Raw genomic sequence first — 71,529 nt, forward strand, 5'->3', positions numbered from 1 at the left:
CTCTGAGTCCGCGAGTCGACCGATACTCCTCGCGCCGACTCTTCACGAAACTCCTCGTGCAGGCTCGACGGGAGTCCTCGAGTCGAGTTTGAGTCCACGAGTCGACTGATATTCCTCATGCCGACTCTTCACACGTCTCCTCGAGATGAGTCTATTCCTCGAGTCGAGCTCTGAGTCCGCGAGTCGACCGATACTCCTCACGCCGACTCTCCACGAAACTCCTCGTGCAGGATCGACGTGAGTCCTCGAGTCGAGTTCGAGTCCACGAGTCGACTGATACTCCTCGTGCCGACTCTTCACACGTCTCCTCGAGATGAGTCCATTCCTCGAGTCGAGCTCTGAGTCCGCGAGTCGACCGATACTCCTCGCGCCGACTCTTCACGAAACTCCTCGTGCAGGGTCGACGTGAGTCCTCGAGTCGAGTTCGAATCCACGAGTCGACTAATACTCCTCGTGCCGACTCTTCATACGTCTCCTCGAGATGAGTCCATTCCTCGAGTCGAGCTCCGAGTCCGCGAGTCGACCGATACTCCTCGCGCCGACTCTCCACGAAACTCCTCGTGCAGCCTCTGTGTGCGTCCTCGAGTCGAGGTCGAGTCCACGAGTCGACTGATACTCCTCGTGCCGACTCTTCACACGTCTCCTCGAGATGAGTCCATTCCTCGAGTCGAGCTCTGAGTCCGCGAGTCGACCGATACTCCTCGCGCCGACTCTTCACGAAACTCCTCGTGCAGGCTCGACGTGAGTCCTCGAGTCGAGTTCGAGTCCACGAGTCGACTAATACTCCTCGTGCCGACTCTTCACACGTCTCCTCGAGATGAGTCCATTCCTCGAGTCGAGCTCTGAGTCCGCGAGTCGACCGATACTCCTCGCGCCGACTCTTCACGAAACTCCTCGTGCAGGCTCGACGTGAGTCCTCGAGTCGAGTTCGAGTCCACGAGTTGACTGATACTCCTCGTGCCGACTCTTCACACGTCTCCTCGAGATGAGTCCATTCCTCGAGTCGAGCTCTGAGTCCGCGAGTCGACCGATACTCCTCGCGCCGACTCTTCACGAAACTCCTCATGCAGGCTCGACGTTAGTCCTCGAGTCGAGTTCGAGTCCACGAGTCGACTGATACTCCTCGTGCCGACTCTTCACATGTCTCCTCGAGATGAGTTCATTCCTCGAGTCGAGCTCCGAGTCCGCGAGTCGACCGATACTCCTCGCGCCGACTCTTCACGAAACTCCTCGTGCAGGCTCGACTGAGTCCTCGAGTCGAGTTCGAGTCCACGAGTCGACTAATACTCCTCGTGCCAACTCTTCACACGTCTCCTCGAGATGAGTCCATTCCTCGAGTTGAGCTCTGAGTCCGCGAGTCGACCGATAATCCTCGCGCCGAGTCTTCACGAAACTCCTCGTGCAGGCTCGACGTGAGTCCTCGAGTCGAGTTTGAGTCCACGAGTCGACTGATACTCCTCGTGCCGACTCTTCACACGTCTCCTCGAGATGAGTCTATTCCTCGAGTCGAGCTCTGAGTCCGCGAGTCGACCGGTACTCCTCGCGCCGACTCTTCACGAAACTCCTCGTGCAGGCTCGACGTGAGTCCTCGAGTCGAGTTCGAGTCCACGAGTCGACTGATACTCCTCGTGCCGACTCTTCACACATCTCCTCGAGATGAGTCCATTCCTCGAGTCGAGCTCTGAGTCCGCGAGTCGACCGATACTCCTCGCGCCGACTCTTCACGAAACTCCTCGTGCAGGCTCGACGTGAGTCCTCGAGTCGAGTTCGAGTCCACGAGTCGACTGATACTCCTCGTGCCGACTCTTCACACGTCTCCTCGAGATGAGTCCATTCCTCGAGTCGAGCTCTGACTCCGCGAGTCGACCGATACTCCTCGCACCGACTCTTCACGAAACTCCTCGTGCAGGCTCGACGTGAGTCCTCGAGTCGAGTTCGAGTCCACGAGTCGACTGATACTCCTCGTGCCGACTCTTCACACGTCTCCTCGAGATGAGTCCATTCCTCGAGTCGAGCTCTGAATCCGCGAGTCGACCGATACTCCTCGCGCCGACTCTTCACGAAACTCCTAGTGCAGGCTCGACGTTAGTCCTCGAGTCGAGTTCGAGTCCACGAGTCGACTGATACTCCTCGTGCTGACTCTTCACATGTCTCCTCGAGATGAGTTCTTTCCTCGAGTCGAGCTCCGAGTCCGCGAGTCGACCGATACTCCTCGCGCCGACTCTTCACGAAACTGCTCGTGCAGGCTCGACTGAGTCCTCGAGTCGAGTTCGAGTCCACGAGTCGACTAATAATCCTCGTGCCGACTCTTCACATGTCTCCTCGAGATGAGTCCATTCCTCGAGTCGAGCTCTGAGTCCGCGAGTCGACCGATACTCCTCGCGCCGACTCTTCACGAAACTCCTCGTGCAGGCTCGACGGGAGTCCTCGAGTCGAGTTTGAGTCCACGAGTCGACTGATACTCCTCGTGCCGACTCTTCACACGTCTCCTCGAGATGAGTCTATTCCTCGAGTCGAGCTCTGAGTCCGCGAGTCGACCGATACTCCTCGCGCCGACTCTCCACGAAACTCCTCGTGCAGGATCGACGTGAGTCCTCGAGTCGAATTCGAGTCCACGAGTCGACTGATACTCCTCGTGCCGACTCTTCACACGTCTCCTCGAGATGAGTCCATTCCTCGAGTCGAGCTCTGAGTCCGCGAGTCGACCGATACTCCTCGCGCCGACTCTTCACGAAACTCCTCGTGCAGGGTCGACGTGAGTCCTCGAGTCGAGTTCGAGTCCACGAGTCGACTAATACTCCTCGTGCCGACTCTTCACACGTCTCCTCGAGATGAGTCCATTCCTCGAGTCGAGCTCTGAGTCCGCGAGTCGACCGATACTCCTCGCCCCGACTCCTCACGAAACTCCTCGTGCAGGCTCGACATGAGTCCTCGAGTCGAGTTCGAGTCCACGAGTCGACTGATACTCCTCGTGCCGACTCTTCACACGTCTCCTCGAGATGAGTCCATTCCTCGAGTCGAGCTCTGACTCCGCGAGTCGACCGATACTCCTCGCGCCGACTCTTCACGAAACTCCTCGTGCAGGCTCGACGTGAGTCCTCGAGTCGAGTTCGAGTCCACGAGTCGACTGATACTCCTCGTGCCGACTCTTCACACGTCTCCTCGGGATGAGTCCATTCCTCGAGTCGAGCTCTGAATCCGCGAGTCGACCGATACTCCTCGCGCCGACTCTTCACGAAACTCCTAGTGCAGGCTCGACGTTAGTCCTCGAGTCGAGTTCGAGTCCACGAGTCGACTGATACTCCTCGTGCTGACTCTTCACATGTCTCCTCGAGATGAGTTCTTTCCTCGAGTCGAGCTCCGAGTCCGCGAGTCGACCGATACTCCTCGCGCCGACTCTTCACGAAACTCCTCGTGCAGGCTCGACTGAGTCCTCGAGTCGAGTTCGAGTCCACGAGTCGACTAATAATCCTCGTGCCGACTCTTCACATGTCTCCTCGAGATGAGTCCATTCCTCGAGTCGAGCTCTGAGTCCGCGAGTCGACCGATACTCCTCGCGCCGACTCTTCACGAAACTCCTCGTGCAGGCTCGACGGGAGTCCTCGAGTCGAGTTTGAGTCCACGAGTCGACTGATACTCCTCGTGCCGACTCTTCACACGTCTCCTCGAGATGAGTCTATTCCTCGAGTCGAGCTCTGAGTCCGCGAGTCGACCGATACTCCTCGCGCCGACTCTCCACGAAACTCCTCGTGCAGGATCGACGTGAGTCCTCGAGTCGAGTTCGAGTCCACGAGTCGACTGATACTCCTCGTGCCGACTCTTCACACGTCTCCTCGAGATGAGTCCATTCCTCGAGTCGAGCTTTGAGTCCGCGAGTCGACCGATACTCCTCGCGCCGACTCCTCACGAAACTCCTCGTGCAGGGTCGACGTGAGTCCTCGAGTCGAGTTCGAGTCCACGAGTCGACTAATACTCCTCGTGCCGACTCTTCACACGTCTCCTCGAGATGAGTCCATTCCTCGAGTCGAGCTCTGAGTCCGCGAGTCGACCGATACTCCTCGCCCCGACTCCTCACGAAACTCCTCGTGCAGGCTCGACATGAGTCCTCGAGTCGAGTTCGAGTCCACGAGTCGACTGATACTCCTCGTGCCGACTCTTCACACGTCTCCTCGAGATGAGTCCATTCCTCGAGTCGAGCTCTGACTCCGCGAGTCGACCGATACTCCTCGCGCCGACTCTTCACGAAACTCCTCGTGCAGGCTCGACGTGAGTCCTCGAGTCGAGTTCGAGTCCACGAGTCGACTGATACTCCTCGTGCCGACTCTTCACACGTCTCCTCGGGATGAGTCCATTCCTCGAGTCGAGCTCTGAATTCGCGAGTCGACCGATACTCCTCGCGCCGACTCTTCACGAAACTCCTAGTGCAGGCTCGACGTTAGTCCTCGAGTCGAGTTCGAGTCCACGAGTCGACTGATACTCCTCGTGCTGACTCTTCACATGTCTCCTCGAGATGAGTTCTTTCCTCGAGTCGAGCTCCGAGTCCGCGAGTCGACCGATACTCCTCGCGCCGACTCTTCACGAAACTCCTCGTGCAGGCTCGACTGAGTCCTCGAGTCGAGTTCGAGTCCACGAGTCGACTAATAATCCTCGTGCCGACTCTTCACATGTCTCCTCGAGATGAGTCCATTCCTCGAGTCGAGCTCTGAGTCCGCGAGTCGACCGATACTCCTCGCGCCGACTCTTCACGAAACTCCTCGTGCAGGCTAAACGGGAGTCCTCGAGTCGAGTTTGAGTCCACGAGTCGACTGATACTCCTCGTGCCGACTCTTCACACGTCTCCTCGAGATGAGTCTATTCCTCGAGTCGAGCTCTGAGTCCGCGAGTCGACCGATACTCCTCGCGCCGACTCTCCACGAAACTCCTCGTGCAGGATCGACGTGAGTCCTCGAGTCGAATTCGAGTCCACGAGTCGACTGATACTCCTCGTGCCGACTCTTCACACGTCTCCTCGAGATGAGTCCATTCCTCGAGTCGAGCTCTGAGTCCGCGAGTCGACCGATACTCCTCGCGCCGACTCTTCACGAAACTCCTCGTGCAGGGTCGACGTGAGTCCTCGAGTCGAGTTCGAGTCCACGAGTCGACTAATACTCCTCGTGCCGACTCTTCACACGTCTCCTCGAGATGAGTCCATTCCTCGAGTCGAGCTCTGAGTCCGCGAGTCGACCGATACTCCTCGCCCCGACTCCTCACGAAACTCCTCGTGCAGGCTCGACATGAGTCCTCGAGTCGAGTTCGAGTCCACGAGTCGACTGATACTCCTCGTGCCGACTCTTCACACGTCTCCTCGAGATGAGTCCATTCCTCGAGTCGAGCTCTGACTCCGCGAGTCGACCGATACTCCTCGCGCCGACTCTTCACGAAACTCCTCGTGCAGGCTCGACGTGAGTCCTCGAGTCGAGTTCGAGTCCACGAGTCGACTGATACTCCTCGTGCCGACTCTTCACACGTCTCCTCGGGATGAGTCCATTCCTCGAGTCGAGCTCTGAATCCGCGAGTCGACCGATACTCCTCGCGCCGACTCTTCACGAAACTCCTAGTGCAGGCTCGACGTTAGTCCTCGAGTCGAGTTCGAGTCCACGAGTCGACTGATACTCCTCGTGCTGACTCTTCACATGTCTCCTCGAGATGAGTTCTTTCCTCGAGTCGAGCTCCGAGTCCGCGAGTCGACCGATACTCCTCGCGCCGACTCTTCACGAAACTCCTCGTGCAGGCTCGACTGAGTCCTCGAGTCGAGTTCGAGTCCACGAGTCGACTAATAATCCTCGTGCCGACTCTTCACATGTCTCCTCGAGATGAGTCCATTCCTCGAGTCGAGCTCTGAGTCCGCGAGTCGACCGATACTCCTCGCGCCGACTCTTCACGAAACTCCTCGTGCAGGCTCGACGGGAGTCCTCGAGTCGAGTTTGAGTCCACGAGTCGACTGATACTCCTCGTGCCGACTCTTCACACGTCTCCTCGAGATGAGTCTATTCCTCGAGTCGAGCTCTGAGTCCGCGAGTCGACCGATACTCCTCGCGCCGACTCTCCACGAAACTCCTCGTGCAGGATCGACGTGAGTCCTCGAGTCGAGTTCGAGTCCACGAGTCGACTGATACTCCTCGTGCCGACTCTTCACACGTCTCCTCGAGATGAGTCCATTCCTCGAGTCGAGCTTTGAGTCCGCGAGTCGACCGATACTCCTCGCGCCGACTCCTCACGAAACTCCTCGTGCAGGGTCGACGTGAGTCCTCGAGTCGAGTTCGAGTCCACGAGTCGACTAATACTCCTCGTGCCGACTCTTCACACGTCTCCTCGAGATGAGTCCATTCCTCGAGTCGAGCTCTGAGTCCGCGAGTCGACCGATACTCCTCGCCCCGACTCCTCACGAAACTCCTCGTGCAGGCTCGACATGAGTCCTCGAGTCGAGTTCGAGTCCACGAGTCGACTGATACTCCTCGTGCCGACTCTTCACACGTCTCCTCGAGATGAGTCCATTCCTCGAGTCGAGCTCTGACTCCGCGAGTCGACCGATACTCCTCGCGCCGACTCTTCACGAAACTCCTCGTGCAGGCTCGACGTGAGTCCTCGAGTCGAGTTCGAGTCCACGAGTCGACTGATACTCCTCGTGCCGACTCTTCACACGTCTCCTCGGGATGAGTCCATTCCTCGAGTCGAGCTCTGAATCCGCGAGTCGACCGATACTCCTCGCGCCGACTCTTCACGAAACTCCTAGTGCAGGCTCGACGTTAGTCCTCGAGTCGAGTTCGAGTCCACGAGTCGACTGATACTCCTCGTGCTGACTCTTCACATGTCTCCTCGAGATGAGTTCTTTCCTCGAGTCGAGCTCCGAGTCCGCGAGTCGACCGATACTCCTCGCGCCGACTCTTCACGAAACTCCTCGTGCAGGCTCGACTGAGTCCTCGAGTCGAGTTCGAGTCCACGAGTCGACTAATAATCCTCGTGCCGACTCTTCACATGTCTCCTCGAGATGAGTCCATTCCTCGAGTCGAGCTCTGAGTCCGCGAGTCGACCGATACTCCTCGCGCCGACTCTTCACGAAACTCCTCGTGCAGGCTCGACGGGAGTCCTCGAGTCGAGTTTGAGTCCACGAGTCGACTGATACTCCTCGTGCCGACTCTTCACACGTCTCCTCGAGATGAGTCTATTCCTCGAGTCGAGCTCTGAGTCCGCGAGTCGACCGATACTCCTCGCGCCGACTCTCCACGAAACTCCTCGTGCAGGATCGACGTGAGTCCTCGAGTCGAGTTCGAGTCCACGAGTCGACTGATACTCCTCGTGCCGACTCTTCACACGTCTCCTCGAGATGAGTCCATTCCTCGAGTCGAGCTTTGAGTCCGCGAGTCGACCGATACTCCTCGCGCCGAATCTTCACGAAACTCCTCGTGCAGGGTCGACGTGAGTCCTCGAGTCGAGTTCGAGTCCACGAGTCGACTAATACTCCTCGTGCCGACTCTTCACACGTCTCCTCGAGATGAGTCCATTCCTCGAGTCGAGCTCTGAGTCCGCGAGTCGACCGATACTCCTCGCCCCGACTCCTCACGAAACTCCTCGTGCAGGCTCGACATGAGTCCTCGAGTCGAGTTCGAGTCCACGAGTCGACTAATACTCCTCGTGCCGACTCTTCACACGTCTCCTCGAGATGAGTCCATTCCTCGAGTCGAGCTCTGAGTCCACGAGTCGACCGATACTCCTCGCGCCGACTCTTCACGAAACTCCGCGTGCAGGCTCGACTTGAGTCCTCGAGTCGAGTTCGAGTCCACGAGTCGACTGATACTCCTCGTGCCGACTCTTCACACGTCTCCTCGAGATGAGTCCATTCCTCGAGTCGAGCTCTGAGTCCGCGAGTCGACCGATACTCCTCGCGCCGACTCTTCACGAAACTCCTCGTGCAGGCTCGACGTGAGTCCTCGAGTCGAGTTCGAGTCCACGAGTCGACTGATACTCCTCGTGCCGACTCTTCACACGTCTCCTCGAGATGAGTCCATTCCTCGAGTCGAGCTCTGAGTCCGCGAGTCGACCGATACTCCTCGCGCCGACTCTTCACGAAACTCCTCGTGCAGGCTCGACGTGAGTCCTCGAGTCGAGTTCGAGTCCACGAGTCGACTGATACTCCTCGTGCCGACTCTTCACACGTCTCCTTGAGATGAGTCCATTCCTCGAGTCGAGCTCTGAATCCGCGAGTCGACCGATACTCCTCGCCCCGACTCTTCACGAAACTCCTCGTGCAGGCTCGACGTTAGTCCTCGAGTCGAGTTCGAGTCCACGAGTCGACTGATACTCCTCGTGCCGACTCTTCACATGTCTCCTCGAGATGAGTTCTTTCCTCGAGTCGAGCTCCGAGTCCGCGAGTCGACCGATACTCCTCGCGTCGACTCTTCACGAAACTCCTCGTGCAGGCTCGACTGAGTCCTCGAGTCGAGTTCGAGTCCACGAGTCGACTAATACTCCTCGTGCCGACTCTTCACACGTCTCCTCGAGATGAGTCCATTCCTCGAGTCGAGCTCTGAGTCCGCGAGTCGACCGATACTCCTCGCGCCGACTCTTCACGAAACTCCTCGTGCAGGCTCGACGGGAGTCCTCGAGTCGAGTTGGAGTCCACATGTCGACTGATACTCCTCGTGCCGACTCTTCACATGTCTCCTCGAGATGAGTCTATTCCTCGAGTCGAGCTCTGAGTCCGCGAGTCGACCGATACTCCTCGCGCCGACTCTCCACGAAACTCCTTGTGCAGGATCGACGTGAGTCCTTGAGTCGAGTTCGAGTCCACGAGTCGACTGATACTCCTCGTGCCGACTCTTCACACGTCTCCTCGAGATGAGTCCATTCCTCGAGTCGAGCTCTGAGTCCGCGAGTCGACCGATACTCCTCGCGCCGACTCTTCACGAAACTCCTCGTGCAGGGTCGACGTGAGTCCTCGAGTCGAGTTCGAGTCCACGAGTCGACTAATACTCCTCGTGCCGACTCTTCACACGTCTCCTCGAGATGAGTCCATTCCTCGAGTCGAGCTCTGAGTCCGCGAGTCGACCGATACTCCTCGCCCCGACTCCTCACGAAACTCCTCGTGCAGGCTCGACATGAGTCCTCGAGTCGAGTTCGAGTCCACGAGTCGACTGATACTCCTCGTGCCGACTCTTCACACGTCTCCTCGAGATCAGTCCATTCCTCAAGTCGAGCTCTGAGTCCGCGAGTCGACCGATACTCCTCGCGCCGACTCTTCACGAAACTCCTCGTGCAGGCTCGACGTGAGTCCTCGAGTCGAGTTCGAGTCCACGAGTCGACTAATACTCCCCGTGCCGACTCTTCACACGTCTCCTCGAGATGAGTCCATTCCTCGAGTCGAGCTCTGAGTCCGCGAGTCGACCGATACTCCTCGCGCCGACTCTTCACGATACTCCTCGTGCAGGCTCGACGTGTGTCCTCGAGTCGAGTTCGAGTCCACGAGTCGACTGATACTCCTCGTGCCGACTCTTCACACGTCTCCTCGAGATGAGTCCATTCCTCGAGTCGAGCTCTGAATCCGCGAGTCGACCGATACTCCTCGCGCCGACTCTTCACGAAACTCCTCGTGCAGGCTCGACGGGAGTCCTCGAGTCGAGTTTGAGTCCACGAGTCGACTGATACTCCTCGTGCCGACTCTTCACACGTCTCCTCGAGATGAGTCTATTCCTCGAGTCGAGCTCTGAGTCCGCGAGTCGACCGATACTCCTCGCGCCGACTCTCCACGAAACTCCTCGTGCAGGATCGACGTGAGTCCTCGAGTCGAGTTCGAGTCCACGAGTCGACTGATACTCCTCGTGCCGACTCTTCACACGTCTCCTCGAGATGAGTCCATTCCTCGAGTCGAGCTTTGAGTCCGCGAGTCGACCGATACTCCTCGCGCCGAATCTTCACGAAACTCCTCGTGCAGGGTCGACGTGAGTCCTCGAGTCGAGTTCGAGTCCACGAGTCGACTAATACTCCTCGTGCCGACTCTTCACACGTCTCCTCGAGATGAGTCCATTCCTCGAGTCGAGCTCTGAGTCCGCGAGTCGACCGATACTCCTCGCCCCGACTCCTCACGAAACTCCTCGTGCAGGCTCGACATGAGTCCTCGAGTCGAGTTCGAGTCCACGAGTCGACTAATACTCCTCGTGCCGACTCTTCACACGTCTCCTCGAGATGAGTCCATTCCTCGAGTCGAGCTCTGAGTCCACGAGTCGACCGATACTCCTCGCGCCGACTCTTCACGAAACTCCTCGTGCAGGCTCGACTTGAGTCCTCGAGTCGAGTTCGAGTCCACGAGTCGACTGATACTCCTCGTGCCGACTCTTCACACGTCTCCTCGAGATGAGTCCATTCCTCGAGTCGAGCTCTGAGTCCGCGAGTCGACCGATACTCCTCGCGCCGACTCTTCACGAAACTCCTCGTGCAGGCTCGACGTGAGTCCTCGAGTCGAGTTCGAGTCCACGAGTCGACTGATACTCCTCGTGCCGACTCTTCACACGTCTCCTCGAGATGAGTCCATTCCTCGAGTCGAGCTCTGAGTCCGCGAGTCGACCGATACTCCTCGCGCCGACTCTTCACGAAACTCCTCGTGCAGGCTCGACGTGAGTCCTCGAGTCGAGTTCGAGTCCACGAGTCGACTGATACTCCTCGTGCCGACTCTTCACACGTCTCCTTGAGATGAGTCCATTCCTCGAGTCGAGCTCTGAATCCGCGAGTCGACCGATACTCCTCGCCCCGACTCTTCACGAAACTCCTCGTGCAGGCTCGACGTTAGTCCTCGAGTCGAGTTCGAGTCCACGAGTCGACTGATACTCCTCGTGCCGACTCTTCACATGTCTCCTCGAGATGAGTTCTTTCCTCGAGTCGAGCTCCGAGTCCGCGAGTCGACCGATACTCCTCGCGTCGACTCTTCACGAAACTCCTCGTGCAGACTCGACTGAGTCCTCGAGTCGAGTTCGAGTCCACGAGTCGACTAATACTCCTCGTGCCGACTCTTCACACGTCTCCTCGAGATGAGTCCATTCCTCGAGTCGAGCTCTGAGTCCGCGAGTCGACCGATACTCCTCGCGCCGACTCTTCACGAAACTCCTCGTGCAGGCTCGACGGGAGTCCTCGAGTCGAGTTGGAGTCCACATGTCGACTGATACTCCTCGTGCCGACTCTTCACATGTCTCCTCGAGATGAGTCTATTCCTCGAGTCGAGCTCTGAGTCCGCGAGTCGACCGATACTCCTCGCGCCGACTCTCCACGAAACTCCTTGTGCAGGATCGACGTGAGTCCTTGAGTCGAGTTCGAGTCCACGAGTCGACTGATACTCCTCGTGCCGACTCTTCACACGTCTCCTCGAGATGAGTCCATTCCTCGAGTCGAGCTCTGAGTCCGCGAGTCGACCGATACTCCTCGCGCCGACTCTTCACGAAACTCCTCGTGCAGGGTCGACGTGAGTCCTCGAGTCGAGTTCGAGTCCACGAGTCGACTAATACTCCTCGTGCCGACTCTTCACACGTCTCCTCGAGATGAGTCCATTCCTCGAGTCGAGCTCTGAGTCCGCGAGTCGACCGATACTCCTCGCCCCGACTCCTCACGAAACTCCTCGTGCAGGCTCGACATGAGTCCTCGAGTCGAGTTCGAGTCCACGAGTCGACTGATACTCCTCGTGCCGACTCTTCACACGTCTCCTCGAGATCAGTCCATTCCTCAAGTCGAGCTCTGAGTCCGCGAGTCGACCGATACTCCTCGCGCCGACTCTTCACGAAACTCCTCGTGCAGGCTCGACGTGAGTCCTCGAGTCGAGTTCGAGTCCACGAGTCGACTAATACTCCCCGTGCCGACTCTTCACACGTCTCCTCGAGATGAGTCCATTCCTCGAGTCGAGCTCTGAGTCCGCGAGTCGACCGATACTCCTCGCGCCGACTCTTCACGATACTCCTCGTGCAGGCTCGACGTGTGTCCTCGAGTCGAGTTCGAGTCCACGAGTCGACTGATACTCCTCGTGCCGACTCTTCACACGTCTCCTCGAGATGAGTCCATTCCTCGAGTCGAGCTCTGAATCCGCGAGTCGACCGATACTCCTCGCGCCGACTCTTCACGAAACTCCTCGTGCAGGCTCGACGTTAGTCCTCGAGTCGAGTTCGAGTCCACGAGTCGACTGATACTCCTCGTGCCGACTCTTCACATGTCTCCTCGAGATGAGTTCTTTCCTCGAGTCGAGCTCCGAGTCCGCGAGTCGACCGATACTCCTCGCGCCGACTCTTCACGAAACTCCTCGTGCAGGCTCGACTGAGTCCTCGAGTCGAGTTCGAGTCCACGAGTCGACTAATACTCCTCGTGCCGACTCTTCACACGTCTCCTCGAGATGAGTCCATTCCTCGAGTCGAGCTCTGAGTCCGCGAGTCGACCGATACTCCTCGCGCCGACTCTTCACGAAACTCCTCGTGCAGGCTCGACGGGAGTCCTCGAGTCGAGTTGGAGTCCACATGTCGACTGATACTCCTCGTGCCGACTCTTCACATGTCTCCTCGAGATGAGTCTATTCCTCAAGTCGAGCTCTGAGTCCGCGAGTCGACCGATACTCCTCGCGCCGACTCTCCACGAAACTCCTCGTGCAGGATCGACGTGAGTCCTTGAGTCGAGTTCGAGTCCACGAGTCGACTGATACTCCTCGTGCCGACTCTTCACACGTCTCCTCGAGATGAGTCCATTCCTCGAGTCGAGCTCTGAGTCCGCGAGTCGACCGATACTCCTCGCGCCGACTCTTCACGAAACTCCTCGTGCAGGGTCGACGTGAGTCCTCGAGTCGAGTTCGAGTCCACGAGTCGACTAATACTCCTCGTGCCGACTCTTCACACGTCTCCTCGAGATGAGTCCATTCCTCGAGTCGAGCTCTGAGTCCGCGAGTCGACCGATACTCCTCGCCCCGACTCCTCACGAAACTCCTCGTGCAGGCTCGACATGAGTCCTCGAGTCGAGTTCGAGTCCACGAGTCGACTGATACTCCTCGTGCCGACTCTTCACACGTCTCCTCGAGATCAGTCCATTCCTCAAGTCGAGCTCTGAGTCCGCGAGTCGACCGATACTCCTCGCGCCGACTCTTCACGAAACTCCTCGTGCAGGCTCGACGTGAGTCCTCGAGTCGAGTTCGAGTCCACGAGTCGACTAATACTCCTCGTGCCGACTCTTCACACGTCTCCTCGAGATGAGTCCATTCCTCGAGTCGAGCTCTGAGTCCGCGAGTCGACCGATACTCCTCGCGCCGACTCTTCACGATACTCCTCGTGCAGGCTCGACGTGTGTCCTCGAGTCGAGTTCGAGTCCACGAGTCGACTGATACTCCTCGTGCCGACTCTTCACACGTCTCCTCGAGATGAGTCCATTCCTCGAGTCGAGCTCTGAATCCGCGAGTCGACCGATACTCCTCGCGCCGACTCTTCACGAAACTCCTCGTGCAGGCTCGACGTTAGTCCTCGAGTCGAGTTCGAGTCCACGAGTCGACTGATACTCCTCGTGTCGACTCTTCACATGTCTCCTCGAGATGAGTTCTTTCCTCGAGTCGAGCTCCGAGTCCGCGAGTCGACCGATACTCCTCGCGCCGACTCTTCACGAAACTCCTCGTGCAGGCTCGACTGAGTCCTCGAGTCGAGTTCGAGTCCACGAGTCGACTAATACTCCTCGTGCCGACTCTTCACACGTCTCCTCGAGATGAGTCCATTCCTCGAGTCGAGCTCTGAGTCCGCGAGTCGACCGATACTCCTCGCGCCGACTCTTCACGAAACTCCTCGTGCAGGCTCGACGGGAGTCCTCGAGTCGAGTTGGAGTCCACATGTCGACTGATACTCCTCGTGCCGACTCTTCACATGTCTCCTCGAGATGAGTCTATTCCTCGAGTCGAGCTCTGAGTCCGCGAGTCGACCGATACTCCTCGCGCCGACTCTCCACGAAACTCCTCGTGCAGGATCGACGTGAGTCCTTGAGTCGAGTTCGAGTCCACGAGTCGACTGATACTCCTCGTGCCGACTCTTCACACGTCTCCTCGAGATGAGTCCATTCCTCGAGTCGAGCTCTGAGTCCGCGAGTCGACCGATACTCCTCGCGCCGACTCTTCACGAAACTCCTCGTGCAGGGTCGACGTGAGTCCTCGAGTCGAGTTTGAGTCCACGAGTCGACTAATACTCCTCGTGCCGACTCTTCACACGTCTCCTCGAGATGAGTCCATTCCTCGAGTCGAGCTCTGAGTCCGCGAGTCGACCGATACTCCTCGCCCCGACTCCTCACGAAACTCCTCGTGCAGGCTCGACATGAGTCCTCGAGTCGAGTTCGAGTCCACGAGTCGACTGATACTCCTCGTGCCGACTCTTCACACGTCTCCTCGAGATCAGTCCATTCCTCAAGTCGAGCTCTGAGTCCGCGAGTCGACCGATACTCCTCGCGCCGACTCTTCACGAAACTCCTCGTGCAGGCTCGACGTGAGTCCTCGAGTCGAGTTCGAGTCCACGAGTCGACTAATACTCCTCGTGCCGACTCTTCACACGTCTCCTCGAGATGAGTCCATTCCTCGAGTCAAGCTCTGAGTCCGCGAGTCGACCGATACTCCTCGCGCCGACTCTTCACGATACTCCTCGTGCAGGCTCGACGTGTGTCCTCGAGTCGAGTTCGAGTCCACGAGTCGACTGATACTCCTCGTGCCCACTCTTCACACGTCTCCTCGAGATGAGTCCATTCCTCGAGTCGAGCTCTGAATCCGCGAGTCGACCGATACTCCTCGCGCCGACTCTTCACGAAACTCCTCGTGCAGGCTCGACGTTAGTCCTCGAGTCGAGTTCGAGTCCACGAGTCGACTGATACTCCTCGTGCCGACTCTTCACATGTCTCCTCGAGATGAGTTCTTTCCTCGAGTCGAGCTCCGAGTCCGCGAGTCGACCGATACTCCTCGCGCCGACTCTTCACGAAACTCCTCGTGCAGGCTCGACTGAGTCCTCGAGTCGAGTTCGAGTCCATGAGTCGACTAATACTCCTCGTGCCGACTCTTCACACGTCTCCTCGAGATGAGTCCATTCCTCGAGTCGAGCTCTGAGTCCGCGAGTCGACCGATACTCCTCGCGCCGACTCTTCACGAAACTCCTCGTGCAGGCTCGACGGGAGTCCTCGAGTCGAGTTCGAGTCCACGAGTCGACTGATACTCCTCGTGCCGACTCTTCACACGTCTCCTCGAGATGAGTCTATTCCTCGAGTCGAGCTCTGAGTCCGCGAGTCGACCGATACTCATCGCGCCGACTCTCCACGAAACTCCTCGTGCAGGATCGACGTGAGTCCTCGAGTCGAGTTCGAATCCACGAGTCGACTAATACTCCTCGTGCCGACTCTTCACACGTCTCCTCGAGATGAGTCCATTCCTCGAGTCGAGCTCCGAGTCCGCGAGTCGACCGATACTCCTCGCGCCGACTCTCCACGAAACTCCTCGTGCAGCCTCTGTGTGCGTGCTCGAGTCGAGGTCGAGTCCACAAGTCGACTGATACTCCTCGTGCCGACTCTTCACACGTCTCCTCGAGATGAGTCCATTCCTCGAGTCGAGCTCTGAGTCCGCGAGTCGACCGATATTCCTCGCGCCGACTCTTCACGAAACTCCTCGTGCAGGCTCGACGTGAGTCCTCGAGTCGAGTTCGAGTCCACGAGTCGACTAATACTCCTCGTGCCGACTCTTCACACGTCTCCTCGAGATGAGTCCATTCCTCGAGTCGAGCTCTGAGTCCGCGAGTCGACCGATACTCCTCGCGCCGACTCTTCACGAAACTCCTCGTGCAGGCTCGACGTGAGTCCTCGAGTCGAGTTCGAGTCCACGAGTCGACTGATACTCCTCGTGCCGACTCTTCACACGTCTCCTCGAGATGAGTCCATTCCTCGAGTCGAGCTCTGAGTCCGCGAGTCGACCGATACTCCTCGCGCCGACTCTTCACGAAACTCCTCGTGCAGGCTCGACGTTAGTCCTCGAGTCGAGTTCGAGTCCACGAGTCGACTGATACTCCTCGTGCCGACTCATCACATGTCTCCTCGAGATGAGTTCATTCCTCGAGTCGAGCCCCGAGTCCGCGAGTCGACCGATACTCCTCGCGCCGACTCTTCACGAAACTCCTCGTGCAGGCTCGACTGAGTCCTCGAGTCGAGTTCGAGTCCACGAGTCGACTAATACTCCTCGTGCCAACTCTTCACACGTCTCCTCGAGATGAGTCCATTCCTCGAGTTGAGCTCTGAGTCCGCGAGTCGACCGATAATCCTCGCGCCGAGTCTTCACGAAACTCCTCGTGCAGGCTCGACGTGAGTCCTCGAGTGGAGTTTGAGTCCACGAGTCGACTGATACTCCTCGTGCCGACTCTTCACACGTCTCCTCGAGATGAGTCTATTCCTCGAGTCGAGCTCTGAGTACGCGAGTCGACCGGTACTCCTCGCGCCGACTCTTCACGAAACTCCTCGTGCAGGCTCGACGTGAGTCCTCGAGTCGAGTTCGAGTCCACGAGTCGACTGATACTCCTCGTGCTGACTCTTCACACATCTCCTCGAGATGAGTCCATTCCTCGAGTCGAGCTCTGAGTCCGCGAGTCGACCGATACTCCTCGCGCCGACTCTTCACGAAACTCCTCGTGCAGGCTCGACGTGAGTCCTCGAGTCGAGTTCGAGTCCACGAGTCGACTGATACTCCTCGTGCCGACTCTTCACACGTCTCCTCGAGATGAGTCCATTCCTCGAGTCGAGCTCTGACTCCGCGAGTCGACCGATACTCCTCGCGCCGACTCTTCACGAAACTCCTCGTGCAGGCTCGACGTGAGTCCTCGAGTCGAGTTCGAGTCCACGAGTCGACTGATACTCCTCGTGCCGACTCTTCACACGTCTCCTCGAGATGAGTCCATTCCTCGAGTCGAGCTCTGAATCCGCGAGTCGACCGATACTCCTCGCGCCGACTCTTCACGAAACTCCTAGTGCAGGCTCGACGTTAGTCCTCGAGTCGAGTTCGAGTCCACGAGTCGACTGATACTCCTCGTGCTGACTCTTCACATGTCTCCTCGAGATGAGTTCTTTCCTCGAGTCGAGCTCCGAGTCCGCGAGTCGACCGATACTCCTCGCGCCGACTCTTCACGAAACTCCTCGTGCAGGCTCGACTGAGTCCTCGAGTCGAGTTCGAGTCCACGAGTCGGCTAATAATCCTCGTGCCGACTCTTCACATGTCTCCTCGAGATGAGTCCATTCCTCGAGTCGAGCTCTGAGTCCGCGAGTCGACCGATACTCCTCGCGCCGACTCTTCACGAAACTCCTCGTGCAGGCTCGACGGGAGTCCTCGAGTCGAGTTTGAGTCCACGAGTCGACTGATACTCCTCGTGCCGACTCTTCACACGTCTCCTCGAGATGAGTCTATTCCTCGACTCGAGCTCTGAGTCCGCGAGTCGACCGATACTCCTCGCGCCGACTCTCCACGAAACTCCTCGTGCAGGATCGACGTGAGTCCTCGAGTCGAGTTCGAGTCCACGAGTCGACTGATACTCCTCGTGCCGACTCTTCACACGTCTCCTCGAGATGAGTCCATTCCTCGAGTCGAGCTCTGAGTCCGCGAGTCGACCGATACTCCTCGCGCCGACTCTTCACGAAACTCCTCGTGCAGGCTCGACGTTAGTCCTCGAGTCGAGTTCGAGTCCACGAGTCGACTGATACTCCTCGTGCCGACTCATCACATGTCTCCTCGAGATGAGTTCATTCCTCGAGTCGAGCTCCGAGTCCGCGAGTCGACCGATACTCCTCGCGCCGACTCTTCACGAAACTCCTCGTGCAGGCTCGACTGAGTCCTCGAGTCGAGTTCGAGTCCACGAGTCGACTAATACTCCTCGTGCCAACTCTTCACACGTCTCCTCGAGATGAGTCCATTCCTCGAGTTGAGCTCTGAGTCCGCGAGTCGACCGATAATCCTCGCGCCGAGTCTTCACGAAACTCCTCGTGCAGGCTCGACGTGAGTCCTCGAGTGGAGTTTGAGTCCACGAGTCGACTGATACTCCTCGTGCCGACTCTTCACACGTCTCCTCGAGATGAGTCTATTCCTCGAGTCGAGCTCTGAGTACGCGAGTCGACCGGTACTCCTCGCGCCGACTCTTCACGAAACTCCTCGTGCAGGCTCGACGTGAGTCCTCGAGTCGAGTTCGAGTCCACGAGTCGACTGATACTCCTCGTGCTGACTCTTCACACATCTCCTCGAGATGAGTCCATTCCTCGAGTCGAGCTCTGAGTCCGCGAGTCGACCGATACTCCTCGCGCCGACTCTTCACGAAACTCCTCGTGCAGGCTCGACGTGAGTCCTCGAGTCGAGTTCGAGTCCACGAGTCGACTGATACTCCTCGTGCCGACTCTTCACACGTCTCCTCGAGATGAGTCCATTCCTCGAGTCGAGCTCTGACTCCGCGAGTCGACCGATACTCCTCGCGCCGACTCTTCACGAAACTCCTCGTGCAGGCTCGACGTGAGTCCTCGAGTCGAGTTCGAGTCCACGAGTCGACTGATACTCCTCGTGCCGACTCTTCACACGTCTCCTCGAGATGAGTCCATTCCTCGAGTCGAGCTCTGAATCCGCGAGTCGACCGATACTCCTCGCGCCGACTCTTCACGAAACTCCTAGTGCAGGCTCGACGTTAGTCCTCGAGTCGAGTTCGAGTCCACGAGTCGACTGATACTCCTCGTGCTGACTCTTCACATGTCTCCTCGAGATGAGTTCTTTCCTCGAGTCGAGCTCCGAGTCCGCGAGTCGACCGATACTCCTCGCGCCGACTCTTCACGAAACTCCTCGTGCAGGCTCGACTGAGTCCTCGAGTCGAGTTCGAGTCCACGAGTCGGCTAATAATCCTCGTGCCGACTCTTCACATGTCTCCTCGAGATGAGTCCATTCCTCGAGTCGAGCTCTGAGTCCGCGAGTCGACCGATACTCCTCGCGCCGACTCTTCACGAAACTCCTCGTGCAGGCTCGACGGGAGTCCTCGAGTCGAGTTTGAGTCCACGAGTCGACTGATACTCCTCGTGCCGACTCTTCACACGTCTCCTCGAGATGAGTCTATTCCTCGACTCGAGCTCTGAGTCCGCGAGTCGACCGATACTCCTCGCGCCGACTCTCCACGAAACTCCTCGTGCAGGATCGACGTGAGTCCTCGAGTCGAGTTCGAGTCCACGAGTCGACTGATACTCCTCGTGCCGACTCTTCACATGTCTCCTCGAGATGAGTCCATTCCTCGAGTCGAGCTCTGAGTCCGCGAGTCGACCGATACTCCTAGCACCGACTCTTCACGAAACTCCTCGTGCAGGGTAGACGTGAGTCCTCGAGTCGAGTTCGAGTCCACGAGTCGACTAATACTCCTCGTGCCGACTCTTCACACGTCTCCTCGAGATGAGTCCATTCCTCGAGTCGAGCTCTGAGTCCGCGAGTCGACCGATACTCCTCGCCCCGACTCCTCACGAAACTCCTCGTGCAGGCTCGACATGAGTCCTCGAGTCGAGTTCGAGTCCACGAGTCGACTAATACTCCTCGTGCCGACTCTTCACACGTCTCCTCGAGATGAGTCCATTCCTCGAGTCGAGCTCTGAGTCCACGAGTCGACCGATACTCCTCGCGCCGACTCTTCACGAAACTCCTCGTGCAGGCTCGACTTGAGTCCTCGAGTCGAGTTCGAGTCCACGAGTCGACTGATACTCCTCGTGCCGACTCTTCACACGTCTCCTCGAGATGAGTCCATTCCTCGAGTCGAGCTCTGAGTCCGCGAGTCGACCGATACTCCTCGCGCCGACTCTTCACGAAACTCCTCGTGCAGGCTCGACGTGAGTCCTCGAGTCGAGTTCGAGTCCACGAGTCGACTGATACTCCTCGTGCCGACTCTTCACACGTCTCCTCGAGATGAGTCCATTCCTCGAGTCGAGCTCTGAGTCCGCGAGTCGACCGATACTCCTCGCGCCGACTCTTCACGAAACTCCTCGTGCAGGCTCGACGTGAGTCCTCGAGTCGAGTTCGAGTCCACGAGTCGACTGATACTCCTCGTGCCGACTCTTCACACGTCTCCTCGAGATGAGTCCATTCCTCGAGTCGAGCTCTGAATCTGCGAGTCGACCAATACTCCTCGCGCCGACTCTTCACGAAACTCCTCGTGGAGGCTCGACGTTAGTCCTCGAGTCGAGTTCGAGTCCACGAGTCGACTGATACTCCTCGTGCCGACTCTTCACATGTCTCCTCGAGATGAGTTCTTTCCTCGAGTCGAGCTCCGAGTCCGCGAGTCGACCGATACTCCTCGCGCCAACTCTTCACGAAACTCCTCGTGCAGGCTCGACTGAGTCCTCGAGTCGAGTTCGAGTCCACGAGTCGACTAATACTCCTCGTGCCGACTCTTCACACGTCTCCTCGAGATGAGTCCATTCCTCGAGTCGAGCTCTGAGTCCGCGAGTCGACCGATACTCCTCGCGCCGACTCTTCACGAAACTCCTCGTGCAGGCTCGACGGGAGTCCTCGAGTCGAGTTGGAGTCCACATGTCGACTGATACTCCTCGTGCCGACTCTTCACATGTCTCCTCGAGATGAGTCTATTCCTCGAGTCGAGCTCTGAGTCCGCGAGTCGACCGATACTCCTCGCGCCGACTCTCCACGAAACTCCTCGTGCAGGATCGACGTGAGTCCTTGAGTCGAGTTCGAGTCCACGAGTCGACTGATACTCCTCGTGCCGACTCTTCACACGTCTCCTCGAGATGAGTCCATTCCTCGAGTCGAGCTCTGAGTCCGCGAGTCGACCGATACTCCTCGCGCCGACTCTTCACGAAACTCCTCGTGCAGGGTCGACGTGAGTCCTCGAGTCGAGTTCGAGTCCACGAGTCGACTAATACTCCTCGTGCCGACTCTTCACACGTCTCCTCGAGATGAGTCCATTCCTCGAGTCGAGCTCTGAGTCCGCGAGTCGACCGATACTCCTCGCCCCGACTCCTCACGAAACTCCTCGTGCAGGCTCGACATGAGTCCTCGAGTCGAGTTCGAGTCCACGAGTCGACTGATACTCCTCGTGCCGACTCTTCACACGTCTCCTCGAGATCAGTCCATTCCTCAAGTCGAGCTCTGAGTCCGCGAGTCGACCGATACTCCTCGCGCCGACTCTTCACGAAACTCCTCGTGCAGGCTCGACGTGAGTCCTCGAGTCGAGTTCGAGTCCACGATTCGACTAATACTCCTCGTGACGACTCTTCACACGTCTCCTCGAGATGAGTCCATTCCTCGAGTCGAGCTCTGAGTCCGCGAGTCGACCGATACTCCTCGCGTCGACTCTTCACGATACTCCTCGTGCAGGCTCGACGTGTGTCCTCGAGTCGAGTTCGAGTCCACGAGTCGACTGATACTCCTCGTGCCGACTCTTCACACGTCTCCTCGAGATGAGTCCATTCCTCGAGTCGAGCTCTGAGTCTGCGAGTCGACCGATACTCCTCGCGCCGAATCTTCACGAAACTCCTCGTGCAGGCTCGACGTGAGTCCTCGAGTCGAGTTCGAGTCCACGAGTTGACTGATACTCCTCGTGCCGACTCTTCACACGTCTCCTCGAGATGAGTCCATTCCTCGAGTCGAGCTCTGAGTCCGCGAGTCGACCGATACTCCTCGCGCCGACTCTTCACGAAACTCCTCGTGCAGGGTCGACGTGAGTCCTCGAGTCGAGTTCGAGTCCACGAGTCGACTAATACTCCTCGTGCCGACTCTTCACACGTCTCCTCGAGATGAGTCCATTCCTCGAGTCGAGCTCTGAGTCCGCGAGTCGACCGATACTCCTCGCCCCGACTCCTCACGAAACTCCTCGTGCAGGCTCGACATGAGTCCTCGAGTCGAGTTCGAGTCCACGAGTCGACTAATACTCCTCGTGCCGACTCTTCACACGTCTCCTCGAGATGAGTCTATTCCTCGAGTCGAGCTCTGAGTCCACGAGTCGACCGATACTCCTCGCGCCGACTCTTCACGAAACTCCTCGTGCAGGCTCGACTTGAGTCCTCGAGTCGAGTTCGAGTCCACGAGTCGACTGATACTCCTCGTGCCGACTCTTCACACGTCTCCTCGAGATGAGTCCATTCCTCGAGTCGAGCTCTGAGTCCGCGAGTCGACCGATACTCCTCGCGCCGACTCTTCACGAAACTCCTCGTGCAGGCTCGACGTGAGTCCTCGAGTCGAGTTCGAGTCCACGAGTCGACTGATACTCCTCGTGCCGACTCTTTACACGTCTCCTCGAGATGAGTCCATTCCTCGAGTCGAGCTCTGAATCCGCGAGTCGACCGATACTCCTCGCGCCGACTCTTCACGAAACTCCTCGTGCAGGCTCGACATTAGTCCTCGAGTCGAGTTCGAGTCCACGAGTCGACTGATACTCCTCGTGCCGACTCTTCACATGTCTCCTCGAGATGAGTCTATTCCTCGAGTCGAGCTCTGAGTCCGCGAGTCGACCGATACTCCTCGCGCCGACTCTCCACGAAACTCCTCGTGCAGGATCGACGTGAGTCCTCGAGTCGAGTTCGAGTCCACGAGTCGACTGATACTCCTCGTGCCGACTCTTCACACGTCTCCTCGAGATGAGTCCATTCCTCGAGTCGAGCTCTGAGTCAGCGAGTCGACCGATACTCCTCGCGCCGACTCTTCACGAAACTCCTCGTGCAGGCTCGACGTGAGTCCTCGAGTCGAGTTCGAGTCCACGAGTCGACTGATACTCCTCGTGCCGACTCTTCACACGTCTCCTCGAGATGAGTCCATTCCTCGAGTCGAGCTCTGAGTCCGCGAGTCGACCGATACTCCTCGCGCCGACTCTTCACGAAACTCCTCGTGCAGGCTCGACGTGAGTCCTCGAGTCGAGTTCGAGTCCACGAGTCGACTGATACTCCTCGTGCCGACTCTTCACACGTCTCCTCGAGATGAGTCCATTCCTCGAGTCGAGCTCTGAATCCGCGAGTCGACCGATACTCCTCGCGCCGACTCTTCACGAAACTCCTCGTGCAGGCTCGACGTTAGTCCTCGAGTCAAGTTCGAGTCCACGAGTCGACTGATACTCCTCGTGCCGACTCTTCACATGTCTCCTCGAGATGAGTTCTTTCCTCGAGTCGAGCTCCGAGTCCGCGAGTCGACCGATACTCCTCGCGCCAACTCTTCACGAAACTCCTCGTGCAGGCTCGACTGAGTCCTCGAGTCGAGTTCGAGTCCACGAGTCGACTAATACTCCTCGTGCCGACTCTTCACACGTCTCCTCGAGATGAGTCCATTCCTCGAGTCGAGCTCTGAGTCCGCGAGTCGACCGATACTCCTCGCGCCGACTCTTCACGAAACTCCTCGTGCAGGCTCGACGGGAGTCCTCGAGTCGAGTTGGAGTCCACATGTCGACTGATACTCCTCGTGCCGACTCTTCACATGTCTCCTCGAGATGAGTCTATTCCTCGAGTCGAGCTCTGAGTCCGCGAGTCGACCGATACTCCTCGCGCCGACTCTCCACGAAACTCCTCGTGCAGGATCGACGTCAGTCCTTGAGTCGAGTTCGAGTCCACGAGTCGACTGATACTCCTCGTGCCGACTCTTCACACGTCTCCTCGAGATGAGTCCATTCCTCGAGTCGAGCTCTGAGTCCGCGAGTCGACCGATACTCCTCGCGCCGACTCTTCACGAAACTCCTCGTGCAGGGTCGACGTGAGTCCTCGAGTCGAGTTCGAGTCCACGAGTCGACTAATACTCCTCGTGCCGACTCTTCACACGTCTCCTCGAGATGAGTCCATTCCATGAGTCGAGCTCTGAGTCCGCGAGTCGACCGATACTCCTCGCCCCGACTCCTCACGAAACTCCTCGTGCAGGCTCGACATGAGTCCTCGAGTCGAGTTCGAGTCCACGAGTCGACTGATACTCCTCGTGCCGACTCTTCACACGTCTCCTCGAGATCAGTCCATTCCTCAAGTCGAGCTCTGAGTCCGCGAGTCGACCGATACTCCTCGCGCCGACTCTTCACGAAACTCCTCGTGCAGGCTCGACGTGAGTCCTCGAGTCGAGTTCGAGTCCACGAGTCGACTAATACTCCTCGTGACGACTCTTCACACGTCTCCTCGAGATGAGTCCATTCCTCGAGTCGAGCTCTGAGTCCGCGAGTCGACCGATACTCCTCGCGTCGACTCTTCACGATACTCCTCGTGCAGGCTCGACGTGTGTCCTCGAGTCGAGTTCGAGTCCACGAGTCGACTGATACTCCTCGTGCCGACTCTTCACACGTCTCCTCGAGATGAGTCCATTCCTCGAGTCGAGCTCTGAGTCTGCGAGTCGACCGATACTCCTCGCGCCGAATCTTCACGAAACTCCTCGTGCAGGCTCGACGTGAGTCCTCGAGTCGAGTTCGAGTCCACGAGTCGACTGATACTCCTCGTGCCGACTCTTCACACGTCTCCTCGAGATGAGTCCATTCCTCGAGTCGAGCTCTGAGTCCGCGAGTCGACCGATACTCCTCGCGCCGACTCTTCACGAAACTCCTCGTGCAGGGTCGACGTGAGTCCTCGAGTCGAGTTCGAGTCCACGAGTCGACTAATACTCCTCGTGCCGACTCTTCACACGTCTCCTCGAGATGAGTCCATTCCTCGAGTCGAGCTCTAAGTCCGTGAGTCGACCGATACTCCTCGCCCCGACTCCTCACGAAACTCCTCGTGCAGGCTCGACATGAGTCCTCGAGTCGAGTTCGAGTCCACGAGTCGACTAATACTCCTCGTGCCGACTCTTCACACGTCTCCTCGAGATGAGTCTATTCCTCGAGTCGAGCTCTGAGTCCACGAGTCGACCGATACTCCTCGCGCCGACTCTTCACGAAACTCCTCGTGCAGGCTCGACTTGAGTCCTCGAGTCGAGTTCGAGTCCACGAGTCGACTGATACTCCTCGTGCCGACTCTTCACACGTCTCCTCGAGATGAGTCCATTCCTCGAGTCGAGCTCTGAGTCCGCGAGTCGACCGATACTCCTCGCGCCAACTCTTCACGAAACTCCTCGTGCAGGCTCGACGTGAGTCCTCGAGTCGAGTTCGAGTCCACGAGTCGACTGATACTCCTCGTGCCGACTCTTCACACGTCTCCTCGAGATGAGTCCATTCCTCGAGTCGAGCTCTGAGTCCGCGAGTCGACCGATACTCCTCGCGCCGACTCTTCACGAAACTCCTCGTGCAGGCTCGACGTGAGTCCTCGAGTCGAGTTCGAGTCCACGAGTCGACTGATACTCCTCGTGCCGACTCTTCACACGTCTCCTCGAGATGAGTCCATTCCTCGAGTCGAGCTCTGAGTCCGCGAGTCGACCGATACTCCTCGCGCCGACTCTTCACGAAACTCCTCGTGCAGGGTCGACGTGAGTCCTCGAGTCGAGTTCGAGTCCACGAGTCGACTAATACTCCTCGTGCCGACTCTTCACACGTCTCCTCGAGATGAGTCCATTCCTCGAGTCGAGCTCTAAGTCCGCGAGTCGACCGATACTCCTCGCCCCGACTCCTCACGAAACTCCTCGTGCAGGCTCGACATGAGTCCTCGAGTCGAGTTCGAGTCCACGAGTCGACTAATACTCCTCGTGCCGACTCTTCACACGTCTCCTCGAGATGAGTCCATTCCATGAGTCGAGCTCTGAGTCCGCGAGTCGACCGATACTCCTCGCCCCGACTCCTCACGAAACTCCTCGTGCAGGCTCGACATGAGTCCTCGAGTCGAGTTCAAGTCCACGAGTCGACTGATACTCCTCGTGCCGACTCTTCACACGTCTCCTCGAGATCAGTCCATTCCTCAAGTCGAGCTCTGAGTCCGCGAGTCTACCGATACTCCTCGCGCCGACTCTTCACGAAACTCCTCGTGCAGGCTCGACGTGAGTCCTCGAGTCGAGTTCGAGTCCACGAGTCGACTAATACTCCTCGTGACGACTCTTCACACGTCTCCTCGAGATGAGTCCATTCCTCGAGTCGAGCTCTGAGTCCGCGAGTCGACCGATACTCCTCGCGTCGACTCTTCACGATACTCCTCGTGCAGGCTCGACGTGTGTCCTCGAGTCGAGTTCGAGTCCACGAGTCGACTGATACTCCTCGTGCCGACTCTTCACACGTCTCCTCGAGATGAGTCCATTCCTCGAGTCGAGCTCTGAGTCTGCGAGTCGACCGATACTCCTCGCGCCGAATCTTCACGAAACTCCTCGTGCAGGCTCGACGTGAGTCCTCGAGTCGAGTTCGAGTCCACGAGTCGACTGATACTCCTCGTGCCGACTCTTCACACGTCTCCTCGAGATGAGTCCATTCCTCGAGTCGAGCTCTGAGTCCGCGAGTCGACCGATACTCCTCGCGCCGACTCTTCACGAAACTCCTCGTGCAGGCTCGACGTGAGTCCTCGAGTCGAGTTCGAGTCCACGAGTCGACTGATACTCCTCGTGCCGACTCTTCACACGTCTCCTCGAGATGAGTCCATTCCTCGAGTCGAGCTCTGAGTCCGCGAGTCGACCGATACTCCTCGCGCCGACTCCTCACGAAACTCCTCGTGCAGGCTCGACGTGAGTCCTCGAGTCGAGTTCGAGTCCACGAGTCGACTAATACTCCTCGTGCCGACTCTTCACACGTCTCCTCGAGATGAGTCCATTCCTCGAGTCGAGCTCTAAGTCCGCGAGTCGACCGATACTCCTCGCCCCGACTCCTCACGAAACTCCTCGTGCAGGCTCGACATGAGTCCTCGAGTCGAGTTCGAGTCCACGAGTCGACTAATACTCCTCGTGCCGACTCTTCACACGTCTCCTCGAGATGAGTCTATTCCTCGAGTCGAGCTCTGAGTCCACGAGTCGACCGATACTCCTCGCGCCGACTCTTCACGAAACTCCTCGTGCAGGCTCGACTTGAGTCCTCGAGTCGAGTTCGAGTCCACGAGTCGACTGATACTCCTCGTGCCGACTCTTCACACGTCTCCTCGAGATGAGTCCATTCCTCGAGTCGAGCTCTGAGTCCGCGAGTCGACCGATACTCCTCGCGCCAACTCTTCACGAAACTCCTCGTGCAGGCTCGACGTGAGTCCTCGAGTCGAGTTCGAGTCCACGAGTCGACTGATACTCCTCGTGCCGACTCTTCACACGTCTCCTCGAGATGAGTCCATTCCTCGAGTCGAGCTCTGAATCCGCGAGTCGACCGATACTCCTCGCGCCGACTCTTCACGAAACTCCTCGTGCAGGCTCGACGTTAGTCCTCGAGTCGAGTTCGAGTCCACGAGTCGACTGATACTCCTCGTGCCGACTCTTCACATGTCTCCTCGAGATGAGTCTATTCCTCGAGTCGAGCTCTGAGTCCGCGAGTCGACCGATACTCCTCGCGCCGACTCTCCACGAAACTCCTCGTGCAGGATCGACGTGAGTCCTCGAGTCGAGTTCGAGTCCACGAGTCGACTGATACTCCTCGTGCCGACTCTTCACACGTCTCCTCGAGATGAGTCCATTCCTCGAGTCGAGCTCTGAGTCCGCGAGTCGACCGATACTCCTCGCGCCGACTCTTCACGAAACTCCTCGTGCAGGGTCGACGTGAGTCCTCGAGTCGAGTTCGAGTCCACGAGTCGACTAATACTCCTCGTGCCGACTCTTCACACGTCTCCTCGAGATGAGTCCATTCCTCGAGTCGAGCTCTGAGTCCGCGAGTCGACCGATACTCCTCGCCCCGACTCCTCACGAAACTCCTCGTGCAGGCTCGACATGAGTCCTCGAGTCGAGTTCGAGTCCACGAGTCGACTGATACTCCTCGTGCCGACTCTTCACACGTCTCCTCGAGATCAGTCTATTCCTCAAGTCGAGCTCTGAGTCCGCGAGTCGACCGATACTCCTCGCGCCGACTCTTCACGAAACTCCTCGTGCAGGGTCGACGTGAGTCCTCGAGTCGAGTTCGAGTCCACGAGTCGACTAATACTCCTCGTGCCGACTCTTCACACGTCTCCTCGAGATGAGTCCATTCCTCGAGTCGAGCTCTAAGTCCGCGAGTCGACCGATACTCCTCGCCCCGACTCCTCACGAAACTCCTCGTGCAGGCTCGACATGAGTCCTCGAGTCGAGTTCGAGTCCACGAGTCGACTAATACTCCTCGTGCCGACTCTTCACACGTCTCCTCGAGATGAGTCTATTCCTCGAGTCGAGCTCTGAGTCCACGAGTCGACCGATACTCCTCGCGCCGACTCTTCACGAAACTCCTCGTGCAGGCTCGACTTGAGTCCTCGAGTCGAGTTCGAGTCCACGAGTCGACTGATACTCCTCGTGCCGACTCTTCACACGTCTCCTCGAGATGAGTCCATTCCTCGAGTCGAGCTCTGAGTCCGCGAGTCGACCGATACTCCTCGCGCCAACTCTTCACGAAACTCCTCGTGCAGGCTCGACGTGAGTCCTCGAGTCGAGTTCGAGTCCACGAGTCGACTGATACTCCTCGTGCCGACTCTTCACACGTCTCCTCGAGATGAGTCCATTCCTCGAGTCGAGCTCTGAGTCCGCGAGTCGACCGATACTCCTCGCGCCGACTCTTCACGAAACTCCTCGTGCAGGCTCGACGTGAGTCCTCGAGTCGAGTTCGAGTCCACGAGTCGACTGATACTCCTCGTGCCGACTCTTCACACGTCTCCTCGAGATGAGTCCATTCCTCGAGTCGAGCTCTGAATCCGCGAGTCGACCGATACTCCTCGCGCCGACTCTTCACGAAACTCCTCGTGCAGGCTCGACGTTAGTCCTCGAGTCGAGTTCGAGTCCACGAGTCGACTGATACTCCTCGTGCCGACTCTTCACATGTCTCCTCGAGATGAGTCTATTCCTCGAGTCGAGCTCTGAGTCCGCGAGTCGACCGATACTCCTCGCGCCGACTCTCCACGAAACTCCTCGTGCAGGATCGACGTGAGTCCTCGAGTCGAGTTCGAGTCCACGAGTCGACTGATACTCCTCGTGCCGACTCTTCACACGTCTCCTCGAGATGAGTCCATTCCTCGAGTCGAGCTCTGAGTCCGCGAGTCGACCGATACTCCTCGCGCCGACTCTTCACGAAACTCCTCGTGCAGGGTCGACGTGAGTCCTCGAGTCGAGTTCGAGTCCACGAGTCGACTAATACTCCTCGTGCCGACTCTTCACACGTCTCCTCGAGATGAGTCCATTCCTCGAGTCGAGCTCTGAGTCCGCGAGTCGACCGATACTCCTCGCCCCGACTCCTCACGAAACTCCTCGTGCAGGCTCGACATGAGTCCTCGAGTCGAGTTCGAGTCCACGAGTCGACTGATACTCCTCGTGCCGACTCTTCACACGTCTCCTCGAGATCAGTCCATTCCTCAAGTCGAGCTCTGAGTCCGCGAGTCGACCGATACTCCTCGCGCCGACTCTTCACGAAACTCCTCGTGCAGGCTCGACGTGAGTCCTCGAGTCGAGTTCGAGTCCACGAGTCGACTAATACTCCTCGTGACGACTCTTCACACGTCTCCTCGAGATGAGTCCATTCCTCGAGTCGAGCTCTGAGTCCGCGAGTCGACCGATACTCCTCGCGTCGACTCTTCACGATACTCCTCGTGCAGGCTCGACGTGTGTCCTCGAGTCGAGTTCGAGTCCACGAGTCGACTGATACTCCTCGTGCCGACTCTTCACACGTCTCCTCGAGATGAGTCCATTCCTCGAGTCGAGCTCTGAGTCTGCGAGTCGACCGATACTCCTCGCGCCGAATCTTCACGAAACTCCTCGTGCAGGCTCGACGTGAGTCCTCGAGTCGAGTTCGAGTCCACGAGTCGACTGATACTCCTCGTGCCGACTCTTCACACGTCTCCTCGAGATGAGTCCATTCCTCGAGTCGAGCTCTGAGTCCGCGAGTCGACCGATACTCCTCGCGCCGACTCTTCACGAAACTCCTCGTGCAGGGTCGACGTGAGTCCTCGAGTCGAGTTCGAGTCCACGAGTCGACTAATACTCCTCGTGCCGACTCTTCACACGTCTCCTCGAGATGAGTCCATTCCTCGAGTCGAGCTCTAAGTCCGCGAGTCGACCGATACTCCTCGCCCCGACTCCTCACGAAACTCCTCGTGCAGGCTCGACATGAGTCCTCGAGTCGAGTTCGAGTCCACGAGTCGACTAATACTCCTCGTGCCGACTCTTCACACGTCTCCTCGAGATGAGTCTATTCCTCGAGTCGAGCTCTGAGTCCACGAGTCGACCGATACTCCTCGCGCCGACTCTTCACGAAACTCCTCGTGCAGGCTCGACTTGAGTCCTCGAGTCGAGTTCGAGTCCACGAGTCGACTGATACTCCTCGTGCCGACTCTTCACACGTCTCCTCGAGATGAGTCCATTCCTCGAGTCGAGCTCTGAGTCCGCGAGTCGACCGATACTCCTCGCGCCAACTCTTCACGAAACTCCTCGTGCAGGCTCGACGTGAGTCCTCGAGTCGAGTTCGAGTCCACGAGTCGACTGATACTCCTCGTGCCGACTCTTCACACGTCTCCTCGAGATGAGTCCATTCCTCGAGTCGAGCTCTGAGTCCGCGAGTCGACCGATACTCCTCGCGCCGACTCTTCACGAAACTCCTCGTGCAGGCTCGACGTGAGTCCTCGAGTCGAGTTCGAGTCCACGAGTCGACTGATACTCCTCGTGCCGACTCTTCACACGTCTCCTCGAGATGAGTCCATTCCTCGAGTCGAGCTCTGAATCCACGAGTCGACCGATACTCCTCGCGCCGACTCTTCACGAAACTCCTCGTGCAGGCTCGACGTTAGTCCTCGAGTCGAGTTCGAGTCCACGAGTCGACTGATACTCCTCGTGCCGACTCTTCACATGTCTCCTCGAGATGAGTCTATTCCTCGAGTCGAGCTCTGAGTCCGCGAGTCGACCGATACTCCTCGCGCCGACTCTCCACGAAACTCCTCGTGCAGGATCGACGTGAGTCCTCGAGTCGAGTTCGAGTCCACGAGTCGACTGATACTCCTCGTGCCGACTCTTCACACGTCTCCTCGAGATCAGTCCATTCCTCGAGTCGAGCTCTGAGTCCGCGAGTCGACCGATACTCCTCGCGCCGACTCTTCACGAAACTCCTCGTGCAGGGTCGACGTGAGTCCTCGAGTCGAGTTCGAGTCCACGAGTCGACTAATACTCCTCGTGCCGACTCTTCACACGTCTCCTCGAGATGAGTCCATTCCTCGAGTCGAGTTCTGAGTCCGCGAGTCGACCGATACTCCTCGCCCCGACTCCTCACGAAACTCCTCGTGCAGGCTCGACATGAGTCCTCGAGTCGAGTTCGAGTCCACGAGTCGACTGATACTCCTCGTGCCGACTCTTCACACATCTCCTCGAGATCAGTCCATTCCTCAAGTCGAGCTCTGAGTCCGCGAGTCGACCGATACTCCTCGCGCCGACTCTTCACGAAACTCCTCGTGCAGGCTCGACGTGAGTCCTCGAGTCGAGTTCGAGTCCACGAGTCGACTAATACTCCTCGTGCCGACTCTTCACACGTCTCCTCGAGATGAGTCCATTCCTCGAGTCGAGCTCTGAGTCCGCGAGTCGACCGATACTCCTCGCGCCGACTCTTCACGATACTCCTCGTGTAGGCTCGACGTGTGTCCTCGAGTCGAGTTCGAGTCCACGAGTCGACTGATACTCCTCGTGCCGACTCTTCACACGTCTCCTCGAGATGAGTCCATTCCTCGAGTCGAGCTCTGAGTCTGCGAGTCGACCGATACTCCTCGCGCCGAATCTTCACGAAACTCCTCGTGCAGGCTCGACGTGAGTCCTCGAGTTGAGTTCGAGTCCACGAGTCGACTGATACTCCTCGTGCCGACTCTTCACACGTCTCCTCGAGATGAGTCCATTCCTCGAGTCGAGCTCTGAGTCCGCGAGTCGACCGATACTCCTCGCGCCGACTCTTCACGAAACTCCTCGTGCAGGGTCGACGTGAGTCCTCGAGTCGAGTTCGAGTCCACGAGTAGACTAATACTCCTCGTGCCGACTCTTCACACGTCTCCTCGAGATGAGTCCATTCCTCGAGTCGAGCTCTGAGTCCGCGAGTCGACCGATACTCCTCGCCCCGACTCCTCACGAAACTCCTCGTGCAGGCTCGACATGAGTCCACGAGTCGAGTTCGAGTCCACGAGTCGACTAATACTCCTCGTGCCGACTCTTCACACGTCTCCTCGAGATGAGTCCATTCCTCGAGTCGAGTTCTGAGTCCGCGAGTCGACCGATACTCCTCGCGCCGACTCTTCACGAAACTCCTCGTGCAGGCTCGACGTGAGTCCTCGAGTCGAGTTCGAGTCCACGAGTCGACTGATACTCCTCGTGCCGACTCTTCACACGTCTCCTCGAGATGAGTCCATTCCTCGAGTCGAGCTCTGAGTCCGCGAGTCGACCGATACTCCTCGCGCCGACTCTTCACGAAACTCCTCGTGCAGGCTCGACGTGAGTCCTCGAGTCGAGTTCGAGTCCACGAGTCGACTGATACTCCTCGTGCCGACTCTTCACACGTCTCCTCGAGATGAGTCCATTCCTCGAGTCGAGCTCTGAATCCGCGAGTCGACCGATACTCCTCGCGCCGACTCTTCACGAAACTCCTCGTGCAGGCTCGACGTTAGTCCTCGAGTCGAGTTCGAGTCCACGAGTCGACTGATACTCCTCGTGCCGACTCTTCACATGTCTCCTCGAGATGAGTTCTTTCCTCGAGTCGAGCTCCGAGTCCGCGAGTCGACCGATACTCCTCGCGCCGACTCTTCACGAAACTCCTCGTGCAGGGTCGACTGAGTCCTCGAGTCGAGTTCGAGTCCACGAGTCGACTAATACTCCTCGTGCCGACTCTTCACACGTCTCCTCGAGATGAGTCCATTCCTCGAGTCGAGCTCTGAGTCCGCGAGTCGACCGATACTCCTCGCGCCGACTCTTCACGAAACTCCTCGTGCAGGCTCGACGGGAGTCCTCGAGTCGAGTTGGAGTCCATATGTCGACTGATACTCCTCGTGCCGACTCTTCACATGTCTCCTCGAGATGAGTCTATTCCTCGAGTCGAGCTCTGAGTCCGCGAGTCGACCGATACTCCTCGCGCCGACTCTCCACGAAACTCCTCGTGCAGGATCGACGTGAGTCCTTGAGTCGAGTTCGAGTCCACGAGTCGACTGATACTCCTCGTGCCGACTCTTCACACGTCTCCTCGAGATGAGTCCATTCCTCGAGTCGAGCTCTGAGTCCGCGAGTCGACCGATACTCCTCGCGCCGACTCTTCACGAAACTCCTCGTGCAGGGTCGACGTGAGTCCTCGAGTCGAGTTCGAGTCCACGAGTCGACTAATACTCCTCGTGCCGACTCTTCACACGTCTCCTCGAGATGAGTCCATTCCTCGAGTCGAGCTCTGAGTCCGCGAGTCGACCGATACTCCTCGCCCCGACTCCTCACGAAACTCCTCGTGCAGGCTCGACATGAGTCCTCGAGTCGAGTTCGAGTCCACGAGTCGACTGATACTCCTCGTGCCGACTCTTCACACGTCTCCTCGAGATCAGTCCATTCCTCAAGTCGAGCTCGGAGTCCGCGAGTCGACCGATACTCCTCGCGCCGACTCTTCACGAAACTCCTCGTGCAGGCTCGACGTGAGTCCTCGAGTCGAGTTCGAGTCCACGAGTCGACTAATACTCCTCGTGCCGACTCTTCACACGTCTCCTCGAGATGAGTCCATTCCTCGAGTCGAGCTCTGAGTCCGCGAGTCGACCGATACTCCTCGCGCCGACTCTTCACGATACTCCTCGTGCAGGCTCGACGTGTGTCCTCGAGTCGAGTTCGAGTCCACGAGTCGACTGATACTCCTCGTGCCGACTCTTCACACGTCTCCTCGAGATGAGTCCATTCCTCGAGTCGAGCTCTGAGTCTGCGACTCGACCGATACTCCTCGCGCCGAATCTTCACGAAACTCCTCGTGCAGGCTCGACGTGAGTCCTCGAGTCGAGTTCGAGTCCACGAGTCGACTGATACTCCTCGTGCCGACTCTTCACACGTCTCCTCGAGATGAGTCCATTCCTCGAGTCGAGCTCTGAGTCCGCGAGTCGACCGATACTCCTCGCGCCGACTCTCCACGAAACTCCTCGTGCAGGATCGACGTGAGCCCTCGAGTCGAGTTCGAGTCCACGAGTCGACTGATACTCCTCGTGCCGACTCTTCACACGTCTCCTCGAGATGAGTCCATTCCTCGAGTCGAGCTCCGAGTCCGCGAGTCGACCGATACTCCTCGCGCCGACTCTTCACGAAACTCCTCGTGCAGGCTCGACGTGAGTCCTCGAGTCGAGTTCGAGTCCACGAGTCGACTGATACTCCTCGTGCCGACTCTTCACACGTCTCCTCGAGTCGAGTTTGAGTCCACGAGTCGACTGATATTCCTCGTGCCGACTCTTCACACGTCTCCTCGAGATGAGTCTATTCCTCGAGTCGAGCTCTGAGTCCGCGAGTCGACCGATACTCCTCGCGCCGACTCTCCACGAAACTCCTCGTGCAGGATCGACGTGAGTCCTCGAGTCGAGTTCGAGTCCACGAGTCGACTGATACTCCTCGTGCCGACTCTTCACATGTCTCCTCGAGATGAGTTCTTTCCTCGAGTCGAGCTCCGAGTCCGCGAGTCGACCGATACTCCTCGCGCCGACTCTTCACGAAACTCCTCGTGCAGGCTCGACTGAGTCCTCGAGTCGAGTTCGAGTCCACGAGTCGACTAATACTCCTCGTGCCAACTCTTCACACGTCTCCTCGAGATGAGGCCATTCCTCGAGTCGAGCTCTGAGTCCGCGAGTCGACCGATACTCCTCGCGCCGACTCTTCACGAAACTCCTCGTGCAGGCTCGACGGGAGTCCTCGAGTCGAGTTTGAGTCCACGAGTCGACTGATATTCCTCGTGCCGACTCTTCACACGTCTCCTCGAGATGAGTCTATTCCTCGAGTCGAGCTCTGAGTCCGCGAGTCGACCGATACTCCTCGCGCCGACTCTCCACGAAACTCCTCGTGCAGGATCGACGTGAGTCCTCGAGTCGAGTTCGAGTCCACGAGTCGACTGATACTCCTCGTGCCGCCTCTTCACACGTCTCCTCGAGATGAGTCCATTCCTCGAGTCGAGTTCTGAGTCCGCGAGTCGACCGATACTCCTCGCGCCGACTCTTCACGAAACTCCTCGTGCAGGGTCGACGTGAGTCCTCGAGTCGAGTTCGAGTCCACGAGTCGACTAATACTCCTCGTGCCGACTCTTCACACGTCTCCTCGAGATGAGTCCATTCCTCGAGTCGAGCTCTGAGTCCGCGAGTCGACCGATACTCCTCGCCCCGACTCCTCACGAAACTCCTCGTGCAGGCTCGACATGAGTCCTCGAGTCGAGTTCGAGTCCACGAGTCGACTGATACTCCTCGTGCCGACTCTTCACACGTCTCCTCGAGATCAGTCCATTCCTCAAGTCGAGCTCTGAGTCCGCGAGTCGACCGAGACTCCTCGCGCCGACTCTTCACGAAACTCCTCGTGCAGGCTCGACGTGAGTCCTCGAGTCGAGTTCGAGTCCACGAGTCGACTAATACTCCTCGTGCCGACTCTTTACACGTCTCCTCGAGATGAGTCCATTCCTCGAGTCGAGCTCTGAGTCCGCGAGTCGACCGATACTCCTCGCGCCGACTCTTCACGATACTCCTCGTGCAGGCTCGACGTGTGTCCTCGAGTCGAGTTCGAGTCCACGAGTCGACTGATACTCCTCGTGCCGACTCTTCACACGTCTCCTCGAGATGAGTCCATTCCTCGAGTCGAGCTCTGAGTCTGCGACTCGACCGATACTCCTCGCGCCGAATCTTCACGAAACTCCTCGTGCAGGCTCGACGTGAGTCCTCGAGTCGAGTTCGAGTCCACGAGTCGACTGATACTCCTCGTGCCGACTCTTCACACGTCTCCTCGAGATGAGTCCATTCCTCGAGTCGAGCTCTGAATCCGCGAGTCGACCGATACTCCTCGCGCCGACTCTTCACGAAACTCCTCGTGCAGGGTCGACGTGAGTCCTCGAGTCGAGTTCGAGTCCACGAGTCGACTAATACTCCTCGTGCCGACTCTTCACACGTCTCCTCGAGATGAGTCCATTCCTCGAGTCGAGCTCTGAGTCCGCGAGTCGACCGATACTCCTCGCCCCGACTCCTCACGAAACTCCTCGTGCAGGCTCGACATGAGTCCTCGAGTCGAGTTCGAGTCCACGAGTCGACTGATACTCCTCGTGCCGACTCTTCACACGTCTCCTCGAGATCAGTCCATTCCTCAAGTCGAGCTCTGAGTCCGCGAGTCGACCGATACTCCTCGCGCCGACTCTTCACGAAACTCCTCGTGCAGGCTCGACGTGAGTCCTCGAGTCGAGTTCGAGTCCACGAGTCGACTAATACTCCTCGTGCCGACTCTTCACACGTCTCCTCGAGATGAGTCCATTCCTCGAGTCGAGCTCTGAGTCTGCGACTCGACCGATACTCCTCGCGCCGAATCTTCACGAAACTCCTCGTGCAGGCTCGACGTGAGTCCTCGAGTCGAGTTCGAGTCCACGAGTCGACTGATACTCCTCGTGCCGACTCTTCACACGTCTCCTCGAGATGAGTCCATTCCTCGAGTCGAGCTCTGAGTCCGCGAGTCGACCGATACTCCTCGCGCCGACTCTCCACGAAACTCCTCGTGCAGGATCGACGTGAGCCCTCGAGTCGAGTTCGAGTCCACGAGTCGACTGATACTCCTCGTGCCGACTCTTCACACGTCTCCTCGAGATGAGTCCATTCCTCGAGTCGAGCTCCGAGTCCGCGAGTCGACCGATACTCCTCGCGCCGACTCTTCACGAAACTCCTCGTGCAGGCTCGACGTGAGTCCTCGAGTCGAGTTCGAGTCCACGAGTCGACTGATACTCCTCGTGCCGACTCTTCACACGTCTCCTCGAGTCGAGTTTGAGTCCACGAGTCGACTGATATTCCTCGTGCCGACTCTTCACACGTCTCCTCGAGATGAGTCTATTCCTCGAGTCGAGCTCTGAGTCCGCGAGTCGACCGATACTCCTCGCGCCGACTCTCCACGAAACTCCTCGTGCAGGATCGACGTGAGTCCTCGAGTCGAGTTCGAGTCCACGAGTCGACTGATACTCCTCGTGCCGACTCTTCACATGTCTCCTCGAGATGAGTTCTTTCCTCGAGTCGAGCTCCGAGTCCGCGAGTCGACCGATACTCCTCGCGCCGACTCTTCACGAAACTCCTCGTGCAGGCTCGACTGAGTCCTCGAGTCGAGTTCGAGTCCACGAGTCGACTAATACTCCTCGTGCCAACTCTTCACACGTCTCCTCGAGATGAGGCCATTCCTCGAGTCGAGCTCTGAGTCCGCGAGTCGACCGATACTCCTCGCGCCGACTCTTCACGAAACTCCTCGTGCAGGCTCGACGGGAGTCCTCGAGTCGAGTTTGAGTCCACGAGTCGACTGATATTCCTCGTGCCGACTCTTCACACGTCTCCTCGAGATGAGTCTATTCCTCGAGTCGAGCTCTGAGTCCGCGAGTCGACCGATACTCCTCGCGCCGACTCTCCACGAAACTCCTCGTGCAGGATCGACGTGAGTCCTCGAGTCGAGTTCGAGTCCACGAGTCGACTGATACTCCTCGTGCCGACTCTTCACACGTCTCCTCGAGATGAGTCCATTCCTCGAGTCGAGTTCTGAGTCCGCGAGTCGACCGATACTCCTCGCGCCGACTCTTCACGAAACTCCTCGTGCAGGGTCGACGTGAGTCCTCGAGTCGAGTTCGAGTCCACGAGTCGACTAATACTCCTCGTGCCGACTCTTCACACGTCTCCTCGAGATGAGTCCATTCCTCGAGTCGAGCTCTGAGTCCGCGAGTCGACCGATACTCCTCGCCCCGACTCCTCACGAAACTCCTCGTGCAGGCTCGACATGAGTCCTCGAGTCGAGTTCGAGTCCACGAGTCGACTGATACTCCTCGTGCCGACTCTTCACACGTCTCCTCGAGATCAGTCCATTCCTCAAGTCGAGCTCTGAGTCCGCGAGTCGACCGATACTCCTCGCGCCGACTCTTCACGAAACTCCTCGTGCAGGCTCGACGTGAGTCCTCGAGTCGAGTTCGAGTCCACGAGTCGACTAATACTCCTCGTGCCGACTCTTTACACGTCTCCTCGAGATGAGTCCATTCCTCGAGTCGAGCTCTGAGTCCGCGAGTCGACCGATACTCCTCGCGCCGACTCTTCACGATACTCCTCGTGCAGGCTCGACGTGTGTCCTCGAGTCGAGTTCGAGTCCACGAGTCGACTGATACTCCTCGTGCCGACTCTTCACACGTCTCCTCGAGATGAGTCCATTCCTCGAGTCGAGCTCTGAGTCTGCGACTCGACCGATACTCCTCGCGCCGAATCTTCACGAAACTCCTCGTGCAGGCTCGACGTGAGTCCTCGAGTCGAGTTCGAGTCCACGAGTCGACTGATACTCCTCGTGCCGACTCTTCACACGTCTCCTCGAGATGAGTCCATTCCTCGAGTTGAGCTCTGAGTCCGCGAGTCGACCGATACTCCTCGCGCCGACTCTCCACGAAACTCCTCGTGCAGGATCGACGTGAGTCCTCGAGTCGAGTTCGAGTCCACGAGTCGACTGATACTCCTCGTGCCGACTCTTCACACGTCTCCTCGAGATGAGTCCATTCCTCGAGTCGAGCTCTGAGTCTGCGACTCGACCGATACTCCTCGCGCCGAATCTTCACGAAACTCCTCGTGCAGGCTCGACGTGAGTCCTCGAGTCGAGTTCGAGTCCACGAGTCGACTGATACTCCTCGTGCCGACTCTTCACACGTCTCCTCGAGATGAGTCCATTCCTCGAGTTGAGCTCTGAGTCCGCGAGTCGACCGATACTCCTCGCGCCGACTCTCCACGAAACTCCTCGTGCAGGATCGACGTGAGTCCTCGAGTCGAGTTCGAGTCCACGAGTCGAATAATACTCCTCGTGCCGACTCTTCACACGTCTCCTCGAGATGAGTCCATTCCTCGAGTCGAGCTCCGAGTCCGCGAGTCGACCGATACTCCTCGCGCCGAATCTTCACGAAACTCCTCGTGCAGGCTCGACGTGAGTCCTCGAGTCGAGTTCGAGTCCACGAGTCGACTGATACTCCTCGTGCCGACTCTTCACACGTCTCCTCGAGATGAGTCCATTCCTCGAGTTGAGCTCTGAGTCCGCGAGTCGACCGATACTCCTCGCGCCGACTCTCCACGAAACTCCTCGTGCAGGATCGACGTGAGCCCTCGAGTCGAGTTCGAGTCCACGAGTCGACTGATACTCCTCGTGCCGACTCTTCACACGTCTCCTCGAGATGAGTCCATTCCTCGAGTCGAGCTCCGAGTCCGCGAGTCGACCGATACTCCTCGCGCCGACTCTTCACGAAACTCCTCGTGCAGGCTCGACGTGAGTCCTCGAGTCGAGTTCGAGTCCACGAGTCGACTGATACTCCTCGTGCCGACTCTTCACACGTCTCCTCGAGTCGAGTTTGAGTCCACGAGTCGACTGATATTCCTCGTGCCGACTCTTCACACGTCTCCTCGAGATGAGTCTATTCCTCGAGTCGAGCTCTGAGTCCGCGAGTCGACCGATACTCCTCGCGCCGACTCTCCACGAAACTCCTCGTGCAGGATCGACGTGAGTCCTCGAGTCGAGTTCGAGTCCACGAGTCGACTGATACTCCTCGTGCCGACTCTTCACATGTCTCCTCGAGATGAGTTCTTTCCTCGAGTCGAGCTCCGAGTCCGCGAGTCGACCGATACTCCTCGCGCCGACTCTTCACGAAACTCCTCGTGCAGGCTCGACTGAGTCCTCGAGTCGAGTTCGAGTCCACGAGTCGACTAATACTCCTCGTGCCAACTCTTCACACGTCTCCTCGAGATGAGGCCATTCCTCGAGTCGAGCTCTGAGTCCGCGAGTCGACCGATACTCCTCGCGCCGACTCTTCACGAAACTCCTCGTGCAGGCTCGACGGGAGTCCTCGAGTCGAGTTTGAGTCCACGAGTCGACTGATATTCCTCGTGCCGACTCTTCACACGTCTCCTCGAGATGAGTCTATTCCTCGAGTCGAGCTCTGAGTCCGCGAGTCGACCGATACTCCTCGCGCCGACTCTCCACGAAACTCCTCGTGCAGGATCGACGTGAGTCCTCGAGTCGAGTTCGAGTCCACGAGTCGACTGATACTCCTCGTGCCGACTCTTCACACGTCTCCTCGAGATGAGTCCATTCCTCGAGTCGAGTTCTGAGTCCGCGAGTCGACCGATACTCCTCGCGCCGACTCTTCACGAAACTCCTCGTGCAGGGTCGACGTGAGTCCTCGAGTCGAGTTCGAGTCCACGAGTCGACTAATACTCCTCGTGCCGACTCTTCACACGTCTCCTCGAGATGAGTCCATTCCTCGAGTCGAGCTCTGAGTCCGCGAGTCGACCGATACTCCTCGCCCCGACTCCTCACGAAACTCCTCGTGCAGGCTCGACATGAGTCCTCGAGTCGAGTTCGAGTCCACGAGTCGACTGATACTCCTCGTGCCGACTCTTCACACGTCTCCTCGAGATCAGTCCATTCCTCAAGTCGAGCTCTGAGTCCGCGAGTCGACCGATACTCCTCGCGCCGACTCTTCACGAAACTCCTCGTGCAGGCTCGACGTGAGTCCTCGAGTCGAGTTCGAGTCCACGAGTCGACTAATACTCCTCGTGCCGACTCTTTACACGTCTCCTCGAGATGAGTCCATTCCTCGAGTCGAGCTCTGAGTCCGCGAGTCGACCGATACTCCTCGCGCCGACTCTTCACGATACTCCTCGTGCAGGCTCGACGTGTGTCCTCGAGTCGAGTTCGAGTCCACGAGTCGACTGATACTCCTCGTGCCGACTCTTCACACGTCTCCTCGAGATGAGTCCATTCCTCGAGTCGAGCTCTGAGTCTGCGACTCGACCGATACTCCTCGCGCCGAATCTTCACGAAACTCCTCGTGCAGGCTCGACGTGAGTCCTCGAGTCGAGTTCGAGTCCACGAGTCGACTGATACTCCTCGTGCCGACTCTTCACACGTCTCCTCGAGATGAGTCCATTCCTCGAGTTGAGCTCTGAGTCCGCGAGTCGACCGATACTCCTCGCGCCGACTCTCCACGAAACTCCTCGTGCAGGATCGACGTGAGTCCTCGAGTCGAGTTCGAGTCCACGAGTCGACTGATACTCCTCGTGCCGACTCTTCACACGTCTCCTCGAGATGAGTCCATTCCTCGAGTCGAGCTCTGAGTCTGCGACTCGACCGATACTCCTCGCGCCGAATCTTCACGAAACTCCTCGTGCAGGCTCGACGTGAGTCCTCGAGTCGAGTTCGAGTCCACGAGTCGACTGATACTCCTCGTGCCGACTCTTCACACGTCTCCTCGAGATGAGTCCATTCCTCGAGTTGAGCTCTGAGTCCGCGAGTCGACCGATACTCCTCGCGCCGACTCTCCACGAAACTCCTCGTGCAGGATCGACGTGAGTCCTCGAGTCGAGTTCGAGTCCACGAGTCGAATAATACTCCTCGTGCCGACTCTTCACACGTCTCCTCGAGATGAGTCCATTCCTCGAGTCGAGCTCTGAGTCCGCGAGTCGACCGATACTCCTCGCCCCGACTCCTCACGAAACTCCTCGTGCAGGCTCGACATGAGTCCTCGAGTCGAGTTCGAGTCCACGAGTCGACTGATACTCCTCGTGCCGACTCTTCACACGTCTCCTCGAGATCAGTCCATTCCTCAAGTCGAGCTCTGAGTCCGCGAGTCGACCGATACTCCTCGCGCCGACTCTTCACGAAACTCCTCGTGCAGGATCGACGTGAGTCCTCGAGTCGAGTTCGAGTCCACGAGTCGACTGATACTCCTCGTGCCGACTCTTCACACGTCTCCTCGAGATCAGTCCATTCCTCAAGTCGAGCTCTGAGTCCGCGAGTCGACCGATACTCCTCGCGCCGACTCTCCACGAAACTCCTCGTGCAGGATCGACGTGAGTCCTCGAGTCGAGTTCGAGTCCACGAGTCGACTGATACTCCTCGTGCCGACTCTTCACACGTCTCCTCGAGATGAGTCCATTCCTCGAGTCGAGCTCTGAGTCCGCGAGTCGACCGATACTCCTCGCGCCGACTCTTCACGAAACTCCTCGTGCAGGGTCGACGTGAGTCCTCGAGTCGAGTTCGAGTCCACGAGTCGACTAATACTCCTCGTGCCGACTCTTCACACGTCTCCTCGAGATGAGTCCATTCCTCGAGTCGAGCTCTGAGTCCGCGAGTCGACCGATACTCCTCGCCCCGACTCCTCACGAAACTCCTCGTGCAGGCTCGACATGAGTCCTCGAGTCGAGTTCGAGTCCACGAGTCGACTGATACTCCTCGTGCCGACTCTTCACACGTCTCCTCGAGATCAGTCCATTCCTCAAGTCGAGCTCTGAGTCCGCGAGTCGACCGATACTCCTCGCGCCGACTCTTCACGAAACTCCTCGTGCAGGCTCGACGTGAGTCCTCGAGTCGAGTTCGAGTCCACGAGTCGACTAATACTCCTCGTGCCGACTCTTCACACGTCTCCTCGAGATGAGTCCAATCCTCGAGTCGAGCTCTGAGTCCGCGAGTCGACCGATACTCCTCGCGCCGACTCTTCACGATACTCCTCGTGCAGGCTCGACGTGTGTCCTCGAGTCGAGTTCGAGTCCACGAGTCGACTGATACTCCTCGTGCCGACTCTTCACACGTCTCCTCGAGATGAGTCCATTCCTCGAGTCGAGCTCTGAGTCCGCGACTCGACCGATACTCCTCGCGCCGAATCTTCACGAAACTCCTCGTGCAGGCTCGACGTGAGTCCTGGAGTCGAGTTCGAGTCCACGAGTCGGCTGATACTCCTCGTGCCGACTCTTCACACGTCTCCTCGAGATGAGTCCATTCCTCGAGTCGAGCTCTGAGTCCGCGAGTCGACCGATACTCATCGCGCCGACTCTCCACGAAACTCCTCGTGCAGGATCGACGTGAGCCCTCGAGTCGAGTTCGAGTCCACGAGTCGACTGATACTCCTCGTGCCGACTCTTCACACGTCTCCTCGAGATGAGTCCATTCCTCGAGTCGAGCTCTGAGTCCGCGAGTCGACCGATACTCCTCGCGCCGACTCTTCACGAAACTCCTCGTGCAGGGTCGACGTGAGTCCTCGAGTCGAGTTCGAGTCCACGAGTCGAATAATACTCCTCGTGCCGACTCTTCACACGTCTCCTCGAGATGAGTCCATTCCTCGAGTCGAGCTCTGAGTCCGCGAGTCGACCGATACTCCTCGCCCCGACTCCTCACGAAACTCCTCGTGCAGGGTCGACGTGAGTCCTCGAGTCGAGTTCGAGTCCACGAGTCGACTAATACTCCTCGTGCCGACTCTTCACACGTCTCCTCGAGATGAGTCCATTCCTCGAGTCGAGCTCTGAGTCCGCGAGTCGACCGATACTCCTCGCCCCGACTCCTCACGAAACTCCTCGTGCAGGCTCGACATGAGTCCTCGAGTCGAGTTCGAGTCCACGAGTCGACTGATACTCCTCGTGCCGACTCTTCACACGTCTCCTCGAGATCAGTCCATTCCTCAAGTCGAGCTCTGAGTCCGCGAGTCGACCGATACTCCTCGCGCCGACTCTTCACGAAACTCCTCGTGCAGGCTCGACGTGAGTCCTCGAGTCGAGTTCGAGTCCACGAGTCGACTAATACTCCTCGTGCCGACTCTTTACACGTCTCCTCGAGATGAGTCCATTCCTCGAGTCGAGCTCTGAGTCCGCGAGTCGACCGATACTCCTCGCGCCGACTCTTCACGATACTCCTCGTGCAGGCTCGACGTGTGTCCTCGAGTCGAGTTCGAGTCCACGAGTCGACTGATACTCCTCGTGCCGACTCTTCACACGTCTCCTCGAGATGAGTCCATTCCTCGAGTCGAGCTCTGAGTCTGCGACTCGACCGATACTCCTCGCGCCGAATCTTCACGAAACTCCTCGTGCAGGCTCGACGTGAGTCCTCGAGTCGAGTTCGAGTCCACGAGTCGACTGATACTCCTCGTGCCGACTCTTCACACGTCTCCTCGAGATGAGTCCATTCCTCGAGTCGAGCTCTGAGTCTGCGACTCGACCGATACTCCTCGCGCCGAATCTTCACGAAACTCCTCGTGCAGGCTCGACGTGAGTCCTCGAGTCGAGTTCGAGTCCACGAGTCGACTGATACTCCTCGTGCCGACTCTTCACACGTCTCCTCGAGATGAGTCCATTCCTCGAGTTGAGCTCTGAGTCCGCGAGTCGACCGATACTCCTCGCGCCGAATCTTCACGAAACTCCTCGTGCAGGCTCGACGTGAGTCCTCGAGTCGAGTTCGAGTCCACGAGTCGACTGATACTCCTCGTGCCGACTCTTCACACGTCTCCTCGAGATGAGTCCATTCCTCGAGTTGAGCTCTGAGTCCGCGAGTCGACCGATACTCCTCGCGCCGACTCTCCACGAAACTCCTCGTGCAGGATCGACGTGAGTCCTCGAGTCGAGTTCGAGTCCACGAGTCGAATAATACTCCTCGTGCCGACTCTTCACACGTCTCCTCGAGATGAGTCCATTCCTCGAGTCGAGCTCTGAGTCCGCGAGTCGACCGATACTCCTCGCCCCGACTCCTCACGAAACTCCTCGTGCAGGCTCGACATGAGTCCTCGAGTCGAGTTCGAGTCCACGAGTCGACTGATACTCCTCGTGCCGACTCTTCACACGTCTCCTCGAGATCAGTCCATTCCTCAAGTCGAGCTCTGAGTCCGCGAGTCGACCGATACTCCTCGCGCCGACTCTTCACGAAACTCCTCGTGCAGGCTCGACGTGAGTCCTCGAGTCGAGTTCGAGTCCACGAGTCGACTAATACTCCTCGTGCCGACTCTTTACACGTCTCCTCGAGATGAGTCCATTCCTCGAGTCGAGCTCTGAGTCCGCGAGTCGACCGATACTCCTCGCGCCGAATCTTCACGAAACTCCTCGTGCAGGCTCGACGTGAGTCCTCGAGTCGAGTTCGAGTCCACGAGTCGACTGATACTCCTCGTGCCGACTCTTCACACGTCTCCTCGAGATGAGTCCATTCCTCGAGTCGAGCTCTGAGTCCGCGAGTCGACCGATACTCCTCGCCCCGACTCCTCACGAAACTCCTCGTGCAGGCTCGACATGAGTCCTCGAGTCGAGTTCGAGTCCACGAGTCGACTGATACTCCTCGTGCCGACTCTTCACACGTCTCCTCGAGATCAGTCCATTCCTCAAGTCGAGCTCTGAGTCCGCGAGTCGACCGATACTCCTCGCGCCGACTCTTCACGAAACTCCTCGTGCAGGCTCGACGTGAGTCCTCGAGTCGAGTTCGAGTCCACGAGTCGACTAATACTCCTCGTGCCGACTCTTCACACGTCTCCTCGAGATGAGTCCAATCCTCGAGTCGAGCTCTGAGTCCGCGAGTCGACCGATACTCCTCGCGCCGACTCTTCACGATACTCCTCGTGCAGGCTCGACGTGTGTCCTCGAGTCGAGTTCGAGTCCACGAGTCGACTGATACTCCTCGGTGCCGACTCTTCACACGTCTCCTCGAGATGAGTCCATTCCTCGAGTCGAGCTCTGAGTCTGCGACTCGACCGATACTCCTCGCGCCGAATCTTCACGAAACTCCTCGTGCAGGCTCGACGTGAGTCCTGGAGTCGAGTTCGAGTCCACGAGTCGACTGATACTCCTCGTGCCGACTCTTCACACGTCTCCTCGAGATGAGTCCATTCCTCGAGTCGAGCTCTGAGTCCGCGAGTCGACCGATACTCATCGCGCCGACTCTCCACGAAACTCCTCGTGCAGGATCGACGTGAGCCCTCGAGTCGAGTTCGAGTCCACGAGTCGACTGATACTCCTCGTGCCGACTCTTCACACGTCTCCTCGAGATGAGTCCATTCCTCGAGTCGAGCTCTGAGTCCGCGAGTCGACCGATACTCCTCGCGCCGACTCTTCACGAAACTCCTCGTGCAGGCTCAACGTGAGTCCTCGAGTCGAGTTCGAGTCCACGAGTCGACTGATACTCCTCGTGCCGACTCTTCACACGTCTCCTCGAGTCGAGTTTGAGTCCACGAGTCGACTGATATTCCTCGTGCCGACTCTTCACACGTCTCCTCGAGATGAGTCTATTCCTCGAGTCGAGCTCTGAGTCCGCGAGTCGACCGATACTCCTCGCGCCGACTCTCCACGAAACTCCTCGTGCAGGATCGACGTGAGTCCTCGAGTCGAGTTCGAGTCCACGAGTCGACTGATACTCCTCGTGCCGACTCTTCACATGTCTCCTCGAGATGAGTTCTTTCCTCGAGAGAGAGATCGAGTCCGCGAGTCGACCGATACTCCTCGCGCCGACTCTTCACGAAACTCCTCGTGCAGGCTCGACTGAGTCCTCGAGTCGAGTTCGAGTCCACGAGTCGACTAATACTCCTCGTGCCGACTCTTCACACGTCTCCTCGAGATGAGGCCATTCCTCGAGTCGAGCTCTGAGTCCGCGAGTCGACCGATACTCCTCGCGCCGACTCTTCACGAAACTCCTCGTGCAGGCTCGACGGGAGTCCTCGAGTCGAGTTCGAGTCCACGAGTCGACTGATATTCCTCGTGCCGACTCTTCACACGTCTCCTCGAGATGAGTCTATTCCTCGAGTCGAGCTCTGAGTCCGCGAGTCGACCGATACTCCTCGCGCCGACTCTCCACGAAACTCCTCGTGCAGGATCGACGTGAGTCCTCGAGTCGAGTTCGAGTCCACGAGTCGACTGATACTCCTCGTGCCGACTCTTCACACGTCTCCTCGAGATGAGTCCATTCCTCGAGTCGAGCTCTGAGTCCGCGAGTCGACCGATACTCCTCGCGCCGACTCTTCACGAAACTCCTCGTGCAGGGTCGACGTGAGTCCTCGAGTCGAGTTCGAATCCACGAGACGACTAATACTCCTCGTGCCGACTCTTCACACGTCTCCTCGAGATGAGTCCATTCCTCGAGTCGAGCTCCGAGTCCGCGAGTCGACCGATACTCCTCGCGCCGACTCTCCACGAAACTCCTCGTGCAGGCTCTATGTGAGTCCTCGAGTCGAGGTCGAGTCCACGAGTCGACTGATACTCCTCGTGCCGACTCTTCACACGTCTCCTCGAGATGAGTCCATTCCTCGAGTCGAGCTCTGAGTCCGCGAGTCGACCGATACTCCTCGCGCCGACTCTTCACGAAACTCCTCGTGCAGGCTCGACGTGAGTCCTCGAGTCGAGTTCGAGTCCACGAGTCGACTAATACTCCTCGTGCCGACTCTTCACACGTCTCCTCGAGATGAGTCCATTCCTCGAGTCGAGCTCTGAGTCCGCGAGTCGACCGATACTCCTCGCGCCGACTCTTCACGAAACTCCTCGTGCAGGCTCGACGTGAGTCCTCGAGTCGAGTTCGAGTCCACGAGTCGACTGATACTCCTCGTGCCGACTCTTCACACGTCTCCTCGAGATGAGTCCATTCTCGAGTCGAGCTCTGAGTCCGCGAGTCGACCGATACTCCTCGCGCCGACTCTTCACGAAACTCCTCGTGCAGGCTCGACGTTAGTCCTCGAGTCGAGTTCGAGTCCACGAGTCGACTGATACTCCTCGTGCCGACTCTTCACACGTCTCCTCGAGATGAGTCTATTCCTCGAGTCGAGCTCTGAGTCCGCGAGTCGACCGATACTCCTCGCGCCGACTCTTCACGAAACTCCTCGTGCAGGCTCGACGTGAGTCCTCGAGTCGAGTTCGAGTCCACGAGTCGACTGATACTCCTCGTGCCGACTCTTCACACGTCTCCTCGAGATGAGTCCATTCCTCGAGTCGAGCTCTGAGTCCGCGAGTCGACCGATACTCCTCGCGCCGACTCTTCACGAAACTCCTCGTGCAGGCTCGACGTGAGTCCTGGAGTCGAGTTCGAGTCCACGAGTCGACTGATACTCCTCGTGCCGACTCTTCACACGTCTCCTCGAGATGAGTCCATTCCTCGAGTCGAGCTCTGAGTCCGCGAGTCGACCGATACTCCTCGCGCCGACTCTCCACGAAACTCCTCGTGCAGGATCGACGTGAGCCCTCGAGTCGAGTTCGAGTCCACGAGTCGACTGATACTCCTCGTGCCGACTCTTCACACGTCTCCTCGAGATGAGTCCATTCCTCGAGTCGAGCTCTGAGTCCGCGAGTCGACCGATACTCCTCGCGCCGACTCTTCACGAAACTCCTCGTGCAGGCTCGACGTGAGTCCTCGAGTCGAGTTCGAGTCCACGAGTCGACTGATACTCCTCGTGCCGACTCTTCACACGTCTCCTCGAGTCGAGTTTGAGTCCCACGAGTCGACTGATATTCCTCGTGCCGACTCTTCACACGTCTCCTCGAGATGAGTCTATTCCTCGAGTCGAGCTCTGAGTCCGCGAGTCGACCGATACTCCTCGCGCCGACTCTCCACGAAACTCCTCGTGCAGGATCGACGTGAGTCCTCGAGTCGAGTTCGAGTCCACGAGTCGACTGATACTCCTCGTGCCGACTCTTCACATGTCTCCTCGAGATGAGTTCTTTCCTCGAGTCGAGCTCCGAGTCCGCGAGTCGACCGATACTCCTCGCGCCGACTCTTCACGAAACTCCTCGTGCAGGCTCGACTGAGTCCTCGAGTCGAGTTCGAGTCCACGAGTCGACTAATACTCCTCGTGCCGACTCTTCACACGTCTCCTCGAGATGAGGCCATTCCTCGAGTCGAGCTCTGAGTCCGCGAGTCGACCGATACTCCTCGCGCCGACTCTTCACGAAACTCCTCGTGCAGGGTCGACGTGAGTCCTCGAGTCGAGTTCGAATCCACGAGTCGACTAATACTCCTCGTGCCGACTCTTCACACGTCTCCTCGAGATGAGTCCATTCCTCGAGTCGAGCTCCGAGTCCGCGAGTCGACCGATACTCCTCGCGCCGACTCTCCACGAAACTCCTCGTCCAGGCTCTATGTGAGTCCTCGAGTCGAGTTCGAGTCCACGAGTCGACTAATACTCCTCGTGCCGACTCTTCACACGTCTCCTCGAGATGAGTCCATTCCTCGAGTCGAGCTCTGAGTCCGCGAGTCGACCGATACTCCTCGCGCCGACTCTTCACGAAACTCCTCGTGCAGGCTCGACGTGAGTCCTCGAGTCGAGTTCGAGTCCACGAGTCGACTAATACTCCTCGTGCCGACTCTTTACACGTCTCCTCGAGATGAGTCCATTCCTCGAGTCGAGCTCTGAGTCCGCGAGTCGACCGATACTCCTCGCGCCGACTCTTCACGAAACTCCTCGTGCAGGCTCGACGTGAGTCCTCGAGTCGAGTTCGAGTCCACGAGTCGACTGATACTCCTCGTGCCGACTCTTCACACGTCTCCTCGAGATGAGTCCATTCCTCGAGTCGAGCTCTGAGTCCGCGAGTCGACCGATACTCCTCGCGCCGACTCTTCACGAAACTCCTCGTGCAGGCTCGACGTTAGTCCTCGAGTCGAGTTCGAGTCCACGAGTCGACTGATACTCCTCGTGCCGACTCTTCACACGTCTCCTCGAGATGAGTCTATTCCTCGAGTCGAGCTCTGAGTCCGCGAGTCGACCGATACTCCTCGCGCCGACTCTTCACGAAACTCCTCGTGCAGGCTCGACGTGAGTTCTCGAGTCGAGTTCGAGTCCACGAGTCGACTGATACTCCTCGTGCCGACTCTTCACACGTCTCCTCGAGATGAGTCCATTCCTCGAGTCGAGCTCTGAGTCCGCGAGTCGACCGATACTCCTCGCGCCGACTCTTCACGAAACTCCTCGTGCAGGCTCGACGTGAGTCCTGGAGTCGAGTTCGAGTCCACGAGTCGACTGATACTCCTCGTGCCGACTCTTCACACGTCTCCTCGAGATGAGTCCATTCCTCGAGTCGAGCTCTGAGTCCGCGAGTCGACCGATACTCCTAGCGCCGACTCTCCACGAAACTCCTCGTGCAGGATCGACGTGAGCCCTCGAGTCGAGTTCGAGTCCACGAGTCGACTGATACTCCTCGTGCCGACTCTTCACACGTCTCCTCGAGATGAGTCCATTCCTCGAGTCGAGCTCTGAGTCCGCGAGTCGACCGATACTCCTCGCGCCGACTCTTCACGAAACTCCTCGTGCAGGCTCGACGTGAGTCCTCGAGTCGAGTTCGAGTCCACGAGTCGACTGATACTCCTCGTGCCGACTCTTCACACGTCTCCTCGAGTCGAGTTTGAGTCCACGAGTCGACTGATATTCCTCGTGCCGACTCTTCACACGTCTCCTCGAGATGAGTCTATTCCTCGAGTCGAGCTCTGAGTCCGCGAGTCGACCGATACTCCTCGCGCCGACTCTCCACGAAACTCCTCGTGCAGGATCGACGTGAGTCCTCGAGTCGAGTTCGAGTCCACGAGTCGACTGATACTCCTCGTGCCGACTCTTCACATGTCTCCTCGAGATGAGTTCTTTCCTCGAGTCGAGCTCCGAGTCCGCGAGTCGACCGATACTCCTCGCGCCGACTCTTCACGAAACTCCTCGTGCAGGCTCGACTGAGTCCTCGAGTCGAGTTCGAGTCCACGAGTCGACTAATACTCCTCGTGCCGACTCTTCACACGTCTCCTCGAGATGAGGCCATTCCTCGAGTCGAGCTCTGAGTCCGCGAGTCGACCGATACTCCTCGCGCCGACTCTTCACGAAACTCCTCGTGCAGGGTCGACGTGAGTCCTCGAGTCGAGTTCGAATCCACGAGTCGACTAATACTCCTCGTGCCGACTCTTCACACGTCTCCTCGAGATGAGTCCATTCCTCGAGTCGAGCTCCGAGTCCGCGAGTCGACCGATACTCCTCGCGCCGACTCTCCACGAAACTCCTCGTGCAGGCTCTATGTGAGTCCTCGAGTCGAGGTCGAGTCCACGAGTCGACTGATACTCCTCGTGCCGACTCTTCACACGTCTCCTCGAGATGAGTCCATTCCTCGAGTCGAGCTCTGAGTCCGCGAGTCGACCGATACTCCTCGCGCCGACTCTTCACGAAACTCCTCGTACAGGCTCGACGTGAGTCCTCGAGTCGAGTTCGAGTCCACGAGTCGACTAATACTCCTCGTGCCGACTCTTCACACGTCTCCTCGAGATGAGTCCATTCCTCGAGTCGAGCTCTGAGTCCGCGAGTCGACCGATACTCCTCGCGCCGACTCTTCACGAAACTCCTCGTGCAGGCTCGACGTGAGTCCTCGAGTCGAGTTCGAGTCCACGAGTCGACTGATACTCCTCGTGCCGACTCTTCACACGTCTCCTCGAGATGAGTCCATTCCTCGAGTCGAGCTCTGAGTCCGCGAGTCGACCGATACTCCTCGCGCCGACTCTTCACGAAACTCCTCGTGCAGGCTCGACGTTAGTCCTCGAGTCGAGTTCGAGTCCACGAGTCGACTGATACTCCTCGTGCCGACTCTTCACACGTCTCCTCGAGATGAGTCTATTCCTCGAGTCGAGCTCTGAGTCCGCGAGTCGACCGATACTCCTCGCGCCGACTCTTCACGAAACTCCTCGTGCAGGCTCGACGTGAGTCCTCGAGTCGAGTTCGAGTCCACGAGTCGACTGATACTCCTCGTGCCGACTCTTCACACGTCTCCTCGAGATGAGTCCATTCCTCGAGTCGAGCTCTGAGTCCGCGAGTCGACCGATACTCCTCGCGCCGACTCTCCACGAAACTCCTCGTGCAGGATCGACGTGAGCCCTCGAGTCGAGTTCGAGTCCACGAGTCGACTGATACTCCTCGTGCCGACTCTTCACACGTCTCCTCGAGATGAGTCCATTCCTCGAGTCGAGCTCTGAGTCCGCGAGTCGACCGATACTCCTCGCGCCGACTCTTCACGAAACTCCTCGTGCAGGCTCGACGTGAGTCCTCGAGTCGAGTTCGAGTCCACGAGTCGACTGATACTCCTCGTGCCGACTCTTCACACGTCTCCTCGAGTCGAGTTTGAGTCCACGAGTCGACTGATATTCCTCGTGCCGACTCTTCACACGTCTCCTCGAGATGAGTCTATTCCTCGAGTCGAGCTCTGAGTCCGCGAGTCGACCGATACTCCTCGCGCCGACTCTCCACGAAACTCCTCGTGCAGGATCGACGTGAGTCCTCGAGTCGAGTTCGAGTCCACGAGTCGACTGATACTCCTCGTGCCGACTCTTCACATGTCTCCTCGAGATGAGTTCTTTCCTCGAGTCGAGCTCCGAGTCCGCGAGTCGACCGATACTCCTCGCGCCGACTCTTCACGAAACTCCTCGTGCAGGCTCGACTGAGTCCTCGAGTCGAGTTCGAGTCCACGAGTCGACTAATACTCCTCGTGCCGACTCTTCACACGTCTCCTCGAGATGAGTCCATTCCTCGAGTCGAGCTCTGAGTCCGCGAGTCGACCGATACTCCTCGCGCCGACTCTTCACGAAACTCCTCGTGCAGGCTCGACGTGAGTCCTCGAGTCGAGTTCGAGTCCACGAGTCGACTAATACTCCTCGTGCCGACTCTTCACACGTCTCCTCGAGATGAGTCCATTCCTCGAGTCGAGCTCTGAGTCCGCGAGTCGACCGATACTCCTCGCGCCGACTCTTCACGAAACTCCTCGTGCAGGCTCGACGTGAGTCCTCGAGTCGAGTTCGAGTCCACGAGTCGACTGATACTCCTCGTGCCGACTCTTCACACGTCTCCTAGAGATGAGTCCATTCCTCGAGTCGAGCTCTGAGTCCGCGAGTCGACCGATACTCCTCGCGCCGACTCTTCACGAAACTCCTCGTGCAGGCTCGACGTTAGTCCTCGAGTCGAGTTCGAGTCCACGAGTCGACTGATACTCCTCGTGCCGACTCTTCACACGTCTCCTCGAGATGAGTCCATTCCTCGAGTCGAGCTCTGAGTCCGCGAGTCGACCGATACTCCTCGCGCCGACTCTTCACGAAACTCCTCGTGCAGGCTCGACGTGAGTCCTGGAGTCGAGTTCGAGTCCACGAGTCGACTGATACTCCTCGTGCCGACTCTTCACACGTCTCCTCGAGATGAGTCCATTCCTCGAGTCGAGCTCTGAGTCCGCGAGTCGACCGATACTCCTCGCGCCGACTCTCCACGAAACTCCTCGTGCAGGATCGACGTGAGCCCTCGAGTCGAGTTCGAGTCCACGAGTCGACTGATACTCCTCGTGCCGACTCTTCACACGTCTCCTCGAGATGAGTCCATTCCTCGAGTCGAGCTCTGAGTCCGCGAGTCGACCGATACTCCTCGCGCCGACTCTTCACGAAACTCCTCGTGCAGGCTCGACGTGAGTCCTCGAGTCGAGTTCGAGTCCACGAGTCGACTGATACTCCTCGTGCCGACTCTTCACACGTCTCCTCGAGATGAGTCCATTCCTCGAGTCGAGCTCTGAGTCCGCGAGTCGACCGATACTCCTCGCGCCGACTCTTCACGAAACTCCTCGTGCAGGCTCGACGTGAGTCCTGGAGTCGAGTTCGAGTCCACGAGTCGACTGATACTCCTCGTGCCGACTCTTCACACGTCTCCTCGAGATGAGTCCATTCCTCGAGTCGAGCTCTGAGTCCGCGAGTCGACAGATACTCCTCGCGCCGACTCTCCACGAAACTCCTCGTGCAGGATCGACGTGAGCCCTCGAGTCGAGTTCGAGTCCACGAGTCGACTGATACTCCTCGTGCCGACTCTTCACACGTCTCCTCGAGATGAGTCCATTCCTCGAGTCGAGCTCTGAGTCCGCGAGTCGACCGATACTCCTCGCGCCGACTCTTCACGAAACTCCTCGTGCAGGCTCGACGTGAGTCCTCGAGTCGAGTTCGAGTCCACGAGTCGACTGATACTCCTCGTGCCGACTCTTCACACGTCTCCTCGAGTCGAGTTTGAGTCCACGAGTCGACTGATATTCCTCGTGCCGACTCTTCACACGTCTCCTCGAGATGAGTCTATTCCTCGAGTCGAGCTCTGAGTCCGCGAGTCGACCGATACTCCTCGCGCCGACTCTCCACGAAACTCCTCGTGCAGGATCGACGTGAGTCCTCGAGTCGAGTTCGAGTCCACGAGTCGACTGATACTCCTCGTGCCGACTCTTCACATGTCTCCTCGAGATGAGTTCTTTCCTCGAGTCGAGCTCCGAGTCCGCGAGTCGACCGATACTCCTCGCGCCGACTCTTCACGAAACTCCTCGTGCAGGCTCGACTGAGTCCTCGAGTCGAGTTCGAGTCCACGAGTCGACTAATACTCCTCGTGCCGACTCTTCACACGTCTCCTCGAGATGAGTCCATTCCTCGAGTCGAGCTCTGAGTCCGCGAGTCGACCGATACTCCTCGCGCTGACTCTTCACGAAACTCCTCGTGCAGGCTCGACGTGAGTCCTCGAGTCGAGTTCGAGTCCACGAGTCGACTAATACTCCTCGTGCCGACTCTTCACACGTCTCCTCGAGATGAGTCCATTCCTCGAGTCGAGCTCTGAGTCCGCGAGTCGACCGATACTCCTCGCGCCGACTCTTCACGAAACTCCTCGTGCAGGCTCGACGTGAGTCCTCGAGTCGAGTTCGAGTCCACGAGTCGACTGATACTCCTCGTGCCGACTCTTCACACGTCTCCTAGAGATGAGTCCATTCCTCGAGTCGAGCTCTGAGTCCGCGAGTCGACCGATACTCCTCGCGCCGACTCTTCACGAAACTCCTCGTGCAGGCTCGACGTTAGTCCTCGAGTCGAGTTCGAGTCCACGAGTCGACTGATACTCCTCGTGCCGACTCTTCACACGTCTCCTCGAGATGAGTCCATTCCTCGAGTCGAGCTCTGAGTCCGCGAGTCGACCGATACTCCTCGCGCCGACTCTTCACGAAACTCCTCGTGCAGGGTCGACGTGAGTCCTGGAGTCGAGTTCGAGTCCACGAGTCGACTGATACTCCTCGTGCCGACTCTTCACACGTCTCCTCGAGATGAGTCCATTCCTCGAGTCGAGCTCTGAGTCCGCGAGTCGACCGATACTCCTCGCGCCGACTCTCCACGAAACTCCTCGTGCAGGATCGACGTGAGCCCTCGAGTCGAGTTCGAGTCCACGAGTCGACTGATACTCCTCGTGCCGACTCTTCACACGTCTCCTCGAGATGAGTCCATTCCTCGAGTCGAGCTCTGAGTCCGCGAGTCGACCGATACTCCTCGCGCCGACTCTTCACGAAACTCCTCGTGCAGGCTCGACGTGAGTCCTCGAGTCGAGTTCGAGTCCACGAGTCGACTGATACTCCTCGTGCCGACTCTTCACACGTCTCCTCGAGTCGAGTTTGAGTCCACGAGTCGACTGATATTCCTCGTGCCGACTCTTCACACGTCTCCTCGAGATGAGTCTATTCCTCGAGTCGAGCTCTGAGTCCGCGAGTCGACCGATACTCCTCGCGCCGACTCTCCACGAAACTCCTCGTGCAGGATCGACGTGAGTCCTCGAGTCGAGTTCGAGTCCACGAGTCGACTGATACTCCTCGTGCCGACTCTTCACATGTCTCCTCGAGATGAGTTCTTTCCTCGAGTCGAGCTCCGAGTCCGCGAGTCGACCGATACTCCTCGCGCCGACTCTTCACGAAACTCCTCGTGCAGGCTCGACTGAGTCCTCGAGTCGAGTTCGAGTCCACGAGTCGACTAATACTCCTCGTGCCGACTCTTCACACGTCTCCTCGAGATGAGTCCATTCCTCGAGTCGAGCTCTGAGTCCGCGAGTCGACCGATACTCCTCGCGCCGACTCTTCACGAAACTCCTCGTGCAGGCTCGACGTGAGTCCTCGAGTCGAGTTCGAGTCCACGAGTCGACTAATACTCCTCGTGCCGACTCTTCACACGTCTCCTCGAGATGAGTCCATTCCTCGAGTCGAGCTCTGAGTCCGCGAGTCGACCGATACTCCTCGCGCCGACTCTTCACGAAACTCCTCGTGCAGGCTCGACGTGAGTCCTCGAGTCGAGTTCGAGTCCACGAGTCGACTGATACTCCTCGTGCCGACTCTTCACACGTCTCCTCGAGATGAGTCCATTCCTCGAGTCGAGCTCTGAGTCCGCGAGTCGACCGATACTCCTCGCGCCGACTCTTCACGAAACTCCTCGTGCAGGCTCGACGTTAGTCCTCGAGTCGAGTTCGAGTCCACGAGTCGACTGATACTCCTCGTGCCGACTCTTCACACGTCTCCTCGAGATGAGTCTATTCCTCGAGTCGAGCTCTGAGTCCGCGAGTCGACCGATACTCCTCGCGCCGACTCTTCACGAAACTCCTCGTGCAGGCTCGACGTGAGTCCTCGAGTCGAGTTCGAGTCCACGAGTCGACTGATACTCCTCGTGCCGACTCTTCACACGTCTCCTCGAGATGAGTCCATTCCTCGAGTCGAGCTCTGAGTCCGCGAGTCGACCGATACTCCTCGCGCCGACTCTTCACGAAACTCCTCGTGCAGGCTCGACGTGAGTCCTGGAGTCGAGTTCGAGTCCACGAGTCGACTGATACTCCTCGTGCCGACTCTTCACACGTCTCCTCGAGATGAGTCCATTCCTCGAGTCGAGCTCTGAGTCCGCGAGTCGACCGATACTCCTCGCGCCGACTCTCCACGAAACTCCTCGTGCAGGATCGACGTGAGCCCTCGAGTCGAGTTCGAGTCCACGAGTCGACTGATACTCCTCGTGCCGACTCTTCACACGTCTCCTCGAGATGAGTCCATTCCTCGAGTCGAGCTCTGAGTCCGCGAGTCGACCGATACTCCTCGCGCCGACTCTTCACGAAACTCCTCGTGCAGGCTCGACGTGAGTCCTCGAGTCGAGTTCGAGTCCACGAGTCGACTGATACTCCTCGTGCCGACTCTTCACACGTCTCCTCGAGTCGAGTTTGAGTCCACGAGTCGACTGATATTCCTCGTGCCGACTCTTCACACGTCTCCTCGAGATGAGTCTATTCCTCGAGTCGAGCTCTGAGTCCGCGAGTCGACCGATACTCCTCGCGCCGACTCTCCACGAAACTCCTCGTGCAGGATCGACGTGAGTCCTCGAGTCGAGTTCGAGTCCACGAGTCGACTGATACTCCTCGTGCCGACTCTTCACATGTCTCCTCGAGATGAGTTCTTTCCTCGAGTCGAGCTCCGAGTCCGCGAGTCGACCGATACTCCTCGCGCCGACTCTTCACGAAACTCCTCGTGCAGGCTCGACTGAGTCCTCGAGTCGAGTTCGAGTCCACGAGTCGACTAATACTCCTCGTGCCGACTCTTCACACGTCTCCTCGAGATGAGGCCATTCCTCGAGTCGAGCTCTGAGTCCGCGAGTCGACCGATACTCCTCGCGCCGACTCTTCACGAAACTCCTCGTGCAGGGTCGACGTGAGTCCTCGAGTCGAGTTCGAATCCACGAGTCGACTAATACTCCTCGTGCCGACTCTTCACACGTCTCCTCGAGATGAGTCCATTCCTCGAGTCGAGCTCCGAGTCCGCGAGTCGACCGATACTCCTCGCGCCGACTCTCCACGAAACTCCTCGTGCAGGCTCTATGTGAGTCCTCGAGTCGAGGTCGAGTCCACGAGTCGACTGATACTCCTCGTGCCGACTCTTCACACGTCTCCTCGAGATGAGTCCATTCCTCGAGTCGAGCTCTGAGTCCGCGAGTCGACCGATACTCCTCGCGCCGACTCTTCACGAAACTCCTCGTACAGGCTCGACGTGAGTCCTCGAGTCGAGTTCGAGTCCACGAGTCGACTAATACTCCTCGTGCCGACTCTTCACACGTCTCCTCGAGATGAGTCCATTCCTCGAGTCGAGCTCTGAGTCCGCGAGTCGACCGATACTCCTCGCGCCGACTCTTCACGAAACTCCTCGTGCAGGCTCGACGTGAGTCCTCGAGTCGAGTTCGAGTCCACGAGTCGACTGATACTCCTCGTGCCGACTCTTCACACGTCTCCTCGAGATGAGTCCATTCCTCGAGTCGAGCTCTGAGTCCGCGAGTCGACCGATACTCCTCGCGCCGACTCTTCACGAAACTCCTCGTGCAGGCTCGACGTTAGTCCTCGAGTCGAGTTCGAGTCCACGAGTCGACTGATACTCCTCGTGCCGACTCTTCACACGTCTCCTCGAGATGAGTCTATTCCTCGAGTCGAGCTCTGAGTCCGCGAGTCGACCGATACTCCTCGCGCCGACTCTTCACGAAACTCCTCGTGCAGGCTCGACGTGAGTCCTCGAGTCGAGTTCGAGTCCACGAGTCGACTGATACTCCTCGTGCCGACTCTTCACACGTCTCCTCGAGATGAGTCCATTCCTCGAGTCGAGCTCTGAGTCCGCGAGTCGACCGATACTCCTCGCGCCGACTCTTCACGAAACTCCTCGTGCAGGCTCGACGTGAGTCCTGGAGTCGAGTTCGAGTCCACGAGTCGACTGATACTCCTCGTGCCGACTCTTCACACGTCTCCTCGAGATGAGTCCATTCCTCGAGTCGAGCTCTGAGTCCGCGAGTCGACCGATACTCCTCGCGCCGACTCTCCACGAAACTCCTCGTGCAGGATCGACGTGAGCCCTCGAGTCGAGTTCGAGTCCACGAGTCGACTGATACTCCTCGTGCCGACTCTTCACACGTCTCCTCGAGATGAGTCCATTCCTCGAGTCGAGCTCTGAGTCCGCGAGTCGACCGATACTCCTCGCGCCGACTCTTCACGAAACTCCTCGTGCAGGCTCGACGTGAGTCCTCGAGTCGAGTTCGAGTCCACGAGTCGACTGATACTCCTCGTGCCGACTCTTCACACGTCTCCTCGAGTCGAGTTTGAGTCCACGAGTCGACTGATATTCCTCGTGCCGACTCTTCACACGTCTCCTCGAGATGAGTCTATTCCTCGAGTCGAGCTCTGAGTCCGCGAGTCGACCGATACTCCTCGCGCCGACTCTCCACGAAACTCCTCGTGCAGGATCGACGTGAGTCCTCGAGTCGAGTTCGAGTCCACGAGTCGACTGATACTCCTCGTGCCGACTCTTCACATGTCTCCTCGAGATGAGTTCTTTCCTCGAGTCGAGCTCCGAGTCCGCGAGTCGACCGATACTCCTCGCGCCGACTCTTCACGAAACTCCTCGTGCAGGCTCGACTGAGTCCTCGAGTCGAGTTCGAGTCCACGAGTCGACTAATACTCCTCGTGCCGACTCTTCACACGTCTCCTCGAGATGAGGCCATTCCTCGAGTCGAGCTCTGAGTCCGCGAGTCGACCGATACTCCTCGCGCCGACTCTTCACGAAACTCCTCGTGCAGGCTCGACGGGAGTCCTCGAGTCGAGTTCGAGTCCACGAGTCGACTGATATTCCTCGTGCCGACTCTTCACACGTCTCCTCGACATGAGTCTATTCCTCGAGTCGAGCTCTGAGTCCGCGAGTCGACCGATACTCCTCGCGCCGACTCTCCACGAAACTCCTCGTGCAGGATCGACGTGAGTCCTCGAGTCGAGTTCGAGTCCACGAGTCGACTGATACTCCTCGTGCCGACTCTTCACACGTCTCCTCGAGATGAGTCCATTCCTCGAGTCGAGCTCTGAGTCCGCGAGTCGACCGATACTCCTCGCGCCGACTCTTCACGAAACTCCTCGTGCAGGGTCGACGTGAGTCCTCGAGTCGAGTTCGAATCCACGAGTCGACTAATACTCCTCGTGCCGACTCTTCACACGTCTCCTCGAGATGAGTCCATTCCTCGAGTCGAGCTCTGAGTCCGCGAGTCGACCGATACTCCTCGCGCTGACTCTTCACGAAACTCCTCGTGCAGGCTCGACGTGAGTCCTGGAGTCGAGTTCGAGTCCACGAGTCGACTGATACTCCTCGTGCCGACTCTTCACACGTCTCCTCGAGATGAGTCCATTCCTCGAGTCGAGCTCTGAGTCCGCGAGTCGACCGATACTCCTCGCGCCGACTCTCCACGAAACTCCTCGTGCAGGATCGACGTGAGCCCTCGAGTCGAGTTCGAGTCCACGAGTCGACTGATACTCCTCGTGCCGACTCTTCACACGTCTCCTCGAGATGAGTCCATTCCTCGAGTCGAGCTCTGAGTCCGCGAGTCGACCGATACTCCTCGCGCCGACTCTTCACGAAACTCCTCGTGCAGGCTCGACGTGAGTCCTCGAGTCGAGTTCGAGTCCACGAGTCGACTGATACTCCTCGTGCCGACTCTTCACACGTCTCCTCGAGTCGAGTTTGAGTCCACGAGTCGACTGATATTCCTCGTGCCGACTCTTCACACGTCTCCTCGAGATGAGTCTATTCCTCGAGTCGAGCTCTGAGTCCGCGAGTCGACCGATACTCCTCGCGCCGACTCTCCACGAAACTCCTCGTGCAGGATCGACGTGAGTCCTCGAGTCGAGTTCGAGTCCACGAGTCGACTGATACTCCTCGTGCCGACTCTTCACATGTCTCCTCGAGATGAGTTCTTTCCTCGAGTCGAGCTCCGAGTCCGCGAGTCGACCGATACTCCTCGCGCCGACTCTTCACGAAACTCCTCGTGCAGGCTCGACTGAGTCCTCGAGTCGAGTTCGAGTCCACGAGTCGACTAATACTCCTCGTGCCGACTCTTCACACGTCTCCTCGAGATGAGGCCATTCCTCGAGTCGAGCTCTGAGTCCGCGAGTCGACCGATACTCCTCGCGCCGACTCTTCACGAAACTCCTCGTGCAGGCTCGACGGGAGTCCTCGAGTCGAGTTCGAGTCCACGAGTCGACTGATATTCCTCGTGCCGACTCTTCACACGTCTCCTCGACATGAGTCTATTCCTCGAGTCGAGCTCTGAGTCCGCGAGTCGACCGATACTCCTCGCGCCGACTCTCCACGAAACTCCTCGTGCAGGATCGACGTGAGTCCTCGAGTCGAGTTCGAGTCCACGAGTCGACTGATACTCCTCGTGCCGACTCTTCACACGTCTCCTCGAGATGAGTCCATTCCTCGAGTCGAGCTCTGAGTCCGCGAGTCGACCGATACTCCTCGCGCCGACTCTTCACGAAACTCCTCGTGCAGGGTCGACGTGAGTCCTCGAGTCGAGTTCGAATCCACGAGTCGACTAATACTCCTCGTGCCGACTCTTCACACGTCTCCTCGAGATGAGTCCATTCCTCGAGTCGAGCTCCGAGTCCGCGAGTCGACCGATACTCCTCGCGCCGACTCTCCACGAAACTCCTCGTGCAGGCTCTATGTGAGTCCTCGAGTCGAGGTCGAGTCCACGAGTCGACTGATACTCCTCGTGCCGACTCTTCACACGTCTCCTCGAGATGAGTCCATTCCTCGAGTCGAGCTCTGAGTCCGCGAGTCGACCGATACTCCTCGCGCCGACTCTTCACGAAACTCCTCGTGCAGGCTCGACGTGAGTCCTCGAGTCGAGTTCGAGTCCACGAGTCGACTAATACTCCTCGTGCCGACTCTTCACACGTCTCCTCGAGATGAGTCCATTCCTCGAGTCGAGCTCTGAGTCCGCGAGTCGACCGATACTCCTCGCGCCGACTCTTCACGAAACTCCTCGTGCAGGCTCGACGTTAGTCCTCGAGTCGAGTTCGAGTCCACGAGTCGACTGATACTCCTCGTGCCGACTCTTCACACGTCTCCTCGAGATGAGTCTATTCCTCGAGTCGAGCTCTGAGTCCGCGAGTCGACCGATACTCCTCGCGCCGACTCTCCACGAAACTCCTCGTGCAGGATCGACGTGAGTCCTCGAGTCGAGTTCGAGTCCACGAGTCGACTGATACTCCTCGTGCCGACTCTTCACATGTCTCCTCGAGATGAGTTCTTTCCTCGAGTCGAGCTCCGAGTCCGCGAGTCGACCGATACTCCTCGCGCCGACTCTTCACGAAACTCCTCGTGCAGGCTCGACTGAGTCCTCGAGTCGAGTTCGAGTCCACGAGTCGACTAATACTCCTCGTGCCGACTCTTCACACGTCTCCTCGAGATGAGGCCATTCCTCGAGTCGAGCTCTGAGTCCGCGAGTCGACCGATACTCCTCGCGCCGACTCTTCACGAAACTCCTCGTGCAGGCTCGACGGGAGTCCTCGAGTCGAGTTCGAGTCCACGAGTCGACTGATATTCCTCGTGCCGACTCTTCACACGTCTCCTCGAGATGAGTCTATTCCTCGAGTCGAGCTCTGAGTCCGCGAGTCGACCGATACTCCTCGCGCCGACTCTCCACGAAACTCCTCGTGCAGGATCGACGTGAGTCCTCGAGTCGAGTTCGAGTCCACGAGTCGACTGATACTCCTCGTGCCGACTCTTCACACGTCTCCTCGAGATGAGTCCATTCCTCGAGTCGAGCTCTGAGTCCGCGAGTCGACCGATACTCCTCGCGCCGACTCTTCACGAAACTCCTCGTGCAGGGTCGACGTGAGTCCTCGAGTCGAGTTCGAATCCACGAGTCGACTAATACTCCTCGTGCCGACTCTTCACACGTCTCCTCGAGATGAGGCCATTCCTCGAGTCGAGCTCTGAGTCCGCGAGTCGACCGATACTCCTCGCGCCGACTCTTCACGAAACTCCTCGTGCAGGCTCGACGGGAGTCCTCGAGTCGAGTTCGAGTCCACGAGTCGACTGATATTCCTCGTGCCGACTCTTCACACGTCTCCTCGAGATGAGTCTATTCCTCGAGTCGAGCTCTGAGTCCGCGAGTCGACCGATACTCCTCGCGCCGACTCTCCACGAAACTCCTCGTGCAGGATCGACGTGAGTCCTCGAGTCGAGTTCGAGTCCACGAGTCGACTGATACTCCTCGTGCCGACTCTTCACACGTCTCCTCGAGATGAGTCCATTCCTCGAGTCGAGCTCTGAGTCCGCGAGTCGACCGATACTCCTCTCGCCGACTCTTCACGAAACTCCTCGTGCAGGGTCGACGTGAGTCCTCGAGTCGAGTTCGAATCCACGAGTCGACTAATACTCCTCGTGCCGACTCTTCACACGTCTCCTCGAGATGAGTCCATTCCTCGAGTCGAGCTCCGAGTCCGTGAGTCGACCGATACTCCTCGCGCCGACTCTCCACGAAACTCCTCGTGCAGGCTCTATGTGAGTCCTCGAGTCGAGGTCGAGTCCACGAGTCGACTGATACTCCTCGTGCCGACTCTTCACACGTCTCCTCGAGATGAGTCCATTCCTCGAGTCGAGCTCTGAGTCCGCGAGTCGACCGATACTCCTCGCGCCGACTCTTCACGAAACTCCTCGTGCAGGCTCGACGTGAGTCCTCGAGTCGAGTTCGAGTCCACGAGTCGACTAATATCCTCGTGCCGACTCTTCACACGTCTCCTCGAGATGAGTCCATTCCTCGAGTCGAGCTCTGAGTCCGCGAGTCGACCGATACTCCTCGCGCCGACTCTTCACGAAACTCCTCGTGCAGGCTCGACGTTAGTCCTCGAGTCGAGTTCGAGTCCACGAGTCGACTGATACTCCTCGTGCCGACTCTTCACACGTCTCCTCGAGATGAGTCTATTCCTCGAGTCGAGCTCTGAGTCCGCGAGTCGACCGATACTCCTCGCGCCGACTCTCCACGAAACTCCTCGTGCAGGATCGACGTGAGTCCTCGAGTCGAGTTCGAGTCCACGAGTCGACTGATACTCCTCGTGCCGACTCTTCACATGTCTCCTCGAGATGAGTTCTTTCCTCGAGTCGAGCTCCGAGTCCGCGAGTCGACCGATACTCCTCGCGCCGACTCTTCACGAAACTCCTCGTGCAGGCTCGACTGAGTCCTCGAGTCGAGTTCGAGTCCACGAGTCGACTAATACTCCTCGTGCCGACTCTTCACACGTCTCCTCGAGATGAGGCCATTCCTCGAGTCGAGCTCTGAGTCCGCGAGTCGACCGATACTCCTCGCGCCGACTCTTCACGAAACTCCTCGTGCAGGCTCGACGGGAGTCCTCGAGTCGAGTTCGAGTCCACGAGTCGACTGATATTCCTCGTGCCGACTCTTCACACGTCTCCTCGAGATGAGTCTATTCCTCGAGTCGAGCTCTGAGTCCGCGAGTCGACCGATACTCCTCGCGCCGACTCTCCACGAAACTCCTCGTGCAGGATCGACGTGAGTCCTCGAGTCGAGTTCGAGTCCACGAGTCGACTGATACTCCTCGTGCCGACTCTTCACACGTCTCCTCGAGATGAGTCCATTCCTCGAGTCGAGCTCTGAGTCCGCGAGTCGACCGATACTCCTCGCGCCGACTCTTCACGAAACTCCTCGTGCAGGGTCGACGTGAGTCCTCGAGTCGAGTTCGAATCCACGAGTCGACTAATACTCCTCGTGCCGACTCTTCACACGTCTCCTCGAGATGAGTCCATTCCTCGAGTCGAGCTCTGAGTCCGCGAGTCGACCGATACTCCTCGCGCCGACTCTTCACGAAACTCCTCGTGCAGGCTCGACGTGAGTCCTCGAGTCGAGTTCGAGTCCACGAGTCGACTGATACTCCTCGTGCCGACTCTTCACACGTCTCCTCGAGATGAGTCCATTCCTCGAGTCGAGCTCTGAGTCCGCGAGTCGACCGATACTCCTCGCGCCGACTCTTCACGAAACTCCTCGTGCAGGCTCGACGTTAGTCCTCGAGTCGAGTTCGAGTCCACGAGTCGACTGATACTCCTCGTGCCGACTCTTCACACGTCTCCTCGAGATGAGTCTATTCCTCGAGTCGAGCTCTGAGTCCGCGAGTCGACCGATACTCCTCGCGCCGACTCTCCACGAAACTCCTCGTGCAGGATCGACGTGAGTCCTCGAGTCGAGTTCGAGTCCACGAGTCGACTGATACTCCTCGTGCCGACTCTTCACATGTCTCCTCGAGATGAGTTCTTTCCTCGAGTCGAGCTCCGAGTCCGCGAGTCGACCGATACTCCTCGCGCCGACTCTTCACGAAACTCCTCGTGCAGGCTCGACTGAGTCCTCGAGTCGAGTTCAAGTCCACGAGTCGACTAATACTCCTCGTGCCGACTCTTCACACGTCTCCTCGAGATGAGGCCATTCCTCGAGTCGAGCTCTGAGTCCGCGAGTCGACCGATACTCCTCGCGCCGACTCTTCACGAAACTCCTCGTGCAGGCTCGACGGGAGTCCTCGAGTCGAGTTCGAGTCCACGAGTCGACTGATATTCCTCGTGCCGACTCTTCACACGTCTCCTCGAGATGAGTCTATTCCTCGAGTCGAGCTCTGAGTCCGCGAGTCGACCGATACTCCTCGCGCCGACTCTCCACGAAACTCCTCGTGCAGGATCGACGTGAGTCCTCGAGTCGAGTTCGAGTCCACGAGTCGACTGATACTCCTCGTGCCGACTCTTCACACGTCTCCTCGAGATGAGTCCATTCCTCGAGTCGAGCTCTGAGTCCGCGAGTCGACCGATACTCCTCGCGCCGACTCTTCACGAAACTCCTCGTGCAGGGTCGACGTGAGTCCTCGAGTCGAGTTCGAATCCACGAGTCGACTAATACTCCTCGTGCCGACTCTTCACACGTCTCCTCGAGATGAGTCCATTCCTCGAGTCGAGCTCCGAGTCCGCGAGTCGACCGATACTCCTCGCGCCGACTCTCCACGAAACTCCTCGTGCAGGCTCTATGTGAGTCCTCGAGTCGAGGTCGAGTCCACGAGTCGACTGATACTCCTCGTGCCGACTCTTCACACGTCTCCTCGAGATGAGTCCATTCCTCGAGTCGAGCTCTGAGTCCGCGAGTCGACCGATACTCCTCGCGCCGACTCTTCACGAAACTCCTCGTGCAGGCTCGACGTGAGTCCTCGAGTCGAGTTCGAGTCCACGAGTCGACTAATACTCCTCGTGCCGACTCTTCACACGTCTCCTCGAGATGAGTCCATTCCTCGAGTCGAGCTCTGAGTCCGCGAGTCGACCGATACTCCTCGCGCCGACTCTTCACGAAACTCCTCGTGCAGGCTCGACGTGAGTCCTCGAGTCGAGTTCGAGTCCACGAGTCGACTGATACTCCTCGTGCCGACTCTTCACACGTCTCCTCGAGATGAGTCCATTCCTCGAGTCGAGCTCTGAGTCCGCGAGTCGACCGATACTCCTCGCGCCGACTCTTCACGAAACTCCTCGTGCAGGCTCGACGTTAGTCCTCGAGTCGAGTTCGAGTCCACGAGTCGACTGATACTCCTCGTGCCGACTCTTCACACGTCTCCTCGAGATGAGTCTATTCCTCGAGTCGAGCTCTGAGTCCGCGAGTCGACCGATACTCCTCGCGCCGACTCTTCACGAAACTCCTCGTGCAGGCTCGACGTGAGTCCTCGAGTCGAGTTCGAGTCCACGAGTCGACTGATACTCCTCGTGCCGACTCTTCACACGTCTCCTCGAGATGAGTCCATTCCTCGAGTCGAGCTCTGAGTCCGCGAGTCGACCGATACTCCTCGCGCGGACTCTTCACGAAACTCCTCGTGCAGGCTCGACGTGAGTCCTGGAGTCGAGTTCGAGTCCACGAGTCGACTGATACTCCTCGTGCCGACTCTTCACACGTCTCCTCGAGATGAGTCCATTCCTCGAGTCGAGCTCTGAGTCCGCGAGTCGACCGATACTCCTCGCGCCGACTCCTCACGAAACTCCTCGTGCAGGCTCGACGTGAGTCCTCGAGTCAAGTTCGAGTCCACGAGTCGACTGATACTCCTCGTGCCGACTCTTCACACGTCTCCTCGAGATGAGTCCATTCCTCGAGTCGAGCTCTGAGTCCGCGAGTCGACCGATACTCCTCGCGCCGACTCTTCACGAAACTCCTCGTGCAGGCTCGACGTGAGTCCTCGAGTCGAGTTCGAGTCCACGAGTCGACTGGTACTCCTCGTGCCGACTCTTCACACGTCTCCTCGAGATGAGTCCATTCCTCGAGTCGAGCTCTGAGTCCGCGAGTCGACCGATACTCCTCGCGCCGACTCTTCACGAAACTCCTCGTGCAGGCTCGACGTGAGTCCTCGAGTCGAGTTCGAGTCCACGAGTCGACTGATACTCCTCGTGCCGACTCTTCACACGTCTCCTCGAGATGAGTCCATTCCTCGAGTCGAGCTCTGAGTCCGCGAGTCGACCGATACTCCTCGCGCCGACTCTTCACGAAACTCCTCGTGCAGGCTCGACGTTAGTCCTCGAGTCGAGTTCGAGTCCACGAGTCGACTGATACTCCTCGTGCCGACTCTTCACACGTCTCCTCGAGATGAGTCTATTCCTGGAGTCGAGCTCTGAGTCCGCGAGTCGACCGATACTCCTCGCGCCGACTCTTCACGAAACTCCTCGTGCAGGCTCGACGTGAGTCCTGGAGTCGAGTTCGAGTCCACGAGTCGACTGATACTCCTCGTGCCGACTCTTCACACGTCTCCTCGAGATGAGTCCATTCCTCGAGTCGAGCTCTGAGTCCGCGAGTCGACCGATACTCCTCGCGCCGACTCCTCACGAAACTCCTCGTGCAGGCTCGACGTGAGTCCTCGAGTCGAGTTCGAGTCCACGAGTCGACTGATACTCCTCGTGCCGACTCTTCACACGTCTCCTCGAGATGAGTCCATTCCTCGAGTCGAGCTCTGAGTCCGCGAGTCGACCGATACTCCTCGCGCCGACTCTTCACGAAACTCCTCGTGCAGGCTCGACGTGAGTCCTCGAGTCGAGTTCGAGTCCACGAGTCGACTGATACTCCTCGTGCCGACTCTTCACACGTCTCCTCGAGATGAGTCCATTCCTCGAGTCGAGCTCTGAGTCCGCGAGTCGACCGATACTCCTCGCGCCGACTCTTCACGAAACTCCTCGTGCAGGCTCGACGTGAGTCCTCGAGTCGAGTTCGAGTCCACGAGTCGACTGATACTCCTCGTGCCGACTCTTCACACGTCTCCTCGAGATGAGTCCATTCCTCGAGTCGAGCTCTGAGTCCGCGAGTCGACCGATACTCCTCGCGCCGACTCTTCACGAAACTCCTCGTGCAGGCTCGACGTTAGTCCTCGAGTCGAGTTCGAGTCCACGAGTCGACTGATACTCCTCGTGCCGACTCTTCACACGTCTCCTCGAGATGAGTCTATTCCTGGAGTCGAGCTCTGAGTCCGCGAGTCGACCGATACTCCTCGCGCCGACTCTTCACGAAACTCCTCGTGCAGGCTCGACGTGAGTCCTCGAGTCGAGTTCGAGTCCACGAGTCGACTGATACTCCTCGTGCCGACTCTTCACACGTCTCCTCGAGATGAGTCCATTCCTCGAGTCCAGCTCTGAGTCCGCGAGTCGACCGATACTCCTCGCGCGGACTCTTCACGAAACTCCTCGTGCAGGCTCGACGTGAGTCCTGGAGTCGAGTTCGAGTCCACGAGTCGACTGATACTCCTCGTGCCGACTCTTCACACGTCTCCTCGAGATGAGTCCATTCCTCGAGTCGAGCTCTGAGTCCGCGAGTCGACCGATACTCCTCGCGCCGACTCCTCACGAAACTCCTCGTGCAGGCTCGACGTGAGTCCTCGAGTCGAGTTCGAGTCCACGAGTCGACTGATACTCCTCGTGCCGACTCTTCACACGTCTCCTCGAGATGAGTCCATTCCTCGAGTCGAGCTCTGAGTCCGCGAGTCGACCGATACTCCTCGCGCCGACTCTTCACGAAACTCCTCGTGCAGGCTCGACGTTAGTCCTCGAGTCGAGTTCGAGTCCACGAGTCGACTGATACTCCTCGTGCCGACTCTTCACACGTCTCCTCGAGATGAGTCTATTCCTCGAGTCGAGCTCTGAGTCTGCGAGTCGACCGATACTCCTCGCGCCGACTCTTCACGAAACTCCTCGTGCAGGCTCGACGTGAGTCCTCGAGTCGAGTTCGAGTCCACGAGTCGACTGATACTCCTCGTGCCGACTCTTCACACGTCTCCTCGAGATGAGTCCATTCCTCGAGTCGAGCTCTGAGTCCGCGAGTCGACCGATACTCCTCGCGCCGACTCTTCACGAAACTCCTCGTGCAGGCTCGACGTGAGTCCTGGAGTCGAGTTCGAGTCCACGAGTCGACTGATACTCCTCGTGCCGACTCTTCACACGTCTCCTCGAGATGAGTCCATTCCTCGAGTCGAGCTCTGAGTCCGCGAGTCGACCGATACTCCTCGCGCCGACTCCTCACGAAACTCCTCGTGCAGGCTCGACGTGAGTCCTCGAGTCGAGTTCGAGTCCACGAGTCGACTGATACTCCTCGTGCCGACTCTTCACACGTCTCCTCGAGATGAGTCCATTCCTCGAGTCGAGCTCTGAGTCCGCGAGTCGACCGATACTCCTCGCGCAGACTCTTCACGAAACTCCTCGTGCAGGGTCGACGTGAGTCCTCGAGTCGAGTTCGAGTCCACGAGTCGACTAATACTCCTCGTGCCGACTCTTCACACGTCTCCTCGAGATGAGTCCATTCCTCGAGTCGAGCTCTGAGTCCGCGAGTCGACCGATACTCCTCGCGCCGACTCTTCACGAAACTCCTCGTGCAGGCTCGACGTGAGTCCTCGAGTCGAGTTCGAGTCCACGAGTCGACTGATACTCCTCGTGCCGACTCTTCACATGTCTCCTCGAGATGAGTTCTTTCCTCGAGTCGAGCTCCGAGTCCGCGAGTCGACCGATACTCCTCGCGCCGACTCTTCACGAAACTCCTCGTGCAGGCTCGACTGAGTCCTCGAGTCGAGTTCGAGTCCACGAGTCGACTAATAATCCTCGTGCCGACTCTTCACACGTCTCCTCGAGATGAGTCCATTCCTTGAGTCGAGCTCTGAGTCCGTGAGTCGACCGATACTCCTCGCGCCGACTCTTCACGAAACTCCTCGTGCAGGCTCGACGGGAGTCCTCGAGTCGAGTTTGAGTCCACGAGTCGACTGATACTCCTCGTGCCGACTCTTCACACGTCTCCTCGAGATGAGTCTATTCCTCGAGTCGAGCTCTGAGTCCGCGAGTCGACCGATACTCCTCGCGCCGACTCTCCACGAAACTCCTCGTGCAGGATCGACGTGAGTCCGCGCGTCGACCGATACTCCTCGCGCCGACTCTTCACGAAACTCCTCGTGCAGGGTCGACGTGAGTCCTCGAGTCGAGTTCGAGTCCACGAGTTGACTAATACTCCTCGTGCCGACTCTTCACACGTCTCCTCGAGATGAGTCCATTCCTCGAGTCGAGCTCTGAGTCCACGAGTCGACCGATACTCCTCGCGCCGACTCTTCACGAAACTCCTCGTGCAGGCTCGACTTGAGTCCTCGAGTCGAGTTCGAGTCCACGAGTCGACTGATACTCCTCGTGCCGACTCTTCACACGTCTCCTCGAGATGAGTCCATTTCTCGAGTCGAGTTCTGAGTCCGCGAGTCGACCGATACTCCTCGCGCCGACTCTTCACGAAACTCCTCGTGCAGGCTCGACGTGAGTCCTCGAGTCGAGTTCGAGTCCACGAGTCGACTGATACTCCTCGTGCCGACTCTTCACACGTCTCCTCGAGATGAGTCCATTCCTCGAGTCGAGCTCTGAATCCGCGAGTCGACCGATACTCCTCGCGCCGACTCTTCACGAAACTCCTCGTGCAGGCTCGACGTTAGTCGTCGAGTCGAGTTCGAGTCCACGAGTCGACTGATACTCCTCGTGCCGACTCTTCACATGTCTCCTCGAGATGAGTTCTTTCCTCGAGTCGAGCTCCGAGTCCGCGAGTCGACCGATACTCCTCGCGCCGACTCTTCACGAAACTCCTCGTGCAGGGTCGACGTGAGTCCTCGAGTCGAGTTCGAATCCACGAGTCGACTAATACTCCTCGTGCCGACTCTTCACACGTCTCCTCGAGATGAGTCCATTCCTCGAGTCGAGCTCCGAGTCCGCGAGTCGACCGATACTCCTCGCGCCGACTCTCCACGAAACTCCTCGTGCAGGCTCTATGTGAGTCCTCGAGTCGAGGTCGAGTCCACGAGTCGACTGATACTCCTCGTGCCGACTCTTCACACGTCTCCTCGAGATGAGTCCATTCCTCGAGTCGAGCTCTGAGTCCGCGAGTCGACCGATACTCCTCGCGCCGACTCTTCACGAAACTCCTCGTGCAGGCTCGACGTGAGTCCTCGAGTCGAGTTCGAGTCCACGAGTCGACTAATACTCCTCGTGCCGACTCTTCACACGTCTCCTCGAGATGAGTCCATTCCTCGAGTCGAGCTCTGAGTCCGCGAGTCGACCGATACTCCTCGCGCCGACTCTTCACGAAACTCCTCGTGCAGGCTCGACGTGAGTCCTCGAGTCGAGTTCGAGTCCACGAGTCGACTGATACTCCTCGTGCCGACTCTTCACACGTCTCCTCGAGATGAGTCCATTCCTCGAGTCGAGCTCTGAGTCCGCGAGTCGACCGATACTCCTCGCGCCGACTCTTCACGAAACTCCTCGTGCAGGCTCGACGTTAGTCCTCGAGTCGAGTTCGAGTCCACGAGTCGACTGATACTCCTCGTGCCGACTCTTTACACGTCTCCTCGAGATGAGTCTATTCCTCGAGTCGAGCTCTGAGTCCGC

The sequence above is a fragment of the Urtica dioica genome, chromosome 10, assembly GCF_054948205.1.
Source record: "Urtica dioica subsp. dioica isolate 48M chromosome 10, U.dioica_male_clone48M_v1_H2, whole genome shotgun sequence".
Classification (NCBI taxonomy): domain Eukaryota; kingdom Viridiplantae; phylum Streptophyta; class Magnoliopsida; order Rosales; family Urticaceae; genus Urtica; species Urtica dioica.